A 72,089-nucleotide genomic window follows, 5' to 3' on the forward strand; every position below is an offset into this window, starting at 1 on the left:
CAGCAGAATCAACACCTTCAGCTCCTATAATCACGTTTGGAAAAGGGACGACGGGATCCAGCAAACCTGAGGCTCCCTTTATGGCTCAGGGACCTGGAAGACCATGTAAGCAACGCGTTTTCACATGAGGCTGGTTGCCCTAAATCGTATGCATTTATAGGGATGAGCCATAACCTCCCTTAAGCACACTAACCCTAAGTGTACTCGCCTCCCATGGAAAAGACGATGATGCCCACAACCCATGAGGTCAACATGGTCAACAATCCAACAATCTCCCACATTGACCTTATTGACCGGCCTTTATGATAATATCACTATTCAGGGATCATTAGTACACAGTAATATACCTTCAAGGCATAAGTCCCAACTATGCACTAAATACTTACAGAAAACATTAAATATCAATATGCAGGGTATTGGATAAACTCATTGTCATGACAGTGGTTCGAGTTTCATTCCACCAATTTGTAGAAAACAAATTATGATTCTTGAAGAATCGATCAGAGATACAAAGTAATATCACGTGAATACATCAGTATCTTAAGTGAGAACTCTCACCGCACAAGTCAAGGGAAACTGATCAGACCCATACTTAAGACATGACCACAATAGGTACCAGGTGGTAGCGCCCTAGTAAGGGGGTCAGCTAGCATTAATCCAGTCCCAATGTGCTCAATAGAAACTGATCCATCTCTGATCCTCTCCTTTACAACCAAGAACTTTACCTCCATGTGCCTACAAGCACTTGAGCTCTTATTGTTATTGGAGAACCTTACAGAAGCTTCATTGTCACAGTATAATTGAATGGGCTTCTTGATTGAGCAAACAGCTCCAAGATGTGAAATGAAATTCCGTAACCATATGGCTTGTGAAGATGCGTGGAAATAAGCCACATACTCAGCTTCCATCGTAGATGCTGCGCTCGTCTTGTGCTTGGTACTAGACCACGAGACGGCTCCCCGAGCAAGTATAAAAATATGACCAGATGTAGATCTTCTTGTGTCTAGACATCCGGCAAAGTCTGAGTCTGAGAATCCCACTACTTCAAATTGATCTGATCGTCTGTACGTGAGCATCAAATCTTTTGTTCCTTGCAAATAACGTAGAACTTTCTTGGCAGCTTGCCAATGCATGAGTCCGGGGTCACTTTGGTATCTTCCAAGATATCTAGTAACAAAAGCAAGGTCGGGTCGTGTACACATTTGGGCATAGTTGAGACACCCAATAACTACAGCATATGGTTTATCCTTCATACCTAGTCATTCCTCGTCAGAATGAGGACCTTCTAGTTCTTAGCTTGTCGCCCTTAACAATAGGGGCCTTTCTTGGAGAACAGTTTTCCATCGAAAACCTCCGCAACACATTTGACATGTAGGACCTTTGTGATAGTCCTAGAGTGCCTAGGGATCTATCTCGGTGTGTTTGAATACCAATAACAAAGTGGGCTTCCCCGATGTCCTTCATATCAAAATGTCTGGATAGGAAATCTTTGGTCTCCCTTAACAAACTACAACTTGAATTAGCAAGTAATATATCATCAACATACATCACTAGCAAAATCCAACTGCTCCCACATTCCTTAAGGTATATACATTGATCAACAATGTTTTCCTTAAAACCAAAAGTGGTGATAACTTCATGAAATTTGAAGTACCATTGTCTGGAAGCTTGCTTTAGCCCATATATAGATCTATTTAGCTTGCAAACCATATTTTCTTTCCCTTTGATCTCAAAACCTTGAGGTTGGTGCATGTACACCTCCTCCTTCAATTCTCCGTTTAAAAAAGCCGTTTTCACATCCATTTGATGCAGCTCTAAATTATATTGAGCTACTAAGGCCACTACTATTTGAAATGAGTCCTTTGATGAGACAGGAGAAAAGGTCTCACAATAGTCAATGCCTTCTCTTTGTGTAAACCCTTTTGCATCAAGTCTGGCCTTGTACCGCTCAACAGTCCCATTAGGGTTAAGTTTAGTCTTGTAGACCCACTTGTAACCAATTAGTTTCTTCCCTAATGGTATGTCCACGATCTCCCATACTTGATTAAGATTCATCGATTCAAGCTCCTCCTTCATTGCTTGAAACCAATGATCAGAGTTTCCAGAGTTCATGGCTTGTGAAAGTATACTAGAGTCACTTTGCCCTTCACCTATATCTTCACCTGATAAGTACACCACATAATCCGACGGAATTGCTGGCCTTTGTTGTCGAGTAAACCTTCTCAGGATAACCTCTTGACCTTGATGTAGATTTTCATCTACTTGAGGTTCCTCTGATGGTTGTGGTTGAGATTGTTCTTGGACTGGCACACTCGCCGGTAAAGTATTATCCATTGCTAGAATAATAATCATCAAATATGTGTGAGTCCATTGAGGATGGTTGACATCAATGTCCTCTGTACCGTGATGAGGTTCCATGGTATCTTCCATTGATTCCTCAAAGACAAAATCCCTCAATGTGTTTCCACTAACACAACCTTCCTTTAGGAATATGGCCCGATCAGACTCAACAATTCTAGTGGTATGTGTAGGACAATAGAACTTGTAGCCCCTTGACCTCTCTGGATAGCCAATGAAGTAAGCACTGACTATCCTTAAATCCAGAGACCTCTCCATCGGATTGTAAAGCTTGACTTCAGCTGGGCATCCCCATATATGCATGTAACCTAAAGAAGGTCTTTTACCAGTCCATAACTCATAAGGAGTTTGCCCTACAGACTTGGTAGGAACCTTATTTAGTATATGCACGGCTGTTTTCAATGCTTCAACCCACAACGAGATTGGAAGGGTCGAATGACTCATCATAGCTCTAACTATTTCCTTAAGTGTTCTATTTCTCCTTTCAGCTATCCTATTCATATTGGGCTTGCCTGGCATTGTGTATTGTGGAACTATGCCATGTTCCTTTAGAAATAGAGCAAAAGGTCATGGCATTTGTCCTTTATAAGTGTATTGATCATAGTACTCTTCCCCTCTATCAGATCATACTGATTTGATGGATTTACCTAGTTGGTTTTCTACCTCCAATTTGAAATCCTTAAACATCATCAAGACTTCAGATTTCTCACGTATGAGGTAAAGATACATGTATCTGGAGTAATCATCTATGAAGATAACAAAGTACTTTTGGCGGGTGAAGCAAGGGTCAAAGGATCTGCACTTATCAATGTGAATCGAATCTAAAGTATTATGGCTTCTATTAGCAGATTTCTTGAAGGTATTAACTGTTTTGGCCTTTATTCAGTCAACACAATTGTGGAAGTTAGTGAATTCTAGGGGATTTAAAAGTCCCTCCTTCACTAGTCTTTCCACTCTTGCTTGGGATGTGTGTCCCAACCATCTATGCCGTAGAATACCAGAATCTTGAGCAACTCTTGTCCTCTTGAGCGAGTTAACCAAAGAAGTGGGTGTTTCGATTGAAGCAATGTTAAGCTTAAATAATCCATCTATTATTGCTGTACCAATAGGAGTGTTTCCCCTCATTAAAGACATTCCACATGAATCAAAAGATACTCTATAATTGTCTTCAACCAGTTTGGTTACAGAGATCAAATTTCTTTGAAAAGATGGAATAAAAAAACAATCCCTCAAGATCAGCACTTCTCTGGTGTCCAGGGTGAGGCGATAGTCTCCCACAGAACTGACGCTTGGCTAACCATGCCTTCCTCTTAGTGTAGTCTTTCTTGGTGTGACCAAGCTTTCTGCAAAAGTGACACTTTACTTTGGGGGCCAAGCTCTTGACCTTTGGGTGTCCCTTTGTTGCATTGCGCTTGGTCTGCAAGTTTCTTAATTTTAGGTTCATATCATCGTGAGTGGATAAATTCACGTTGTTCATCTTAGACTCGAGCATACTAGCAGCCTGACGTTCCTCCTCTTGGATGCATTTGACACTTAACTCATTAAGTGACCATAACTCCTTGACCGCATTGTAGGAGATTTTAAAAACGTCAAAAGTTGCTGGTAGCATTTGTGAGATGTAATGAACTACATATTTTTCCGGCATGTGTCCATTTGCCCGACGATGTCATGCATTTGCATGTTGTGTTCAGGAACGCTTCCCTATCCAGTGTAGCGAGTGTTGCTGAACCTTTGATTCAACGCTCTAGCTTTGGCTTTCTCATTTCCATCGTTCTATTGTGTCTAGATATGTGGAGGCTAGACAGTCCTTAGAAACAGGGCCCCTTATGTCCCTTGGGACATGTTGCAACATGTAGGATAGGGATAGTTTATTGGACTTGACCCATTTGGCATGATATGCACGCGACTCTGCATCACTTTCTTCAGTGGGATCATTTGGCTTATTTTCATTGAAACATAAGTCCAAATCTATGAAGCCTAGTTGGAAAAGCAGTGTTTCCTTCCATTTGGGAAAATTGGCTCCACTTAGCATGGAAAACCCGAATGCCGATGTGCTCTGTAGGAAGTAATAAAACAAAACACAATTTAAAATTTAATGATCAATATGAGTAATTGTAACCCCACATAGGTGGATGAAAGCAATATGGACCTATTGAGTTATGCACAAGAAATGTATAGAGCATAGTACCGTAGGGTACTTTATACTCTATATTTAAAGCACATGCTCAACATTCCACCTATGTTAATACGAGCATAATAGTCCCACGTAGGTGAGTACATATTAATCTCAATTATTAACATACAAGTTTGAAAGCCATTTGTATAGATTAAATCTACATTTTGTAATTCAGCAAATAATCGCTCTTAGGTGATCGCCCAAATCGTCCTGATTAAATGCTGAGATTACTTAGCATTTCAATTATGCAATCATACCTTTACCATTATTACAGCATGAATTTAAACTGAACATGTAGGAAAATCCATTACAATAATTATGGAATTAAAGACTGCAAGCCCATGTATAGAAACAAACAATTGGAATTAATCAATAGAAAGTAATGTTTAATCCAATAAAAATGTCTAAACACCCATTAAATCACTATGATTTAATTTAAGCAGTGAGGATATGGGCCAAAGAAATTGAAATAAAACAAATGACGAAACCCGGCTGGGCAGCCTAGGCACCAGCCCTTTGGGTTAGCAGGCTGCCCTTAGGGGCCACCCAAAAAACCAGCCCAAGACCCAACCCTTTGTGCTTATCTGGCCGCCCAAATGGGCGTAAGGGGGTCGCCCAAATGGGCAGCCCAAGCGCAAGCGCCTGGGCTAATCGGGCCCCCTTAAGGGCCCGCCCAACTAGGCAGCCCAGGCACAAGCGCCTGGGCTATCGGGCCCCCTTAAGGGGCCACCCAAATGGGCTGCCCAAACGCAAGCGCCTGGGCTTATCGGGCCTCCTTAAGGGCCCGCCCAAATGGGCAGCCCAGGCGCAAGCGCCTTGGCTTATCGAGCTCCCTTAAGGGACCGCCCAGGCGCTAACGCCTGGGCTTGGTGGGCCATTCTTATGGCGGCATGAGCTTTGGCCCCTTAAGGAGCCTGCGCTTAGGCATGCCCAAAATATGTTCGACGAAAAGCCTGAACAAGGTCGCCTCGCCAGAACGGCGACGCCGGATTGAAAGATGTTCAAAACTCTTCCATAGATGAGCATCTTGCTCTGATACCACTTGATGGATATAGGGGAATACATGTAGGTGCCATAACAGCGGAATCAACACCTTCACCTCCTATAATCACCTTTGGAAAAGGGACGAAGGGGATCCAGCAAGCCTGAGGCTCCCTCTATGGCTCAGGGACCTGGAAGACCAGGTAAGAAGCGCGTTTTCACAGGAGACTGGCTGCCCTAAATCGTATGCATTTATAGGGACGAGCCATAACCTCCATTAAGTACACTAAACCCTAAGTGTACTCATCTCCCATAACCCATGAGGTCAACAAGGTCAACAATCCAACATACCTAAGATGGAGAGATGTTGCAGGGTTAGGCAGGCGACACGAGCATTGGCGTCGGCAGGTCGGCAAGGTGCGGGTGGCCGCTATAAGTTGGTCTGGGGTAGTGAAGAACGTCCAAGAACAGGGAGAGATGACATTTTATCGGACACCCGTCCAGAAGCCTAGCATGTCGGTTGTCCTCAATTCAACTTGGCAAGGCGCACAATGGCTAATCAAAGAGGTTTGGTTGCTAGCTATCGGCTATGCAAGCCCACCACTTCAGAGTCATTAACCGAGCTGCTGAGGATGTGCGACTGATCTAGTCCATGACCGTCACAGCAGAGGATCTTCTGGCCAACACTTAGAAGAGCTCTCACGTTGCACCCACGGCTGCGATGCTCACTAGTGGGGTCTTCAACCAGGACCAACTGCTACGTCTGTTGGTGAAAGGTCATTCGCGTCAACCAGGATGGTCCAAATCCACAGCCACCAAAGATTCAACAGGTTCAGTAGGTTCCATAGAGTCCACTGATTGATCCTTCGGGGCTGTCGAACCCAATAGTTTGCATTCACCGCACGACAAGGGCGTTAGCTTGACCACCGCGGTGCAGATCTGACCGTCTGCAAAGCGGAAATTGGTGGATCTCATGAGGGGCATCCATCGAAGGGTCAAGCGTGCCAGATATTGACCCGCGTGGGGGTGAATTAGACTACCCCCATGGCAGAATTTTGTGGACCCAATTAGTGGTGTCGTATGGCACGCTCGAATTGACCAGTGCGGGCAAAGTGTCTGCCACGGATATTCACCTTTGTAGAATGCTGAGCGGATGGGAGAAATTTTTGTCATGAGGGTCGACCGCACCAGAAGAGAGGGGCGACGACCTACATGACCAGGATTGAAGCTGGGGAGGGGAATTCGACTCACGACCTCCCAATTTCTTTCCCCCCTTGTCCCATCTGTTCTCTCTTCCCCCTTCCCATCTTTCTTCTCTCTCGGAGGAGAGTGAGACCAGATAGAAAAAATCACAATTCAACTTTAATTTCTCCTGGTCTAAGGGGCCTAGGGTGCCCCCCTCTTCCCTTATGAAGGGGAAGAGGTCAATGGCCCTCCCCCTTAGCGGGTCAACAAAATAAGATGGGTCCATTAGGGGGGCCTTTTAAACTGGGCCCCCATTACACATAGAAGGGGGGAGGGAGTTTTCAAATTGAAATAAAAGAAAAGGAAGAGGGAAAAGGAAGGCCCCTTCCCATGATGATGAAAATACGGGCACGGGACCTGTTGCGGTGCGAGGAAAACAGGATGATGAATATGAACAAAAACACGAGACACAACTAGAAAAATGACAAAAAAAACAAAAAAAATAATCGAGCATCTTCACCCGGCTTGCGATGACGGTGGCCGGCGGCAGACAGCGTTGTCGATGATCCTTGATGGCGTGCGCCATCACATTGGGTTTAACCACCGCTAGGTTTCCCTTAGAGGTGCTCAATTGTCATTTAGATATACCTTATGCATGTATACATATGGAATTCATCCTTTGATATTAGAACAAGCAACTGTCAATCACTCCTTTGTATTCCCTGATTACACAAAAGAATATGATTCTTCACCCAATATGAAGTGAGAAGATATGTTCATAGGTTTCTCTCAACATTTATGTAAGAAATCATACTTTTAGGCAGACCGTAATAGTTTGATTTTGACTGTAGTTTCAACACTAGCCTTAAGGAGCCTTTCCTCATCAAAGTCCCCCATTTGCATTAGTGATTCCTCAAATAATGGAATGGTTTCATTATCTAAAATGAAGAACATTTCCCACCAAAGGATCAGTCCAATAATACCACTCACTGGTAAATAGCACAATACTTCTTCGTGAGTCTCCGCTATTTGAATATTCAAATGTGTCTTCCACTAATTTGTCAATCATTTACACTATGTTGACTTCCTCTACTGGTCTGGACGGATATCTCATCAATAGGGAAATATTCAGCTTCACCTTCTGATATCCCACTTTAAATTGTAAACACCCCCTTTTCCTAATGAACACTTGTTTTTGCAGTAGCCAAGAGGAGTTTTCCCTAAAATGATTGGGGCTCGACTGAGCTCCTAGTTCACCTTCGTCTCTGCCCCTATGAAGTCCAACAAGAATTGGAATTGTTCCACCTTAATGCTAAAATCTTCAAGTATCCCATTTTATTGCCTCCTCAACACATCTACTAGCTGAAGCTCTATGAAAAGTTGTTGTAGCTCCCGCAAGTTAAAACAATCATACCCCATTTGATTCATAATGTTCACTGATGCTCCAATAGTGAATAGCAGCATGGGAAAGGTCATATCTCTTGATTTTACATCATATTATTTTGTGCTTCTGTCTCTTCATTTCTCTAACAGTTGATTAAAAACCCACTTATAATCCCAATGAGCTGAATGTTTTTAGTACTCAACTTAGAAGTGCGTTATGTTTTTTAGTACTATGTCAATATGTATTTAATGAGGACCTCCAAGAAGTATCATGATCATTGACTTTGCGTTGGCTCTAGGGTCTTCACTAGGGGCCGAGTCAATATGGTATGGAAACACATGTGAGGTATAACACTGTAACACTGAGTCACCATGTCAGTCAACAGCTCTATATTCTAGACCTTATGCATTCTGTAAATTTACATGTGGCTAGTCCTCAAGAGGTTGATACTAATGAGGATCTGGTAAGTATGTGTACTTTTTTATTCGAGAAACGATATTCAGTTATTTTTATCCTAAAGAATCTAATAAATCCGGTTCACTTAATGCTACTAGGAGGATTGGTTAAAGTCTTCAGATTGGCAGCTTATTTTGAATGAACTTTATCTGCAAGATCAAACTTCCTTTGTGAAATGATGGACCAATATAACGTAGGGATTAAGAGGAGATTGGTGAGGCTACTGAACTATTCTCCTTAGTCCAAAAAAATACTAGTACTAGGGTTGCTACTTTACCTATGATTGCAGTAATTATTTATATAGTGCTTTTCTCTTAAAATACCATTATATCCTTCGTTATATTTAGATTGACTGATGAAATTATCATCATCACATAATCTTCACTAGGGATAGTGACTATACATCAATCTTAGCATCATCTAATGCATATGTTAATGCCTAAATAAGGTGTACTTATTCACCATAAAGTTTTATATTTATAATTATGTTCCCTTTGTTATTTTATAATTTTATCAAAAATATATTAATAACTATAATGTATATAGGTCATAGCCTCTTTGGATGATATAATTGTTTTTCTCTTTTGAACATATGAATTCATATTTTTTATTTATATTTGGCATCATCTAAAACATATGCTAATGTGTCAATCCTAGGATTTGGAAGTTATCATATTTTCAATAATTTTTTAATCTCTTAAGATTATAAAACTGTAAAGAATGAAATATTTATTTAAGTTCATTATTCAACCATTATAAATACAATTTTATTCTAAACTCAAAAAATTAAATTCATATTTATATCATTTCAATACCTCTCACACAATGCAAATATATGTGTCCGACAAGCCACTCACACATGCCATATCTTGTTCCATGTTCATTAATACAATGTATTAATTATAGCGCACATGCGATGCTTATAATGAAGTGCGTGAAGACATGATTTTACTTAGTGAATTATAACGAGATAATAATATGGAGATCACTATTCCTTAAACACTATTATCAATATTCATATTCAAAGTATAGTCTAAAAGGAGATAACATATATAGACAAAATAACACAATCTAGTCTTAGTCATATGATGAATATGGTTGGTCCCACAGCCGTTAGGTGGATATATGAAGGATATATAGTAGGTGCTCCTTCACAAAAATAGTTCACTTAAAAAATACATGAATGGTATGATACCAAACCATTGATCAGGTTGATCATGACATGATTAAGTGGCCCTTATAACTGAGACACCAAAGATGTATTGTGGATAGAAGATTGTTCTTTGATTCTAGCCTATGAGTTCAGAATCATAAAATTGTAAATAATATTAATTCAGGTGTAACAGGAAGTTCCCAAAGATGATTGGTTGGTCAAGATGACATCCACCCTCAGTATAAGAGGAGATGACTCAAGGTGCGATGAAGTCCTTGGTTAAGGTAGTGGAATATTAGAGGTGTTCTCCAATGATTTTTGAACACATCAATATTAACTCGGATGACTGATTATGATTTGATAGTTGACCATATGCAAAGTCATTTGTGGATAATCAATTGGTAGATGCATTCCATGAGTGAGTTGCTACATAATATGTTATATCTTCTAGAGCACAAGGTGTAGATTGGCATCTTACATGCTGGAGACCTGACTTATAGATTGGGTTAATTAATCTATAGAATGATATTTTTAAATAAGTTGGAAAGTCAACAAAGGCTAATGGGCCAATGGAGTCATTAACTCAACTAATGCATGAGCCTAGAGGGTCACAAACGAGTGATCTTTTGGACATCCAAATATATTCTTAGAGTTTGGGGGTCTTTATGAAAAAATACCCACTCAATATAAAATGGGACGGCCCGGAACAACATTCACCCATGTCAGAATTCGCCAAGCCTCGTATCCTTCTTCTCCCTTGTACCTATAGCTCTTTCCCATTCTCAATTGCAAGGGACATCGTAAGGATGATGATAGAGCGTGAATAGAGCTTGCCAAGAGGAAGATAGAAATTTGGTGTGCCATGGATCACGTCGATATGTTTAGAGGGTGCTCACTTGAGCAACTCAACACGTCTTACTTGTGGATCCAAGAAATCATGGATGATCCAAGTTTTATGATGAAGGAATCACATTTTCTTTCATTCATATCAAAGCCATAGAAACCAACATCACTATTGTTCTCCAGATGTGTCATCTGTCACGCATTCATTATCCCTGCTTCAATTCACAATGACCTTCACAGTGACAGGCTCCTAGGGCTGTCTCTCGCCATGCCTATTGTGATGTGATGAATGCAGCTTGACGAACACTATGCGGGTCAACAAGGAGCGAGGTACACTAGATCAGTTAGTTTCTTCATAATTTCAGAGCCCCATGTTGTATACGCAATCTCATTTCACTATACTTGGTATGAGAAAAATAACTTGCTGCTGAGGTGGTAAATGAAAATGGCATAATTGGTCTTTAAATTATTAGTAACAAAATGAAGCCCAAAGTGACTGTTGGAATTACAAATTTAATCTTTATGAAGATTATATTTGATTTTATTCTAATCCCAAAATATTGGGATAGTTGACATTAACGAAAATACCATATTTGAATCTGGCGAATGAGCGCCAAAATGACGCCCAAAAAGCCTGTCCCAATTTCATTTTTTATCTTAATGATAATGATATTTGATTGTATTTACAAAAGATTAGGATAATTGACTCTCAAAGAAAATACCAGAATTGACTCAAAACTATTAGCACCAAAATGACGCCCAAAGAAACTGTCACAATTACAATTTTTATCTTACAAAATACACTTGTAAGGATTGATTTATAGCACCCCAACGGATAAAAACAGAAAGTGAGTAAATAAAACCCAGGTACCCCCTCATATCATATGATATAAAGTATTGGGTTAAGAGAACAAAAAAAACCACTTAATAAGGATTTTACACAAAGATATATTGCAATATTAAATATGTAACAATAGGGCTAAAATTAGATTATAAAAGTTAAAATTATAATGATAATAATAGTTGAGCTGTATTTTAATCCTAGAAGATTAGGATAATTGACACTAAACGAAGATGCCGTAATGGACTATGAACTATGAGCACCCAACTGACGCCCAAGGAGCCTGTCGCAGATACAATTTATACCTTAATGATGATAACATATGAATGTATCCTAATCCTTTGGGGTTAGATCATTATGACCATTGTTCAATAATAATTGTCAGAAGAATTAGGTAAGGAGGTCTTTAAATCACACGGATGGTACCATTTCGATGTGTTTAGACTCTTTAAAACTAAAGAGAGTTGATACTTCTGAATTCCTTGAATTAATTCCACGTCCTACTCGCAGTATGCTCATTAGCAACCCCGAATCGTCATTACTGTTATGATAAATGCCCTTTCGTAGGTTATTGTCGATATGCATTAAATCTAAGATATAAACGAATCCTTCCATTAATGAAAAGATCTTACGATATTCGGCTCTGGCATATCAGATATCTGGCATCTGTTATCCGATATCCCCCACTGCGCCTATATCCAAACTGGTATCTGATATTGGGATCAGAAACCGTCGAAAATTTCCTGGGTATAAGATATCGATTGGTACAATATCAGATAGTGATGCCGCAAGGCAAACACTATGTGCATCTACAACTTTCACAATGAATTAATCACAATGGGCAGGTGATGTTTCCAAATCTTTATACTTCAGACATTATGTTGAACATCCTAGATTTGTAGCAACTCAATGTCGTCTGCACATCTGTCTCTCGTGTCACGCCGTAAGCTGTACATCATGGCAGAGATGATGGAGTAAAATAACTGTTTTTATGCTCTTTGTTTACGGTATTATTTTATTATTTCTGCGATAAGGAGGGGTGGGGTGAGTACGTGTCATTGACTATGTTGTACGTTAACACTATTCCACAACATCTTATCGTTGTTAAAACGCAGGTGAGCGTTTCGTAACTCTTCCGTCCAGCAATAGTCTGCACATCTTTCCCTCTTTTTTCCGTATCGATCTTACTATTTCTTTCTCACTCTCTTTTATCCCATAGGCCATCAGTGGATAGATATCTACCACGTAAATCTTATCTCCGCTTGGCTGGCTACCGGGTAGTGCCACGTCCCTCCCTCGGTCGTCTCTTTGGCCAGCTGCGACGTTGCGTTCGGCAGTCGGCAGAAGTGGGAGCCAGCCAAGTAATTTGACGACCGGAGGCCCCCAGGAAGGACCAGTGCGCGGAATAAGGAAATTACTTGCAAGAGGGGACCGTCTTCAGAATAAGGAAATTACTTGGACAAGACCAAGCGAACTATGTAACTGAATGAAAAAATATTTGCATAATACCGTCCTTAATAGGCGGTAATGACTAGTTTTTTACCGCTCTTTGTTGGTGACTCGGTTGTTTAGTGTTTCGGATGAAACCCTTTTTTATTACACCAGCACACCGAGTGACGTGCATACTTTAGAAAATTTAATTTTTTTTTCTTCCGACAGGCAGGCAACTCGGTCAAGTATTTCGCACAAGATCCCAGCTTCCGTTGTCATTTTAGAGCTCCATTGGCAACCCTTTCTCTTAATTGTATGACGTTGATTGGCTCTATTTCTCCTTTTTTTTGTGGGACTCATTGAGATAAGTTGTATTGTTAATGACTGTATGACCAGTTTGCCCATTTTTCTAGTCAGAGATGAATTGATATGTAATTAAATATTTCTCGTGTTCCATAATAGTAAATGGTTCTATCTTTAAGAGAAAGATGGGTCCAGTAACGACGTCGGAACCGACGTTTGGGGCGCCGATCAAGTATTAACCGATATGGCTGGCTGGATGTGATGGGCTGAGAGGAGCCGTAGCCGCATCAATCCTGGCGAGGAATTGGTCCCGGGAAACTCCTGTAGTCCTATAATAGTGGCCTTTGATTGCACTTGTTTCGGAGTCTTCTTAGGCGACATATTACACTGTAGACTGTTCGGCGACAAATTATCAACGGTGACGCTCTCACAGAGTGAAGTTACGGCTTGTAGAACAGCGGAAAGCGATAGAGAAGAGACGGATTTACCTTCTGGTTCTAGTTGCGTCTTTCTTTTTATGATGAGAGTGAAATATGAAATGAAGTTGAAAGACTAGACAGAAGGACGAGTCAACGCTGCGAGGTCCTTCTGCACGCGTGTCCTAGGGTAATGCAATAAGGGTTTTATGCCATAGGGCGAGTAAAAGCCTTGAGTCTCTGGCACTGCATTCTCATTGGTAGTGAAAGGGAACGCCATGCACATGGGTCCCCCATTAATGCGCCCTCTCCTACGTTCCTATCTTTTGTTTCTTAACAGACCAGTCATTCAAGCTCCACTCAGTAGACGTCTAGAGACACAGGGTCAAGGTATATCCGCTGCAAAGCTACTACCCCCTATGGAAAACATGCATCCCGATGTACTCTGCCTCTGAAGCCTAGGAAAGGCATTTACTCTCTGCCCTTTATGCACATTAGGCTTACAACCTCTGCCGTCTCAAACCATTTGTAAGAAGTAAACGCTCACACTCTCTCTCTGTCTCTCTGTCTATCTGACATTTGCGCTGGCTTAATCTTGAAGGAGATCAGATGTCCTGGATCCGAATATGAAGACCCTTCGCCGCTTCTACTCTTGGAAAGTGGAGTATCTCGTCATCGCCGACTTGCGTCCAGCTAAATCAAAAGAGGAATTGAAGTAGCATGATGAGATTTGCTTGCGAGACTGCGATCCCGAAACAGGGAAGGGGGAGAAGGCTTGCCTGTAGCGCGTCAGGAAATAGTGAAGAAATGTGGATATCTGGGCGATCCCAAGCTCCTTCCCTGGGCACAGTCTGCTTCCTCCTCCGAACGGTGTGAAGTTGGGGTGCGACTCCAAGCTCTTATCCTAGTACAGAAACGCGTCGGCCCAAGAGTCAGTAACGCACAAAAACTAAGTTGCCGGGTCGAACACAAATTAATAAACAAACAAATAAAATTAAAAAATGCCCGATAGGGGGAGGAATTTAGGAACCTGCCATCTCCATGGATTGAAGCGCAGAGGCTCAGGGTACTGAAAAGGGTCATAGTTACTCTCCCTCGTGTAAACGTAAATCTTCCATCCTCTGGGAATGGTAAAACCTTCTATCTCCAGGTCCTCTGTCGTCTTCCGCAAAACTCCATTGATTATCGTGGCTAACCTCAAGGTTTCAAAGATCACCTGCCATGAAACAAGACCGCCGATTTCTGCTCAGCATTGACCGCACAGTTTAATGTGGAAACGAAGAACAGGCTAGAGCAGAAGTTACCGCGCGGGTGAAGTTCATCGACTTGTAGTCCTCCCAGTTAATCGCGTCTTCCGCTGATTTTCTCCCCCTTATTTCCACGTGTTCATCCTTGAGACGGAAACCCATTTAATGTAATCAGATGACTCGGATTTCGCTCTGATGAAGGTAGAGATCAGGCGGCCATCTTACTCTGATTTCTTGAAGAGCTCTCGGATGATCATGAAGGTACTTGAGGCACATCATCGAAGTTGTCGAGACGGTTTCATAGCCGGCGTATAAAATAGAAATCAATAGATCTATCATCTGTTCGTCTGTGAGCTCGCTGGTCATTTTCGTTGCGCCGCTGATGAGAGAGCTTAGCATATCTTTATTCTCGTCGACGGCCAAGCCTCTCCTCTCTCGAACCAAATCACTGAGGATGCTCACTATTTTCTTCCTTGCCTGCAAATGAACTTACTATTACTTATACATCGAAAAAGAGGAAACGATGGATGATATATTTATACATGGAGTCCTCGGCGATAGCTTGTTCCAGGGAAATCGATGGGTAAAGACAAGGAACCGAGAAGGAGCTTATTGAATTCCTTCGATAAGGCATCCGCGCCATTCCCAGAGTCTATCCCGGCGACCAGCTTCAGCGCCGTCAAAAAGGACATCTGAGGAAAACCCACTAATTTGTGTTACAAAAATAATAGTTCTCTCATCTCGTTTATCTAAGTTCAAGGATCCAGCAAGAAACAACCTCCTTCATCTTCTCCTGAATATCGACGGTCTGGCCCCCCCAGTGTGAAACATGAGATCTTACGAAGGAGTCCAACTTGGGGAGGAGTTCCAGTCTGATGGCGGTAGGCCCCAGAAGGGAAAGAATAGCGCCGCGCATGGACTTGTGGAGGGCGCCATGAACGGCGGCGACGTTCCACTTGCCCAGTATGTCTATCATTGATTGAGGGTATCCCGGAACGATACCCTTTCCTTCGTTCATGAGGATGAACCTGTTCGCGTCTGCGTCCGAGGAGATGACTGTGGGGCACCCAAGTATGTGCGACTTGAAGAGATTTCCGTACCTACAGACGAACTGTCCATAGTTTAGACAGAGAGAGGATAATGGAAGAGTTGGAGAGATAGCTAAGAGAGAAAGATAAATATATCAAGATAGAGAGAATGAAAGAGTTAGAAAGAGTGCAAGCGTTTGCGAGCGATAAAAGAAATAGAAAAGGAAACATGGAGGAACCCCACTTGCTTTAGGGAGAAAAGAGAGAGAAAGACCTGGCACGCTGGTTCTTCATGAAGTTGGGGCCGCGCTTGAGAAACTCCATAGTCTCTCCCGCCAGCGGCCATCCCATGGTTCCGGGCGGAAGATGTTCGCCTCTACATCGAACATCATTCCATTTCGACAGAACTACGCATAGGAAGAGAAGTCCCACAAAGCCTCCCAAGGCCAGACCAACGCTCACCATGGCGTCTTCTCTCACAACCGATTCGTCTTTTCCCAAATCCAACGCCTGTCCGTCTTTATAAGAAACTACAGACAGGGATCTACAGAGAGAGGGAGATAATATTTAGTTCTTTACCGCGAGATTGACAGCCGTGTACGAAGGTCAAATTTCACACGTGCCCATAGACGGATAACATTCCCTCGCAGTTCCCAAAAGCTTCGTAATCGTTCGGGGTAAAAGATTCCACACACGTGCTGAGCCGAGTCCACTGCCCGGCCCGCAAGGAAACGTCTTCTCCCTCAGAGTGAGAGACACAGAGATACACATAAAACCAAAGATAGGTGACGTTTCTAGAGAGACAGAAATGGCTTAGGAGACAGAGCGCCGAGAGTAAGAAGATTGAAAGAATGTGGAGAGGGGACCGAGTTATTATTGAAGATAGAGAGAAAAATTGGATGTAGCCAGCGGTATCCGGCACGTGGTGGGCACCGAAGCCATCTTCTGCCCCATGAACAGTTCAGCATTTCTGCTTATCTTCTGCCTCGTCCCGTTGAACGGGCTTTTGGATGCTTGTGAACCCAGTATTGAAATTCTGTCGAAAACGAGTCAAACTTTTGTGGGAAGCCGACACTCATTATTTTTTCCCGGAAGAGTGTGCCATTTTCCAATTTTCATCTGAGATAGTCTTGATTTCTCTTTATTCATGCGGAGAAGTGGATGGCCGCTGTTGAGACACAAAAATAAGAACCAATCCGGAAGAAAAAACAGCATAAATTGTATCGGTAAACAATTTTACTCCGAGAACCTCTCTTAATAAAGGTAGATAACTAAGTTGAAATTCTTTGCAGGAAAAAAATTATTCTCTTTTTTTTCGTTCTGTAGATCTTAATCCAGTATTCATTGTGGTTTGTGAGTATTCTGAAAATCCTTTTTCCAATTTTATTACAATTTTTTGTTATTCTACTGCCATTATGTGAAATCTCTTATTTTATATAATATATGGTCAGGTATTGTACGGGTCTGTTCGGCCTGGTCAATTCAAGGTCCCTCCACGTGTGGCGAGGGTTTGGCCGCCATGGCTGGGCCTGGACGGGTCTCTTTGTGGTTGCCAAGCGCACGGGCTGCATTGGGAAGGGAAAACTGGCTGGGCGCCGCCGGCTTGGACAACTCTTTATGACGCTGGTGCAGCTTTCTCGGCAGCTTTTAGGAAGAAAACACAGTGACAGTAAAGCACACGACGGGGTAGGAGATGAGCTCGAAAGCTTCTCGATCCTCGTTGAAGCATAGAGGGTTAGATAACACGCCAAAGAGTATAATGACATCCCAAGTTTCTTTTCTTTCCCTTGTTATTCTCTCTTTCTTTCTTCCTTTCACCTCAGGAACAGAATTCCTGAATTCCTAAAAACGTGATTGAGAGGTATCAAAGAAGAAAGAAGAATATTTTTGTCTATCCGATATAAAAAAGACGGCGAATCAACATTTTGCCACATTTGATTCGACCCCGATGATAATCCGGCATTTGTCAGTAACGTATCAAAGATCTCCGTTTCAGTGGTACTATCAAACTTTTGGCTTGCCTTCTTTATTTTTCTTTATCCTGTTCTTCTCAATCATCTGCCAATTTGTTTGACGATTGAGACGGAGAGCCCTGTTGAAATGCTCGATTTCAGACGTTGACACGCTGCAATGCAGAAATTGTCAAACTTCGGCCCTGTGGGTAAGGTATTGGTGTGCGAAAGTTTGACAGTAGTTCGACGTCGCCTAGTGAGCGAATCCCGGTGAGCGTTGCGGTTGACCGGGGAAAGGCTGCCCGGTTCCTTCCCTCAGCCAAAGGACAAGAAACAGAGCTATCTTTTGCTGTTGATCCGCCGTTCATTGATCATCTTTACATAAACCCGGGTTGTCCTTTCCCTTGGTTTTTCAAAGGAGAAAGGACGGCATGAAATGGAAAATCTTCGACGGCTTGATGACCGAGGCATAGTGAACCATAAATGTCGACATCTCTTTCAAGTTCATATTGAAGATCTTGACGCTACGCTAATGCCAATCTTATCTACAGAAATATGAAGCAATTGAACTGATGGATCTAGTTCATCTGTGGAAGGATACATAGGATACATAATCTCTCATCAAAGACAGAAACATAATTATATCACAATCATGAAAAACGCGTCCACATTTCTCTGGAAGCTGATGGGATAGGTTATCGACTGTCTTTCCATATGATTGCGCACCCTAAGGCGACGAAGAGCGCTTAAGCTTCTCAGATAGGGACTAGGCTAGCAAGATGTTGGGGATTTGTCAGCCCCCCACCGCGGGAATGTGGGAGAGGGGGGACTTGACCAGACAAAGCCCCCCTCTAAGAGAGGGCGTTGCGAGGCGCCTCTTCTTATCTTGTCCTTTGTGAGGAAATGGCCCATTTGGTGGCCCATTTCTCTCTTATTTAAAGGGCTGTTCATCCCCCTTGAACCCTAATCTGTTTTAGCAGTCGTCAAGTGTTTTACTTGTTCATTCTCCTCTTCTTCTCTCTCCTCTAGTTTGTTTCATCACTCCTTGGTGGTTACTCTCTTGGTTTGGGAGTTGAAGGAGTTGCTCTATTGCACCACACGAGAAGCTAGTGCCCTGTATCGAGAGCCTTACACGTTGATGTCATGCCGGTGACGTAAAGAGGTTCTTGTTATTTGTCTCTATACGTTGACATTTATCTCGTCCGGGTTGATTTCGCATTTCTACCGTAGTGTTTTGGGTCGTTGTTTTCTTCAACGAGTTTCAACAAGTGGTGTCAGAGCCAGGTTGGTTGTTTTACTCAAATTTAATATGGCGTTGTCTTCATCTCGTTTTGATGTTGAGAAGCTAGACAGTTCGTCGAACTTTAACCTGTGGCAGCAGCGAGTGAATGATCTGTTAATCCAACAGGATTTAACGTTGACCTTAGATGTGTCGAAGCCTGATAATGTTACGGCAACTGATTGGCACAAGTATCACAGAAGGCCGCAACCACCATTCGGTCGTGATTATCCGATAGTGCTCTTTATCATGTTCTCAGCGACAAGGATCCCGCGGCGATCTGGGATAAGTTGGTGAAGCACTTTACATCGAAGTCGATGATGAGCAAGTTGCCGTTGAAGAGGAGATTGTTCGGGCTACGTATGGCTGAAGGTGCTGATTTATCTATTCATATTGATTATTTTAATCAGTGGATTACAAATCTAATGAAGATTGAGGCGGTGTTCTCCAACGAGAACAAAGTGATATTTTTGTTTGTTTCTCTTTCCGAGTCATATGATCACCTCGTGATGACCTTGTTGCATGGAAGCAAAGCGCCAGATCTTGACAAGGTTATTAAAACCTTAATGGAGCATTATCAGCGGAAGAAAGGAGCTGAAGATACCCATGGCAAGGCACTCTACGTGAAGAATGGGAAGGAACGTGGACGGTAGAAGGAGAAGGGGAAGTCGGTAGAGAAGAACCATCAATCCAAGTCTTTGACCAATTGGTTGATGACAGTGACATGTCACAAGTGTAATGAGAAAGGACATCTGCAAAGAGATTGCCCAAAGTTGAAGAATGGGAAGACGGATGCTGGTGAGACGAGCACTGCTAATGTCGCGAGAGTTGAAGAGGGTTGTGATGGAGACGTCTACTCTGCTCTGGTCGTGGCAGATGAATCAGTAGACTCATGAATTTTGGATTATGGTTGCTCTTATCATTTATGTCTTCATGCTGACTGGTTTCACTCTTATGCGAGTGCTTCAGGAGTTATTTCTATGGGGAACAATGCTCCTTGTAGGGTTGTTGATGTCGGACGTCGTCAAGACGTCGTCCGGTCGACACCGAGGGTAGCGGCTTGGTATTGAATCGAGATCTCAATCGGACGTCGCGGGCAGTGTCATCGTCCGAGAATGCGGATGGACTGGTAATATAAAGACGATGATGCGTGAAAGATCCTACGTGTAGTACGATGTGAGTGTCGTGATGCAGGGTTGCCATTCCAGGGATTGACGGGGTCGCTATGGATGAGGTCAAATGGACCTCCCGAACCTCGCCTGAGAGGGTCAAGGGCGAGTACGTTGCCGAACGAGAAATCCCGCTAGCATGCTCACACTCGTCGGGCTCGCTCGACTCGTACTGGACAGGTAAGACGAGCTGACGATCGTCATTTTCTCAACCTGTCTCGCTCTCACCTATTTCTAACCTGAGAACGGAGGAGGCAAATCGAAAGTGCATTGAAGAAAGTAAGAGACGTATAGAACAAAGGGCTGGGAAGTACCTTCGTCGCGCTGGCGACGGGTATTTGGAGGCGATTTGGAGGCCGATGGCTCCGGCGTTGACTGGTGCAGAAGCGAGGGTAGGCGAAAGCGCGAACGTCCTCTGGCGGGTGGGAGTTGTTGGCCGCGTGCAAGGCACTGGGTAGGTGCTCTGGTACGGTGTCGGCGGCGTGGTACGCAGGACGAAGGCGCGGGGCGGGCACTGCGAGCGACGAGCACGGCACGCCGCGAGCGCACGCGCAGATAGAGCGGTGCGCAGGCAGCACGGGGCGCAGACGGGGCGCTGTGCTTGGCAAACGCACAGGTAGGCGCGGGGCTTTGGTAAGCGCGGCGCGTGACGGGAGCAGCGAGCAGCCGAGTTGGCGCACGGCCCCGGGGACGGCGTTGCTGAACGGCGGCGGTCGGGAGCCGGAGGGGTGGCGACGGAGCTGGTCGGCAGAGAAGCGCGGCGGCGGCGGTCGGGAGCCGGAGGGGCGGCGACGGAGCTGGTCGGCAGAGAAGCGCGGCAGCGGCGGTCAGACCTCGCTGCGAGGGTGAGGCAGCTCGGGCGAGGTGATAGAGGCGGACGGCGGGAAGGACTACGGTGGGGAAGACCAAATGAGCAGCGGCGGAGCTGGTCGAGCGGGGTAGCTCAGCGACGACTGGGGCGGCGGGCGGTGGTAGGAGTGGCGAGCAATGGCGGGAGGACGACTGGCTGCGCGTGGACGACGGCTGATGGCAGGAACGACGGCGGCGGCACTCGGGAGGTCGGCAGCGGCGTCAGGCAACAGGCAGCGGGGCTCCGAGCAGGAGGTGGCCAGCGTCCTCTTCTTCCTTCTTCTTCTCTCTCCTTCCTCTCCTTCTTCTCTTCCTTCCTCTTCTTCTTCCTTCTTCTTCTTCTTTCTTCTTCTTCTTCCTCCTCCATGATCGTGACTCGTGGAATTCCAAATACGTTATAACTTTTCAAAATGAAAATCAAGAAGTGTTTAGGGGAGGGCGCCCTCCCCTCCCTTTTATAGGAGAGAGGAAAATGGGCCCCCATAACAACAAAAGGAAAAAGAAAAAGGAAGGAAATAAAAAAAGGGGGTTGTAAGACCCACTAAGGTAGGGGGAGGGGAAGATATCCTCATATGGGTCCTTCCCCTCACTACAATGACAAAATGAAGGATGAAAAGCGACGAAAGAAAATAAGGACGAGTAAGTAGAATGATCCAACGATGAAGATGGCGCGTCGTCATGTCGAGTATCTGAACCCGGGGTCGCGCGTCGCTATTGTGGCTCGTCGTGTCGGCTGGACGCGTGTTGGTGGTGGGCTAGACGACAGCGCTGGTTCCTCGAGTGACGGCTCTAGGATGTCAGACAGTGCCGCGCCATCAGTTGTCGGCGTTGGAACGGTGAAGATCCAGATGTTTGATTGAGTAATTAGAGTATTGGGAAATGTGCGACACGTGCCGGAGCTACGACAGAATTTGATTTCCCTTGGTTATTTGGAGGCGAATGGCTGCACATTCAAGGCTACGGACGGACTATTGAAAGCTTGTAAGGAAGCGCTCGTTGTGATGAAGGGGGGATGTCTACGAGCCAATATTTACAAGCTTGAAGGGAGCACTGTGATTGGTGGAGCTGTAGTTGCTACACCACATGAGCCGATGACGGATGACACACTCTTGTGGCACTTGCATTTGGGCCATATGAGTGAGACCGGTATGCAGAAGATACATGCACAAGGGTTGCTACCTGGGGTGAGGTCTTGCCAATTGGATTTTTGCAAGTACTATGTCATGGACAAATAGTGCAGGGTGACATTCAAGGCGGCATGACACTAGCGGTGTCATGGATTATATTCGTGCTGATGTGTGGGGCCCCATTGACGTGATGAGCTGTGGAAGTGCTCAATATTTACTGACCTTTGCTGATGATTTTTGTAGGAAAGTTTGGGTTTATTTCTTGAAGCACAAGTCGGATGTCTTCTCGCGGTTCAAGACTTGGTGCGCAAGAGTTGAGAACCAAACGGGGAGGAAGATCAAGGTCTTGCGGACTGACAATGGTGCTGAATTTCTGAATTTGACCAGGTCTGTGCAGAGCATGGTATTCGTCGTCATTTAACTATGAAGAAGACCCCTCAGTAGAATGGTGTTGCAGAACGCATGAACCACACAATTGCAGAGAAAGCATGGTGTTTGCGGTTGAATGCTGAATTGTCCAAGGAGTTCTAGGTAGAGGCAGTTCAGATGGCGACGTATTTGGTGAATAGGTCGCCAAATTCAGCTCTTGATGGGAAGGTGGCTGAAGAGGTATACACTGGAAAACCTGTGGACTATTCCATGTTACATGTATTTGGCTGTCCAGGTTATGTCCTTACACCTGTTGATGAGAGATCGAAGCTTGATCCAAAGTCCAAGAAGTGCAGTTTCTTAGGGTATAGTAACGAAGTGAAGGGCTATCGGCTTTGGGATCCGGAAGCGCAAAAGATTGTGTTCAGCAAGGATGTGGTTTTTGATGAAAATCACATGGTGAAACCTTCCAATGAGCAGGGAGATCAGAGTTCAAGTGGTGGCAATGTCCAAGAGAGGACCTAGGTGGAGGTGGAGAACGTGCAGATGCCACCCAATTCAGTTGACAATGGAGGATCGACTGATGAGGCCGTAGAGAATTCTGAGAGCATTGCTATTAAGTGGGCGAGGTGGGAGACGAGGCCGCCTGCACGTCTTGATGATTATGTGACTATTGCTTTGTTTGCAGGAGATGGAGAACCAACATCTTTCAAGGAGGCACTGAATTGCCCCGAGAAAGTGAGATGGCTGCAGGCGATGTCCAAGGAACGCGCATCCTTGGAGAAGAACCAAACATGGGAGTTGGTGGAGCTTCTAGCAGGGAAGCATGCTATTAGATGCAAGTGGGTGTTTAAGAAGAAGGCGCCACTTTTTGATACAGAGCAGCCATCATACAAAGCACGGATAGTCGCAAAGGGCTTTGCTCAGAAATAGGGAGTTGATTATAATGAAATCTTCTCACCTATTGTGAAACACACATCTATTCGCATGGTGTTAGTCATTGTTGCGCATGAGAACATGGAGTTGGAGTAGTTGGACGTGAAGACGGCATTCCTTCATGGTGATTTGGAGGAAGTGATCTACATGTAGCAACCTAAAGGCTTCATTGTACCGAGGACAGAGAACCTTGTTTGCAGGTTGAAGAAGTCCTTGTATGGGCTGAAGTAGTCTCCGAGGCAGTGATACAAGGAGTTTAACTCATACATGGTGCATATTGGCTATTTGAGGTGCGAATTTGATTGTTGCGTCTACATGAGGATGTGTGATGATGCTTCTCGTATATATTTGATGCTCTAGATGGATGATATGCTTATTGCTTCGAAGAATTTACATGAGATTGGACAGTTGAAAGTATTATTGAGCAGGGAATTTGAAATGAAGGATATTGGAGATGCAAAGAAGATCCTTGGAATGGAGATTCATAGAGACCGTGTGAATGGTCATTTATGGTTGATTCAGAGGAGTTATCTTGAGAAGATTTCTGACCTGTTTGGCATGAGGAATGCTAAAGTAGTGAATACTCCTCTGGCTTACCATTTCAGGTTGTTCGTTGCTTTAGAGACCTGAAGCTGCTCAAGACATTGCTGAAATGAAGTCTATTCCCTATGCTAGTGTCGTTGGTTCTCTCATGTATGATATGATCTGTACAAGGCTAGATATTGCTCACGTAGTTGGACTGGTGAACAGGTTTATGAGCAATCCGGGGAAGGAGCATTGGAGCGCAGTGAAATGGACTCTTCGATACTTGAAGGGCATAACTGATATGGGAATTCTCATCAACAAAGGGAGTTCGCTTTCAGTACGTGGTTATGTTGATGGTGATTTTTCAGGTGACACTAAAAATCGAAGATCCACGACCGGTTATGTGTTTATGTTGGCTGGTGGACCTATGAGCTGGAAGTTGACACTTTAGTCAACTGTTGCATTGTCTACGACGGAGGCGTTGTACATGGTGGCAACTAAAGCTGCTAAGGAGGCCTTGTGGTTGAAGGGTTTGTTCAAAGAACTCGACATTTCTCAAGGTGGAGTTCCTCTGTTATGCAATAGTCAGAGTGTCATTTTCTTGGCAAAGAATCAGGTCTATCATGCACGGCCGAAGCACATTGACGTGCAGTATCACAAGATCCAGGAACTGCTGAACTCTGAGGAAATTATTCTTCAAAAAGTGCACACGGAGGAGAATGTCACGGATATGTTGACGAAGGTAGTCACGGCAGAGAAGTACAAACATTGTTTGGACTTGGTGCATGTTGCAGGTACCTTGATGGAAGTAGAGCGCCTACGACGTGGGAAAGCGACAAGAACACCTAGCGCGACTAGGTGTCTGCCAAGGTGAAGTTTGTTGGGGATTTTTCATGCCCCCCACTGGGGGAATGCAAGAGAGGAGAGGCTTGACAAGACAAAGCCCCCCTCTAAGAGAGGGCACGGGAATCGAGGTGCCTCTTCTTATCTTGACCTTTGTGATGAAATGGCCCATTTGGGGGCCCATTTCTCTCTTATTTAAAGGGGTGTTCATCCCCCTTGAACCCTAATATGTTTTAGCAGCCGTCAAGTGTTTTACTTGATCATTCTCCTCTTCCTCTCTCTCCTCTAGTTTGTCTTCATCGCTCCTTAGTGGTTACTCCCTTGGCTTGGGAGTTGAAGGAGTTTCTCTACTGCACCAAACGAGAAGCTAGTGCCCTGCACCGAGAGCCTTGCACGTTGACGTCACGCCGGTGACGTAAAGAGGTTCTTGTTATCTATCTCTATACATCAACATTTATTTGGTTCTGCATTTCTATAGCAGCGTCTTGGGTCGTTGTTTTCTTCAACGAGTTTCAACAGAAGAAAGTCAACTCAATTTACCAAAATTTTCCTTCTTTCAAATAACCTAGGACAAATTTTTAGTTGATTATATGCCCAAATTGCATCAGCTTCTCAACTGATGCTTGCATATTTTTTCTTGAGAATGGCGTCTCATCCAGTTTAGTGTGTAATAAAAGTTCCACCTAAGATAAACCAGCCCACAAGAGATAGGAATTTTCTAACTATTGACTACAAAGTAAGCCGTCCGGATCCGAGTTTTCAGAGGATTGCTCATACTTTTCATAACCAGCAATTGACCCTCCTTTATGATTTTATTTTGGGATCTGCTAATTTATCTTCCATCTTGTCTAATACACAAGATTTTTGGTATCTTTTTTGATGTTATAAAATAACTATTATGGTTCTCTAGTGAGGCTAATATTACCCTATTCCTTTGATACATCCATTATCACTGACAACAAACCTGAAAATTCTACATATCCATCCAAACCGGAATTCATTTTTAATATTTTAACTCTTAGGTCACTGATAATCTAAAAAAGGTATATTTGACTTTATTTTTATGACAGTTTATATATTTAATGAATTATTAAGCATATTTTCATTAAAGGAAAGCACATATCTATAGATATTTAAATTCATACATGAAAAATGATGATTGAAATTATTATACATTTAGATAATGATTGCAAACTAATTTTTGGTATCTATCGAATAATTTATATACATATTAAACTAGAATATAATGCTCTATATGTATGTGTTTTAAGACTATTCTAGTCACTTGTCAGGGTAAATTTCAATTTTGATGGTCATGATATAACAGTTTAATATTTTGGATAATATTTATAGTTTCACTAACACTTATGATTAGGTATCGATTTGCCAATAATATGCCAGTCAAACTCAAAACCTAAATCATACACGTGCATTGCCAATGAGATATAATTAAAAGGTGGCATCAATGTATTCTCCTTATAAATAAAAAATAAAACCAAATGGACTAAATAGTTTAGAGGATTGCTAATTTAAATATATTATCAAAACTTTAAATTTTTTATAAGTAGGAAACTTTGCGATAAAGGATGACAGGACAAATAGTGTGCATTATGATTTCACCATCAAGTAGTTTGAGGTATATAATTCCATGTCAAATGTGAGTGTAAAGTTCTGTATTTTTGTGAGTATGATTTCATGTCTGACTTTTTGGAAAACTATCAATAACCTTGAACAGATGTCCAAATTTAATTGATAAATTGTTGATTGCCAAAATTATTCCAAATTTATAATGTAACAGATGGACATTATGTCACCATTTGCAACTCTTACCACCATTTTTTGTTTAAGTTCGTTAAAAGAAATATGTAATCATAATTATTCCAGTGTGATGCTTATAACAAAATCTATGAATGCATGTAATGACCAAGTGAGTTATGATGAGATCATAGTAAATCAACAACTCTTCTTTAAATGTTCAGTCTTAATATTCCTATTCATTAGATAGTCGAGATGTTGACGAGTCACAATTCAGGCATGTAAATCAATATTCACTAGAAGTTTTGAGAAGCCAAATAGATGAAAGAGGTATGCATTTTTGTGTTAAATTCCTCCTTTATGCAATATTTCAGTCATTATGTAAAACGTCACATTTTTAATAGGTTTTTGCGTTAATGAGCATAGTATGAAATGTGACGGTTAAATAAAAAGAAAGTAAAATAATTCATAAAAGAAAAAAGAATAATAATAAAATAGATAAAAAGGGCCTTTAAGACTGCCAAGGCGCAGCCAAGCCGAGCGCGCCGCAGGCGCCATCCGCAGCCGCAGCCCTGGTTGCTGCCGTAGGCGGCACACGTAGCACAAGCCCAGGCCAGGCCAACCTCAAAGCAGCCCGAAGGATTCAGATCAGCGCTTAAGGTAAGTAAGAGTTTGTTTTTAATATCTGTATAGGGAAGCACATAATTTATATACCGTTTGCGTATTTTAAAACAATCCATATGGGATTGCGAAATCCCATTTCTCAGGTGCAATCGGGCTGGGCCGTCAGTCGTGTTTGAGAAATGACCGCGGCGCACCGGGCCGCAATCTTAAATAATCTTCAAACACAACTCGACCGGGCTTCAAGCCAACCTGGCCCAAAGTCCGTGTCGGTTCGGGCTTTATTAAGTGGTGCGTTATAATCTTGATCGTCGATCTTCCTTCGGAAGATCGAACAGTCAAGATAGCCTTTAAATGTCTTTTATTTTTCCTCTTTTATTTCAGGTCGACAGCTCAACGCGAAGCACCGATGCAGACAAATCCGATGCATTCAACTGACCTCATGGCTGACGTGGCTCACCGATGGAGCAGGGGTCTACCGAAGTTAAAGGGGTCCACGGCCATGATTTAATCATAGCCATTGAACTCTAAATGATGCAGATCTAATGCTCAGGGGGTCTCTGCAGTTTCTTCACCCTCGTCCGTCGTCTTCATGGCCGGCTATGTCACTCCGGCGACGAGAAGTCAGATTTCCGCCGCTCGGTCGCCGGAGATGTCATCGGAATGGTCCCATACCGGTCAGGAAGGTCATCCGACCATTCCTGACCTATAAAAAGATCTTAAGTTGCGATAAAACTATATTTTCATCGCTGAACTTAGAGCTTTACAAGTTTCATTTGTTGCACGGTGGAGAGCCAATTTCTCCTTCTCTCTTTCCGGTTCTCTCGGTCTTAGGTAGTAACAGTTCCATGACCTGAAGGGAGGACTGAAGGAAGAAGACATTCAAGAAAGATCAACAATCTTACTTGAAGGAAGACACGGCTGGAACTGAGGTCTGAAGCCATTGGCGACCTCTGTCCTCCGCCAAATCCGGTAAGAATGATATTTTAATTTCTAGCTCAATCAATAGATCATTTAGTGTTAAGAAAGGTTGAGGAGTTAGCCTCAATCCACTTCTCGAAATTGAAGAAATCAAATTCTATTTCGAGAAGAAGAATTAAAAAAATATAAAAACGTTCTATGAGTCATTTCTTCGATTACATTGTGTGCAATCTTTAAATCAATTTTTCTAAAAATCAATTTAACTACTTTTAACACGATCACAAACACCAAAAGGATTACCAAAAAAATCACGGAATGTATACTTCTTAGTATACATCATATTCTGATAAAACTCATTAAAAAGTATCTCTTCTACCACTTAAAAAGAAAGCACCACAATTTTAAATCTCATCTTAGGCATTTAAATAAACACCTATCGGTCTTTGTTAACTCTCTTTCTCAATAGTTGAATTCAACTCTAACTGCCAATCCCTACGCAGACGACCTTGCTCATCTCTATACACTTTTGAGTAAGTTTACATATACAAGTTTTTATTTGATCAAAGTGAAAATAACAACGACCCAACGTTTTACACCCCATTTTTGCCGTCGTCAGATGTACTTCTAATTATCTAGATATAATAGCACTATACTACTTATATAATAAGTATGGCTGATCTTGGGGCCATTTAGTATGGAGAAACTAATGCAAAATGATGGGTGCTCTTTGGAGAAAGAGTTCTCCGAATTGATCCATATAGTTCCCTCAAGTGATATTTGATAATTCAGATTTTGGGGTAATTAGTGATGAGCTAACTTCACTAATTAGTGTCGTTGGCTTATCCAAATTAAAACAACAAAAATTTATAAGAATCTTACTAGCGTAGGGAGAGTAAGGGTCGATCCACAGGGAGCAAGGGTTTTTTCTTAGGAATTTGTGCTTTAGTTATGTATTTTTTAATAATTTTAGAAGTAGGTTTACTACATATGAAGATAAATAACTAATTAAATAAAAATATATAACAAAGAAAAATAAAATATTATAATAATATTAATAGGCAGAAAATAATTTTTTGGGATTTTTTAGGAGTCTTTTAAAACAAAATAGGAAATGAAACAGTTTGGCGCTTTGGACTTGGTCAAAATTTGGCTAAGTCCGGATGCCAAATGGGGAAGGTGGCTTGGTGGAGGAGAGAGAAAAAATGCACTACACTAAATTCACTCTAGAGTGAGTTCTAGAATGAATTTTAGAGCGTGGTTAGATGCATTGGAACCGTCTGGATATTGGCTAGCTGATTTAAGACTAAAAAAATACATAAAAGATGAACAGAAAAGAGTGAAAAAGGATAAATAAGAAGGTAACCTCTTTGTCACACCCGCCAAGGTCCAAGGGACTTCTTCTTCTCCTTTCCACCAGCTTCTTCAGCCCTGGATGCTTCCTGCTCAGCCTGGCACTCACTGAGGTGAATGGATCTATGACTCAATTGCACTTAGGCCACTAAACATTACTTTGGATTGAATCACAAGATGAATATTACAATAGGGTGAAGGGTTTTATATAGGGAGAGAGAGTAAATGAGAGCCATTGGATTTTTAATACAATGGATGGCCAGATCTTCTTTTCAGGGTCATGATCCGCGTCCATTATGGTCCTCCCATCAGCATTGAGACCTTTGAAATACCCCCTGGACGTTCAAGGTTTCTTTCCTTAATTAGCATTAAAGGTGCTATCTTCAAGTCTCCACACTTGGATGTTTTGTGGATTGAATGGCTGGATCTTTTTCTCTGGCTTGGATCCACGCCCAAGGTTGTCCTCCAATCAGCATTTAAGCCCCTGAAATGTCCATAAATAATCATGACTGGACCTTCCCCTCGCCCTCCTTTCTTTGGCCCAACATGCCTCTCATAGTGGGTTTAGTGGAGCTTCCTTAATGGGCCATTAGACTAGAGCCAACTGTCTTGCTTTGGGCCTTCTTTCTTGGCCCAGGGTTGTGGCTGAGCCTGCTCCTCTGTTCCAAATAGCTTCCTCTTCATTTAAATATCCAGTTTATTCATGAAAGTTTCACCTAATTCCTGCGTCTTCCACATCAACTAAGAAGAGAGTGAGATTCATTCCACTTAACTCATTGAGTTAAGTGGGGTTGGTCCCACAAATGATAATAATTAACTCCAAATTATAAAAAGGTGATTTTATTTCATGATATTTCACAATTTAACATAAATGTTGATAATATATTCAGATAAAAATAAAGAAGTAGATAAATTAGCTAGAATTGCACATATTTATTACTATCATTTTGGATTTATCAGTATTATGCCTAAATCTCAATTAAGTTGATTCATTTCATGGTCCTATAAGTAATATGTTGGCCTGAGATACTAAGGACCTCTCGTGGATGGACAACTATGTTTTAAATATAGCTTACAAGTCTCTAACCGTGGGATTGAGTTAAGTCTTAGGTCAGATATATCAAAAAGCACATAGAGATGATTGAGTTGTTAAGATGGGATCATTCACCCTTAGTTTAAGAGGAGATTGACTCAACAAAGACGATGTAGCTAAATCATGTATGCATAAGGACATCGTATAGGGCTTTCTCCCATGACCTCCCTTACACATTAGTACTAACTAAATGAGAGATAAGGATTTCAAGAGTCTTGTGTACAAGATATAAGATAATCAATCCGGTGAAGGTTCTATGAGAGAGATGGAATGTTACTCTGTATCTATTAGAGCACAAGATATAGTTTTTCACCCCGCGGGCTATTAGTTAACCTATAACTTGATAGTTAACATGATCTTTAATAACCTATAAGTTATATATTTAATTAATAAGGTAGTATAGTAATTGTTTTTTAACATTGAATTTATTAACTAGAATGATTCGTGGGCCTAGAAGGTCATAAGCATAAAAGTATAAGGGCATTGGTGGACGTATTTTTACTTAATGTACTTTTGTGAAAAGCTTAAGTATAAATAGGTGATGGGCATCCATTTTAAGCACCAAGGACAACCAAAGTTGGGCAGCCCCTGTCCACCCTTTTTATTTCTTTTGATTTTCTCCGTCAACCAAGAAGTGTGCCTCCATGGTGAGAAGATCTACTAGAGCTTCAAGAAGAGTTAAAGAGGAAGTGTTTATATCAGTTTTAGATTCCATATCAACTTTCACCAAAATTATCATACTTATATTTACATTATGTATCTCCTTGAAATTCAATTATGATTTTTTTAATTAACTAATACAAAACCAATAGTAAAAAACCTAAATATAAAGATATCAAAAAGGTCCATTTTTGTAATTGATTTTTATTTGAAATATTATAATTTAATTATTTCAATAATTATATATTTACATATTTTAAAAAACCTTAAGGCAGTGAAGGTTACTCATTAACTGTTTAAATAAATATAAAATAATACATTTATATAAACTTACTGTGTTTCCTATTTTTTAAAAAAATATAAATTCTGTAGATGATTTATTGCGCAGTATTAATTACTTGAATGAAAATGTCTTGAAGTAGAGATTAGCGTAGATTAGGAAATGTGAAGTCATAATATGCTCAAAAAATGCATGTATATTTAACAGTGTATGTATTTAGTAGTTTATATTATAATGAAAATGTTCATGGCGTTTATGAAAACATGATTTTTTTAAAAAATATAGAATGTATTTTTCCTTTATAGATATTAAAAAAGTATGAGAAAAAATTATATTTAGGGACTAGATAATATTATTCTTATATTTACTTTGTGTATACTAGTGGGGCCCGCTCGCAATGCTCGCTTCCGGTGTAGAGAAGAGCTAGAAAGCAGGGTTGTCCTCATTATGGGAGATAAGAAAAAATACCATCTTCTGCCACTCAAAAGAACCACACAGATCTGAAGCTGGCAGACAGATGACAGGGAAGGAAAAAAATCAAGGATCTTTTGTTTGGGTTACATGCTGGGGTAGCATAGACAACGGGTAGCGGAGCAGACCTCACCTGGTCCCTATGCGTCAATTTTGCCAATTCCTTCTTTGCGTCGAAGCTTCTCGCCTTCGCTGTCGCCAATGAAAATTCTGTAATGCAGATCCACCAAGATAATTATCCGGCTGCTACGGTAAGAAAAATAATTTGAAATAAAGTAGAGTATAAGTTTACATTTTGTATCATGTGTAGTTAGTGTCTTGATTTAGAGAACGTTTCTCACTCGGGGGGGAGGGGTTTCCTTGGTTGCAGGTTGAGGAAGACGGGGCGAGAGAGGATCTCAATACTTAAATATGAAGATGCATTTTGCGTTTTGGCAGCAATGCGGTTGCACTGCCACTCATCTTCAGTGGCTTCGTTGGATGACAAAGGGCAGTGGACGAAGCATAAGCTCTTTTTATGAAGGAAGAATGTAATAGAGATGGTGCCCTAGTAGGGAGAGAATATGAGGGGGAAAAGATAAGGGAGGAGTTGCTGGCCTCGTTGCCCATGAATCCCATGGTGCCGCATTGGGACGGTCGGGAAGCTTAGCTAGCGGACATAATTCTGTAGGCTTCCTCTCTGCCACACAATCTGGAGAATTCCACCATATGTTGGCTCACCATGATGAAGAACTCCTTGGCTTGGCCCTCTTTCACGGGGTGGTTCTTCTATCCGGCAACGATGATGATGAAGATGTCAACGATGATGATGATGACTGGTTAAGTGCAGCATGAATGTTAGAACGGCTTCCTAGAAGCTGAAATTAAAGGGATGTTAGTTTTCGAGTATTTTTGCAATGATAAGAGATATAGAGAGATTGAGGGTGTACCAGAGGTAGTAGGCGTAAATATCAAGATGCAGATTGCATCTTGGCCCGATGCGATTTCACTACCTATTGTCTCCGGCGGCCCCATCAGATGACAAATGGCAGCGAACAAAGCAGAAGGTCTTAGTATGAAGAAATAAGCTAACGGAGATGCGCCCTGGTAGGGAAAGATGAGATTACATAGAGAGAGAGAACAGAGGAGGGGGAAAAAGTAAGGGAGAAGTTGCCTGCCTTGTTGCCCAAGAAGTGCAAGGTGCTGCATTGCAATAACGGGGAAGCTCAGATGACGAAGATTCTTCCTCGTGGTGTCTCTCAATCACACGATGAGAAGGATTCCAACCCTGTGTCGGCTCGTCACGGTGAAGAACTCCTAGGCATGGACCTCTTTCACAGGATGGATCTTCTGCCTTGAATATGATGTAATGATGACGTCGACGATGATGATGGTGATCAGTTTAGTGAAGCACAGATGAGGGAACGGCTTCCTGGGAGCTAAAATTAAGAAGGATCTTAGTTTTGAAAGATTATGGTGATGAGAAGGTAGAGAGAGAGTTTGAGGTTGTACTTGAGAACGTAGAAGCTCATCTTCTACGACCTTCTACCTGACATCTCCTAATGGAAAACCTCTATGTAACAGGCAGGCCATTTGCACCGTGACACAGGCAGGCCATTCGCACTGCCATCTCAGAACACAATTCCTGCTGGATCGATCCGCATCCTTGAGAGAGCGACATAGAGTTGGCCGTGAGTGAAAAGTAGGTTTGGTTGATATAACCCCACTGTGTCGAGAGTATGACCCCAGGATTTGTTAATCGTCATCGCGAAGGCCAGCTGAACTGGGAATTGGAGACGCTTGAATCGAAATGGAAACCTCGATTGAGATGGGTAGAGCACAATCCGTGGTAGGAGATGGACTTCATCGTAGAAATTTCCTTGGCTGACGATTGTGGCTTGTAGCATTGTCGGGAAAAAGCAGTCCACTTGAAGCCTGGTCTCGTTGCATAGACCTTGCAGTGTGTTCAAGTTTTGGAGAAGGATCACGATGCAGCTGATCTTGAGTTGGAGCTTGTGGAGCGGCATTTTCGCATCATCAATTGTGTTTAGGAACTCTGTTGGGTAGAGAGATTCATTGTTGACTTCACTTGGAGGGATTGCATCGAAGCTGAAGTACTCCATCACTTCACCTAGAAAGACATGGAGCACCATGTTTTTGACCTTGACCACATCATCATTCAGAGGCGTCAAAATTGTCTTCCCTATCAACGGTGATGCGCCATCTTCAAAGGTGCCATAAACTCGGGTAATCAGATCAGGTAGAGAGGAGACGCACTGAATCTCATCTGGAAGATGGAAATCAGGGCCAACACGTCCTTCTCTGACTCCAAGTAAGGACTCGCTCCACGCTTGTTGGTTAGGTGCAACACGGACATTGGTCTTGAGGTGGAAAACATAGCAATGGTGTCATACATTGCTTCAGTTAAGGGACGAACTGATGATCATTGAGCGTGAGTCTTTCCGTATGACTGGAAGCATTTCTCTAAAGTTGCCTCTCATCACGACAACCTTGCCACCGAAAGGAAAATTTTCCAAAGTTGCATCGATGGTCTTTAGCACATCTCGAATAGATCGATCCAGCGTCTCGTAAACATGGCGGTGCATCATTGGAGCTTCGTCCACAATTAACTATACTTGCTAACTGAATTTTTCGGCTGATCATGGAGTCAGGTGAGATTCCACACATTGAGATATGAGTGACGGGAATTGGAATCTTGAATGTGGAGTGCAACGTTCGCCCTCCTTCCGGAAGAAGTGCCGCAATACCACTTGTCACAGTCGGTATGGCGGTGAGGTGAGGGGCCTTGATCTGTGCGAGAATAGCTGAGTAGAGAAACGTTTTACCAGATTTACCAAACCCATCAACAAAAAAGACCTTGGCCTCCTTAGCACGTTCTGTCAATTCAATGGCCTCGAATACTGCTTCGTAAAGTTGTCTTTGTTATACGTTCAACATGCCTTGCAAGTGTTTTGCTGCGATCATCGCATTCAGGATGTTGTGTCCATGGCTTGGCCCGCATCTTGTATCTGTTAGTTGAAGTTCGACGCCTTGGGGCAACACTGGGAATGCTATGAGCAAAGATCCGTTGGGGTAGAGATTGACTCAAGCGTCCTCAACACTTTTTGCCGTATCTGGTTAATCAATTGCGAAGCACAGTTCTCTAAATGGATGTCATTTGACATGGCATCAAGCTATTTTTTGAGAAGCACGTCTGGTTGGGAGATTTCACAGTAAAGTAGCATCATTGCGAAGAGCTCGCAAATTTGACGGGGAGAAGCAACGCTTGAGGCCAATGTGAGATTGTTCTCAAACTCTACGTCAGAGTGGAGTAGGCCACGCACTTCAGCAGCTGTTTGATACATGTCATAGACAACATCATCAATGGTGCGCAAATCTTCATAACACGTTGCTCCTGGAATGTGATGAAGCATCAATTGGAGGTAGTATCACATGTTGTCGCGAGGGCACACGAAGTCCACCCTTCCGATACATTGCAGTCGCTGACATCGTACCCAACGTCGAGTGAAATCGTTCCACGTGTAATAAGAAGGGAAGTCACTATACATCGTCCGTTTGGCTACTTCGTCTTCCGGATGCTCCCTGTTATATCACATCCACTCTATGAGGGGCGTGCGTGTGGACCTGTCCATGACTTTACTGATCGGTTTGCCTTCTGCATACACCATGAATTGCATATTCTCATCATGAACTTGGAGGGTGTACACAGTTGGATACATTTTCTGCATGCTAAATTCGCAGATAAGCCAAAAAGCCTCTGATGTAGACACATATCGGGCATTGAGATATTGTTGGGCTTCATCGCGAGACGAAGGGTCTTGAGCTGCACCTGCAATGGCATCGTCCAATGGAGCATCCTTTGCAGATACTTTTGCTTGAATGCGATCGTGGCCTTTATAGATGATGACTCTCAAATATGTCATCAAATAATTAAACTTTTTAGTTTTCATTCATCAAAATTATAATGTTAATTCATGCTAATATCATGCATATGCATCATTTTATAAAATCACTAACCCCACTTGATCCTTTGAATCAAGTGGAATATATTTAACATTTTATGGTTAGTAAACATTCAGAGACAGGTTAAGAAGATCAAGGAAAGAGACGAGGATCAAGAGGAGCGGGCAAAAATTCAAAGAAGCAGAAATTATGAAAATGCCCCTGGGCATGACTTAAGAGAAACCTATAAATACTCTCTTGAGAGTTGATTTTAGGTTGTCCAGAATTTCTCTCAAGGAAGCTAGGGCTTGGAGAGAAAGTATTTCTGCAGACCCTCCAAGGCTGATGAGCATTGGAGCTGGGAGAGAAGCAAGCCGAGGAGTAGCTGGAGCACGATGATCGTCGCCTTGTCCGGAAGGAGTGACACAAGGAGGCGTGAGCGTTTCAGTTTTGGTACAATCTTCTTCTCCCTTCTAAGACAATCAGGGTTGGGCTGAAGATCACAAGCTGTGTCTTCAGCATTTCCAATTTCTGTTGTTCCTTTGGTTACGTTTGATTTCGAATCCCATAGTTGATTGAATCGTTTTCCATTCTGTCTAGCAAAAATTTCATTGTTCTCGCATCCGATCGTGAACTCCTTCCCTGCAGAACTTCCAACTGCTAGCAACCCAGGGCTCAGCCTAGGTTGCCAGCAATCCAAGCAGCGAGCAGGCTCGCTGCGCGCGAATCAGCACCGCGAGCAGGCTCGCTGCGCGCCGCAGCGCCGCGCGCAGGCTCGCCCGCGCGAATCAGCACCGTGAGCAGGCTCGCCGCGCGCCGCGCGCAGGCTCGCCCGCGCGCAGGCGTTCGCGCGTGCACAAACACCCGCAGGGTGTTTGCTCAATTGCCTCACAGGGCATAAGCGAACCGTCAACAAAGAAAATTTCTCTGCTGACGGTTCTGCTCAATTGAGTTTGCCAAGATATCTCCGTAAAACTTAACTGAAGATAATTTGACTGAAGAATTAGCTAAATCCATACTTTTAAGGAATTCTTTGCAACTTATTCTGAAGAAAATTTCTACAGAGATTAACACTTGGAATTAGAGAACTGAATAGACTGATTTAATAGAAAAGAATTTTCCGCTGTTTTCTTTGCTTCCTGTGGATCGACCCTTGCTTGCCAAAGGCTGTGAGGTTATAAATTTTGTTGCATAAGCTCAATCCTCACACGAATTCAACTGATAAATAACCAGTAAAAAACACCCTAAAATTGAGCTCATCAATAGACATACCTGAACAGGTACTTCACCGATTGAATGGAAGAGCAGATTTCCACGTTGATGTGGCAGCTGAACACTTTCCACAAATACTTGTTGTACGGAACAACCCAGCGATTATTGATGAGATGCAAACCCTTCTGGATGACACGACCATTATTGCGGTGCAAGTAGAGAGGGTTTCGATCGTTGTTTACTTGTGTTGTGCCGATGAACTCCTTGGGGAATTTCTTGGATCACTTTTTGTTATTCATACACAGGCATCTTGGGTTTATAGAACCGTAGGGGCCATGGATCATGAGTGTCGCCACACAATCAAACAACTCCTTGTTGATGGGATCTGGTAAATTGGCACACACGATCTTGTCAATTTCTTAAGGGGTTTTTGGCTTGTACGGATCATCTAGTATCCAGAGCATGTGTGCGTGTGGGAGACCATGTTTGTGAAACTTGACAGCATACACACGGTCTTTAACTTTGCCAAATATTTCCTTGTCGATGATCAAATGGAGGAGCTCCTTCAATTTCAATCAAAAAATGCGACAACATAGGTCGAATTAATCTTGTGACTTTTGGCCAGGTAGTAGAGCTTCTGTGATGTCGAGCCATTTTGGGTTGCAAGTCATTATGATGAATAAATTTGGCTTTCCTATCTTTCGTACGATGGCCATGGCATCCTGGTACAGCCCTTGCATGTAGCGCAGGCCGCCGGTGAAGGATGGTGGGAGAATGATCATCCTCCTTGCGGGCACATCAACATTGTCGGTGGCAACTTGATCAATCAACACTCGATAGAAGCTTGCACGCAACGTTGCCTGGTTGCAGTGAATCCAGCGCAAGCGAGATTCTTCAACCTTGGTGTAAGCATCCACTACATATTCTTGAAAAAGTCGGCCAGAAAGATGAAACACTCTTGATGAGTATCGAACCATGAAGTGGTAGGCATAAAACTGGTTCATTGTCACCTTGCTTATTTTCTTTAGTTGCAGGTTCCACCACGGACTACCATACGGAAAGAGTAACACAAAGTGAAGTGAATCATACTTTCCGTCGAGCTGATTCACGAACTATAGGCCCCCGCCACGCTTTCGAAGAACAATATTGCACCTTCCATCTCCTTCGTTACCGTCTCCAGGCATAAGAACAGAAACTTTAGAGCCTGTGGGTTGATCTTAACGGTGGTTGGGGACAGAAGGCCCGCCGACTCGTAGCTTGAATTCTTGGGTCGATGCAGTGAGAAGCACTTCTTCGTTGTTCGCTTTAAACTCGCGAACAAAGGGATTGGCTTCACTTAGACAGTAGTGGATCTTTTCAAGGATGCTACGATGCAGATCGGGGAAGATGGAGATTCGTCGTTCGATCTGGTAGTCCGTGTCGTATGTATAGACTTGAGCAAAACAGAGAACTTGACCAACAGGGGGTAGTAGATCATTTGAGATATGATGATAGACACCACCTTGGATGCGGTACGTGTACATGCCGGCATGGTTGTTGGCGAGGGAACGGTCGAAATTTGCACCGCTGGATGTGAATCCGAAAGCTGAATTGTAGGCTCGAAGAAAATTGCAGTTGTGCTTTGCCTTATCTGTCGTCCCCTCCAGCAGAGCAAGAAGCGGTGCCGGCCGATTGGGGAATGCCGCAAGCATGACCTCACCATCCTTGCAGCATAAGTGGAACACTGGGTTTCGCTTACTAGAGCCATGTTTGCATTCTTGCATCCACATCTTCGATTGGCATGCAGCGCATGTTGCAATCATGCCTTCGAGAGAATGTGGTTGAAAGTTTTCCACACTACGGGTAGCTGCAAGGAATGTCCTCACGTTGGCTGATCCTATAAAGTGACGGTATGCAATTCACTCAGCCATACGGTTGCAATCAATGGTGGGCGCAATCAGCATCCAAAAGGGCACATTTATTCCTAAAATTATTAGTAGAGATTAGTAGTAGACATTAGAATAGAATAAGGCCATTAAATTCCCATAAAAATTGCTCAAAATAGGGCACATGATGAAATAGGACTTCTCGATCAAAATAAAAATACGACTTCTCAAAATTCGTTGTGATGATCGGGAGACAAATTATCGGGAGATTGAAATCTATTTTTAATATATTTTATCATTCGAGAATGCCATTTACTCGATAGACAAGTCCAATTTTCTTGATTGACTTGTCAAAATAGGACTTCTTGATCAAAATCCAATTTTCATATTTTATCCATTTTTGATATAGAACAGAATCTATCAAGTTCATGATCAGAATTTTCACCATTTTCGATAAAATACAGAATTTTTTCAGCTCAAATTCAGATCAGATCAGCTGTCATTTTCAGATCGATGGAGAACTTTGATATCTATCGATTAGTGGCTTGTCGGTACAGTGGGGAATGGGTGGAATAGGCGCACTGGTCTCAGCCCGTGATTCCGTCTATCAACCGGTGACTCTGCAGCTAGTTTTCGCCACGATCGTCGATCCTGACGTTCTTGGTATGCTATGGATTCGCAGCTGTCTTTGCCGTGAGTCTTCCTGTCGTGCAACCCTCCCTTTCGACATTATATCCACTCAATCGTTTGGTCGGCTAGACATGCATGGAAGGGGGGAAGCAAGAAGGGGAAGATAGAGAAGGGCCGTGGAAGACGTTGTTGGGTCTCTCTCTTCTCCCTATTAAATGGAACGGTTTTCAACCGTTTCTCAATCTCTCTTTCTATTCTCTCTATTCTCTCTCACTCTCTCATCCCTATCAATATTTTGTCAGCCAACTAGAGGCCAGAAGTGCACATGTATTCCTATTATAGTACTAATTATAGATTAAAAGATGGAAGAATAAGGCCATTGAAATCATCTGTCCTATGCAAAAAGGCTGATGAAATTTTTGATCAAGAAGCCCTAAATTTTTGTCTTTTCATCAAATCGAGAAAATTTCATGATATGTCCTATTTAGATAGAGAAGTCCTATTTTGATTGATTTTTTTTATCTTTTCATCTTTTCATCAAAGATGAAGAGATCGAGAAAATTTCGGATTGATGGACATCGAAGTTCTCCATCGATCACAATATTTTCATTAAATCTAAATTATGTTCTCAAGACTGATATTTCAGTCTCCCGATCTTAGTTAGTTTTGAGATTCTCTCAATTTGGATCTCTTCATCAATCAATTTCAATCTATTCATCAATCAATTTAGATCGATTGGGAGACTGATCTTCAAATTGTCAGAGAATCTCAATCTCAGTCAATTTAAAAATTTCTGATCTCAATTATGATCAATTTAGGTTTGATGTCAGACTGAGAATGAGATCAGGAGATTGGTTGAGATCAGAATAGCGATCTCTAAATTGACTGAAATGGATGAAACTGTTGACGTTTGACCAATCAATTTCATCACTCAATATCATAATTTGATCAATCAATTCTGAAATTTGATGTCAGAATCATGATCTCGATCTCATATCATCTCGATCTCAGAATCATATGATTTTGAAATAGGATATATGATCTCCAACTCATAATTTTTGAAATTGACTGATATCGAGATTCTCAGTGAATTTCAATCATTTGTCCTATTTCAATCAGAATTTGAGATCATAAATTGAGATCTAAAATTCTGATTGAAATAGACGAAGATCGAGGTTCTCCTCTCAGTAAATTTTGTGATGTGAAACGACGACGGCCGGGATCGATCGGTGCATTTCACGTCATAGGATTATGATGGGAATGTATGGGATGTAAGCCGAATGATGAGAAAATACGAATGAGCAGATAAGGACTTGACGGATAGCGACGTCGGCCGTACCGATCAACAAGAGAGGAGTGATCCTAAGATCAAACTCCCAATGACCCGCTGGACCTACTAGATGTCTACTCAGTGAGGGGCGTCTAACAGCCCTGGAGCGTTCGACGTCCAAGTCGGATGACAGTCCGTCTACCACAAGAATCCCTACGCTCGACAAGGTGGCTAGTCCTATCTGATGATGTTCGAGAATATCGCGGTAGCGGACGCGATAGAGGAAGACGAGACTATCGAAGATAATAATACTGGAGTTTATGGAGGTGAGACGAGACTGACCTTTGTATCGCTTAGTCCAAGGCGTCCAAGTCGTCGAGCGGATGCTTAGTGTCGGATCGTGCGGGCGAGTGTCGTTGACGAGGACGAAACCGGGTGTGGACGGTGCGGTCGTAACTACCAGCAGAGGCTGAGTCCACGGGTGGCGTGTAGCAAGAGTCGGAGCAGAGGGCGCACAAGGCGCGCGCTTGGCTGGCGCACGGCGCAGCCGTGTGGGCGGGCAAGACAACGAACCAAGTATCGTGGGAATAATGGTGTGGGTGGGGCAGAAAACCAAGAAATCAGTTATGGCGTAGAGGGTGGGAGTCAAGAAATCAAGAAAGATGAGGGCGATGGGAGGGCGAAGGGGAGGATGAAGGGGAATCAAGGTGATATGGTGAGACCAAGAAATCAAGAAATCAAGAAATCATGAAATCAATAAATCAAGAATTCAAGAAATCAAGAGGAAAGAAAGGTGGACGATCAAGAAAGGCAAGAGGAGGCGGTTGGGAATCAAGAAACGATGGGGAAAGGAGGGTGGGTGATCAAGAAAGGCAAGAGGAGGCGGTTGGGAATCAAGAAACGAAGGGGAAAGGAGGGTGGGCGATCAAGAAGGCAAGAGGAGGCGGTTGGGAATCAAGAAACGAAGGGGAAAGGAGGGTGGGCGATCAAGAAGGCAAGAGGAGGCGGTTGGGAATCAAGAAACAAAGGGGAAAGGAGGGTGGGCGATCAAGAAAGGCAGGGGTAGGAGGAGGGCGATCAAGAAAGGCAAGAAGAGGTGGTTGGGCGATCAAGAAGGGCAGGGGAAGGGGAAAGGGCGTTCAAAAAAGGGTAGGGGAAGCAGTTGGGCGATCAAGAATTTCAAGAAAATGGAGGATGAGAATGGGTGGCATTCAAGAATCGGCGGGAAAGATCAAGAAATGGGGTTAGATGATCAAGAAGCGAGGGTGAAGGGGTGGCGTCCAAGGAAATGTGGGCGAGATGGGCTGGATGAAGGAGAAGGGGGCGGGGATGGATGTGGTGGAAGGTGGACAGGGGGGGGGGGATCAAGAACCTGGCTGGCGTCGGGTTCTTGATTGTCGGGGCAATGCTCCCTCGACGGAGCGGATTCCCAGCTTGGTCGTGGCGTCGATGAGGTTCAGGAACCTCCAAGAATTCTCGGAGTGATCTCGACGGAGACTCTTCTCAGCCCTGAAGGACAGCGACTTCTTGAAAATCTTTAACCCGTGCCGGAGTGATCTCGACGGCACGCTTTAGCACGATCCTCCCGGAGTGGTCTCGACGGAAGAAATGTGGGCTCTACCCACGGAGTGATCTAGACGTGGGGTGGGGCTAGCCAAACCCCCTACACTACTCTCTACAATAGGGGGGAGACGAATTGTGAATAAAATTTTCAACAATGACTCCCAAGGTGTTCCTTGGGCATGCCATCCCCTTATATAGTGAGGATGGGTGCCAAGTGAACGTGGGAGAGGACAAATCGTCGCGAGACGTGGTTTGGCCTCTCCTTACAAATTCAAAATACAAACATAAAAAGTAAAAACAATGAGGACGGGGCCCAACAACATTGGCCCAGTCCACGAATCCAAAAATACAAACACACATGAAAATGGGCATAAGGAAAAAGATAAAAGTTCTTACGCGGGGTACTTAAACCCCTGGTGGCGAGCGTCGGCGTGACCTGCTCGGCATGGCTGACGATGTCCCGTCGCGTCATCCTCGAGATGGTTCTTCGTCATCGTGGCATCGTCCTCGAGATGGTCCTCCATCATTTTGAGATCTCAGTCTCACTCTAAAACCAAATCAAAATTGATCAGAATTGAGATCAGAATTTGTCGGTGCACGTCTTATTTTTTTCCTATTTAGCTAGATTAGAGTATTCCTTTTTGTTCATCTTTAACACCAAAAATCCAGAAACAATAACAAATGATTGAATTCGTGGTTGTGAGCTTATAAATAATTTTTTCTATGTGGGCAACACACAAAAAAGAAACGATGCGAAGAATATTATAGATTCCTATATAAAATAACATTGGTAATTCTTGTGAAAGACTTGCGCTCACCCCCGAATTCGAATGATAAAGAGAAGCTTAGCCTCAGGCTCAATGAAGAATCCACATTTGAATCTGGCCTCCCGCTTCAACTGGATCAGTTCCTTTTCATAAAATTCCAAAAGAAATCAGGAGATTAACAATACAAAATGGGTAATCTCATACTATCTAATGAACTGTATGCCATATTACCTTGGATTCGTACTCCGTGGCGTACTCCTTATCTAGAAGCGACTGGATTAAAAAAAAAGATCATAGTTTTCGTTATTGAGAGGAAATAAAAAGGGAATTTTTCAGATTGCATTTGATTCAGGCTGCGAAAAGATGACCAGTTTTGTAACCCAATTTTCTTCTAAATTCCTATCAAGCGGGGGGAGATTAGATATTTTATCCAATTTACTAGAAGAGAGTAGACGAGGAAAAGAAGCGAAGAGTTTCCATTTTTAACGAAAAATAAGAGGGAAAATTTACAGAATCTCAGTAATTTATACTTGCGAAATCTGGCCAGTTTTCTTCTCCAATTTTCTTCCTATTTCCTATCATAATCGGGGAAGGGATCAACTTTGCTGCACGAAAGGCCCTTTTTCAACAACTTGTGACCTTAAAGAACAGTCATGATGCGAACAGGCTGATGGACATAATCCCCAAAATCTTGACCAGAAAACTACGTGGAAGACTATGGTTTGCCAATTCGAAGGAGAATCTAACTATTAACCATGTGTCAGCTGAGATAACCACATCCAAAACAGAGAGTGAGAGAGATTCAAACCGATGAGCATTGGAGCTTTTTTTCATTCATCTAACTTTTGTCAATTTATAGGATGAATAATCCAGCATCGCCTTGGAAGCCACTGCATTTTTCATTCCACTCCTCATCGGATCATCTTCTCATCGGAACAATCAAAGAGCAGCCATAGCCGATTAATCTCGCTACTTATTCAGTACAAATTCTCAGTCCTGATCACAGATCAGCCAGGTGCACTCGCGTAGTGGTGCCGACAGACCGGCATGTAGACATCTGCTCCCCCAACCAATTCAGAAAGCCACTCATCCGTTTTCCTGAGGGTGAAGAAGGCCTTCTTGCCGTAGAGCTCACACCGGGCGGCCAATTTGGTCACTGTATCCGTTAAGGGAATGATATCAAGCACAGAACCAAAGCTACGTCTGAAAACATATTGTTTCAGTTCCAATCAGCGACAATTTCAGCTCTAATTCTTAAGACATACATTGATATGGAGGGTTCACTATACCTTCGATAATCTCCATATAAAGCTGCAACAATCACAATCTCTCCATCATGATCAGCTGCTTTCGAGCAGAAATTTTTAAGGTCTTTGAAAAATTGAGCTTCATCGATTCCAATCATGTCAATTTTTACTTAAACGCAATAATTTTGTGTTTTAGTGAACGAATTATGGTAGCTCTTTAACCATTCCGCCAGAAAATCTTATAGAAACAATATTTGATCATTGCCTACATATTATCATACTCACGGAATTCCTGTTGAGCGAGAAATTATTTGAAAATGGCCATAAAAACTGTAAAATTAATTGATTCCGAGAACACTAAGACCAAGGATATCCGTAAGAAACAGATATGTCGCGTCCAGAAGATTGAATTTATAGTCTGTTTCATAGAATTTTGTCGATCTAAGATCATTTTTTCTCCCCGTTCACGAACCACAAATTTAACTATTTCCGTTCACAAAAACATGACTATCATGATCATCACTTGGAGTTTTATACACGCAGTTTTCCATCAATTTGTTTGCGATTTGCAATTTGTGATTAAATCAAGCTCATATACTTTGTTTCTGATCTTGGGTTTAATTACTCGATCAGAGAGGACGCGAGTTGGGCAACTTGTTTTGATCTGTGCTTGCGGAGGCCGCGCAGAGATTTTCCGATCGCCGTGTCTTGATTTGATGAAGAGAAGAGAAATCACGCGAAATTAATTTGATTGCATGCAGTTGATCTTGAAGATTATTCTGCTAAAACCTTGAGAACTTCCACGGAGAGACGCATGATCTGGAGTCTCTTGAGGGAATCGTAAAGTCGAGCCTCCGACTGAATACGATCAAGATCGACGGAAAATTTCCAAAATTCAGTGGTTTGATCATAAATGATTCAAAATCGGAGAAGGAAATGAATGCAATTCAAAGGCTGACCTCCTGTTCCTTGATCGATCGGTGGCTTGTTGGGACAGCGGGGATTGGGGGGAAGAGGCGCACTGGTCTCAGCACATGATTCCTTCTCTCAGCCAGTGACCCTACAGTGAGTTGTCCCCACGATCGACAATCCTGACGTTCGTGGAACGCTCAATGAGTCTTCCAGTCGTGCAACCCTCCCCGTTGACTGACGATCCACTCAACCATTCTCAACCGTTTTCTCTCTCTCTCTCTCTCTCTCTCTCTCTCTCTCTCTCTCTCAGACTATTCTGTCAGCCAATCACAGGCCAGAAGCGCACATGTATTTCTATTATAGTAATATAGATAAATATTGAAAAGCTTTAACTGAAATATACTATGTAAAAATATATATAGTTTTAAAATTACAAACCTATTCTAATTCCAGTAGACTCTACACTAACTACTAATTATTTTGAAAATGTAAGTAAAAGTCTAACTGAAGGTGTAAATGTATTAGTATTGTAAAGATGTCATATCTATTGAAAAGATATTTCTACAAACTATAATACATACATAAATGGATTAATTTTTCAAAGCCTGTTATATCTTGTGACATGTAGGAATAGATTAAATATTTTTAACATATTATATATAATTATTAAAAAACGAAAAAATATATCTGATAAATAAAGATATATGTATTATTTATAAAAAGATTTACCTTCCATTTTAAGATATATATGCCGTATCTGTAAACATATTCAATCAGTACCTATTTTTCGGAACTTAATTTGTCCAATAAATCAACTAGTCAACCTTATGAATTACGAGACAAATTAGTTGTGAGCATAAAATTATTGTATATTGAATGTTAAATCAAGCTTCTTGTGAATAAATGTTTATGAAGAAAGATAAAATATATTACAAAATCAAGTAAAATTTTTTCTTAGAGTCATCTATGGAAACATACATTAAAGAGATATTTTAGATTTGATGAGAAGTTTGTAATATGAATTATAAAAGCAAATATGCAGCTTCTCTTTATATATTTAATTTAAAATATAAATTGCGATCAAAGAGAGCCCTGTTCTTAAATTTTCATAATTCATATCCATTTACAAACGAAAAATAGTCCTACAATGTTTACTATTTATTGTTAAATATAATGTTTTCTGATATTGTATTAAAACATTAATGAATCTATTTAAACAAATAGTTATTGGAAAAGTAATAGATGGAATAGTTAAATTATATTTTTTTCTAGTTTTGTCTATTTTTTTAGTGTGTAGTAATTTCAGACATTAATAGGTGTTAATGAAGTTCTCTATAAAAATCTTAGACAGTCTCTAAATCAGCTGATTAAAATTAGGTCCAAAGCCTAAGAATCATCAATATACATGTCTAGGAGAAACTCACATTCATGCAACACTATAAAGTTGTAGGAGCATTACATAGTTGAAATATTATACGGCTTAATGCATACGTTCAAATAGGAATGCAAACATGGTACTCTTCTGGTTCATTGGAATAGGACTCTGATTTTAAATGGAGTAGACATCTAGAAAGAGAAAAGTATGGCTTTCTAGAAAAATGCTCCAGTATCTGAGTAAGAAAAGGATATTAAAATGGTTTTTCTTCATACCAAAGTTGAGTTTCTGGTTGACAATGAAAATTAGCCACTTGCTGGGAAGTCTAGTGTAAAGTTATTCCCCTTTATCAAACATGGCCACCATATATATTGTTTTATTAGGCACCACATGAATGGGACTCACCCAAGGCCTATATCAGATACAGTAAATGATTTATTACTTCATAGTTTCTGCCTTTGTATCATCCCAAACCCTTGTGTTTAACCACCACTAGGTTTCTCTTAGAGGCATTCCATTCTATAGATAAAAATTATGCATGTATAGATATGGACTTCATCCTTTGATATTCGAACATGCGACTGCCAATCACACCTTTGTATTCCCCGATCGCACAAAAGAATAAGAATCTTGACCCAATGTGAGGTAAGGAATAAGTGATCATTGGTTTCTCTCAACATTTTTCTAAAAAATCATACTTCTAGGCCGAGGGTAATAGTTTGATTTCCACTATAGTTTCAGCACTATCCTCAAGGAGCCTATCCTCATCAAAATCCCCCATTCGTATTAGTGATTCCTAAAATGTGTCATCCACTAATATGTCAATCAGTTACACCATGTTGACTTCCTCTGCTTGTCTAGAGGGATATCTCATCAATAGGGAAATGTTCTGCTTCACCTTCTGATTTGCCAATTTAAACTGTATAACCCTGCTTTTCCTAATGAACACTGGTTTTTGTAGAAGCTAAGAAGAGTTTTCAAAAAATGATTGGGGCTTGAATGAGCTCATAGGACACCTTCATCTATGCCCGTATGAATTCCACCAGGAACTGGAATATCTCTACCTTCATAATCAAATCTTCAAGTAATCCATGTTGTTGCCTCCTCGACCCATCAACTACCTAAAGCTCTATAAAAGTTGTTGTAGCTCCCAAACATTAAAACAATCATAGCCCCAGGTGATTCATAATGTTGACTAATGCTCCAATATTGATTAATGGCATTGTAAAGGTCATACCTCTGATTTTACATCATATTATTGGTCCCCCTGTGTGTGGGGAAGGATACGATCCAGTCTCGATCCAGTTTTACTAAAAACCTAAACCTAGATCTGAAGTTTGATCTGGTCTCGGTCTCTGTTCTATCTTGGTCTGGTTCTATCTTTTCTCCGTCAAGTTGACTAGTCAAAGTTAAAGTCCATGTTATGTTGACTTGGGCATCTCGTTGCAGTCGAAGTCTTGTTAGATAATGATAGAGAGAGAGCGGAAGGGAGGAATATAATTAGAGAGTCAAAGAGTGTGAGAATGCGAGAGGGAGAGAGTGAGACTGGGATAGTGCAAGACAGAGAGAATACCAGAGGGAGAGAGTAAGACAGTGAGAGAGAGAGAGGGTGAGACTGAAAGAGAGAGAGTGCGAGAGTTAGGGAGGGAGAGAGGGAGTTGTTATGAAGGAGAGTACAAGATAGAGGGAGAGAGGGAGAAAGGGAGAGAGGGAGAGAGGGAGAGAGGGAGAGAGGAAGAGAGTGAGAGAGGGAGAGAGGGAGAGGGGAAGTGAGAGGAGGAGAATGCGAGAGGGAGAGGGAGCAGGCTAGAGTATGAGAGAGAGCACGAGAGAGGGAGAGATGGAGAGCAAAAGAGGGGGCGAGCAGAGAATCAGAGGAAGAAAGGAGAGTGAAATTGGGAGAGAGTTTGATAGAGAAAGGGAGAGAGAATATGAGGGTGAGAGCGGGAGAGAGCGCGAGAGAGAGGGGGAGAGAGAGGGGAGAGAGGGGGAGAGGGGGAGAGAGGGAGAGAGGGAGAGAGAGAGGACAAGAGAGAGTGGGAGAGGGCGGGAGAGAGAGAGGGCATTGATAGAGGAGAGGGAGAGCGAGAGAGAGAGAGGGTGAGAGAGAGAGGGCCTTGAGAGAGGAGAGGGAGAGAGAGAGGGTGAGAGAGAGAGGGCCTTGAGAGAGGAGAGGGAGAGCAGGCTAGAGAGAGAGGGAGAGAGGGGTGGGAGAGCAGGAGAGAGAGATGGAAAGAAAACAAGAGGGAAAGAGGGAGGGAGAGCAAACAAGAGGGAGAGTGAGATCGAAACGAGGGAGAGAGAGAGGGAGAATGAGCAGTAGAGAGGGCTGGAAGAGTAGCGTGAGAGAGGGCTAGAGTTGGTCTGGTCTGACAGAATTTCGGTCAGACAGTGTCCTTACCTACCTGTGTCTTCATTTATCTAACATTGGATCTAAAAGAACACACACTTATACCCTCAATCAGCTGACCATTTTTAGTACTAAATTGAGTAGTGCATTATCCTTTTTAGGACTATACCAATATGTGTTTAATGGGGACCTACAAGAAGTATCATGATCATTGCGTTGTTGTTGGTTTTAGGGACTTTGCTAGGGGTCGAATCAGTATGGTACGGAAACACATTTGTGGGATATAACACTATAACGCTCATGTCAGTCAACAGCTCTGCGGTCTAGATGTTCTGCATCCTGTAAATTTACCTCTGGCTAGTTCTCAAGAGGTTGTTACTTATAAGGATATGGTAAGTGTGTCTATTTTTGAGCCAAGAAATGATATTCAGATGTTGCTACCCTTAATAATCTAATGAATCTGGTTCATTTAATGCTACTTGGAAGACTTCCTAAGGTCTTCAGATCCGCAGCTAATTTTGAGTTAACTTTATCTGAAAACTCAAAGTTTTTTATAGGATTAGCTACACTAGAGGCTCGACTCACTCACTCATTCCATGAATGCCTCATTATGCTAGGTGAGCAATGCCATCTGACTCCATCATTTTACTCATCATCTCATAAAATGACAAGTCACTATAGGATGTGGTTTTTTGAAGTGATGGAGTAATATCAGGTAGGTGTTAAGAGGAGAGTGATGAGGCTGCTGAACTCTTCTCCTTAGTCCAAAAAAATTGCTTGTGATAGGGTGACCAATATTATTCCACGTTTAATAAAAATGCAAATATAATTGATTTTTTCAGGGACATTGAGTCTCATAAAATATCAACTTTTTTTAACCAAAAATAATATTGACAATGATAAAAGAAGTATACTTAGATGAATGAAATTTAGTAGGTCAGCAAGCCACTCGACCTGCTATGCTACCCAAGTAGATTCGATATACATAGATCAGATCATATACATAGATCTGATAAGCCCATGAATTTTGAGAGAAAGTAGAAAAAATATTAAATATGTCATTTTTATGAAATAAATATTGAAAATTTGTGTACACCTTTTCTAAGTTAATTTTATAATAACCGTTCAGGGTATCCTCCATAATAAGTTTGAAGTGAAAAAAAATAGATACTATTATTCAATTATGATGTTCTTATATAAAATTAAGAACCTCTATGTTTGTGGGGGAGTAATAAAAATATACACAAAATCAACCAAAAGAAGCATTATTCCAGTGATTCAGATGGAAAAAGGATTATAATGTCATTTGTATTGACGGATATACATATTATAACTATCTATCTTGACCATTTAAGTAAATAAGCTTGAAAATTCTCCTTGAACTTGAGAAATAATCTAGTTATAAGTAAACAAGGAGATTCTCCAATAGCAGTGATTTCTTAGACTATAGTTGTGGAAAGTGGTCATGGATATTATATGACCATCAAGCCAATCACACCACCATGTTTCATTTAGGTTCATTGAAGAAAATATTTTTTCATTATTGTTCCAGTGTGATGTTTATAATGATGTCCATGAATTTGTGAAATGATGTAGTGAATTGTAATATATCATAGTCCAATAACCACTACTCTTTAAACATATACTATAAATATTTCTAGTTGTTGGATAGTCAAATTATCTAGATAGAATAACAATATGTCATCCGACTTATGTATCAAGTATGGCTAGTCATGTTGCCATTAGTGTGAAGACACTAACGACAAATGATATGTGATTTTTTAAGAAAAAGTTAACCATGCCCTAATTAATTCATGAATCCATTACCGACAAAGGCATACATATATGGAAATAAATGATGGTAAAGTTTTGAGGCGAGAGTTGGAATACAACTCTGTATCTTCTAGAGCACAAGGTGTAGCTTCGCCCCCCACGAGAGGGAAACCTAACCAATTGATTGGGTTAACTCAATCCATAGTTAGAAAATCTATTTATTGAAACAATTAATTAGGAATTTCAGCTAATAATTAATATTGGGGCACCAAGGTGATTAACAAATAAGATATAGGGGACTAGAGGGTCACATGCACAAGATTTTTGGTGCATTGGTAGATAGAGTTTTACTTAATGGAAATTGTTACTTTAAGTAACTAAGGAACAACATTATAGGGCGGTGAATTAGGTTCTCTAAGTATATTATATTTTTCTTTGTTAAATAACATGGGATTTTTCTAACAAGGAAATGATGTAGAGGAAACTGAAGATACAATTTTGTTTAGACAACTTAGGCTAATGCTTAATGTTGTTAGGGGGTGCCCATCCCAAGTTGATGTGTTCCCTAACTGTGTTTGTGTGAATGCCACACAAGAAAACCATATGGAAATAGAATACCAAAAAAGGAAAGAAGTTAGTAAATCTCTGGTGTCCTTGATACAAAAGTCTTCCAATGAGCCATGTCACACTATCTAATTCAACTTGGCCCCTAAAGTCTTCTCTACTTTGGCCCCCAAAGCCATCACCTTTTGGCCCCCAAATCCTTAACCTAACTGACCAGAAATATCTTAATATATTTTTCAAAGAAATGGTGAAAAACTGCTTGAAAATGTCTTTACGGAGTGAAAGATGTCTCTTGCTTTTCGATTGTGATTTTCAGAGCCCAAGGGGAAGGACAAGTTTTGAAGTAGTATTTAAAACTGTATATATGGACTTAAGAGCCTAAAAGGGCATACTGGTATGTTATCAAGAGTCCAACAGACATGGATTAATTGTGATTAGAAAATATGAACAAGTAATCTGCATAATTTTTGAATTTTCATATTCACTGTTTAGCCATAAGTACAAAACACATCTCAAGTGTTTAGTACCCCCCTGAGCAGTATAGCTCCACCATCTCTACCATAATCACGAACAAGGTTTTAGTAAACTCGCAACTCCTCAGACCTCCAATTGAGCTGAAACTTGCCCCATTGGATTTGTAAGGCTTTAATCCGTTGGAAACGACCCAAAAATCAGCTTAAACAAAGTAGTATAGCTCAATTTTGAGGGGATTCAAGATCCATGGTGAGTTTTATTTTTGATATTTAAATCTTCAAATATCTTGCAATTTCGGAGCGTAAACTACGTCAAATTTGATCTCAAACTGTTCATCTTTGAAAGCCCTATCGTCTGGTACTATTTTCCCTTTCTACTTATACTTAATCTGAGAGATTTTTATGATTCAAATTTTTTGCTTACCATCGAAGAATGACATGGCCTGCAATCCAATGTGAGCCGTTGGGTCAAAAGAGCTTCTTAGCTAGCCACCCAGAGTGGCACACAATTCAGGTGGCTAGATAAGCCCACCTTTGGCTTGTGCCAACTAGAGCAGAGTTTCGTATAGAACCTATAGGGGATGCTTGGGTAGAATTCTGAATTTGCTATTATATGTTTGCTTTAGTTTTTGTTGTTTTTGATGTTGAAACCGTCTTTCTTTATCCTTGACATGTCGAGCATGTTAAATGAACAAGGGGGACTAACGTTGGTCCCCCAATCCCTCCAGACTGTTAAATCTGACGCTCTAGAGGCATCACATGGCCAAGGCTTTATGATAACCACAAAAAATAAGAAATCAGAAAAAATGGGACTGTCCTGCTCCCGATAGCATTAAATGTTGTCAGCTGCGGGACTGATGAGCTGCCGATCTAGACAATTGCCATGGACATGTGTCATGCCGAAAACGATCTGGATGACGCACGATCGGTGGACCCTAGTGATTCTCAAAGTTTAGAGCTGTTGGCATTAAATGCCAATGACCCAACGGTTATTCTAGATTTTAATGAAAAAGGGGCTCAACCCACAAGAACTGTTCATGATATTTTTAAGAAGGCGGAATTGTTTAAAAAAGAACTTAAAGTAATATTTTTCATCTTGAATGACGAGCATGAGACACATCAGATCAAACAAATGGATTTCTAGCTAAAAATCAGCTAGATTCAATCACAGTCGTCCAAAATGACATACCATCCCACATTCTTGAAATACATTAAATGCATTTCTGGCGTCTTCAAACCACGTACTGCCTATCGCTACTGATTGTTCTATGATATCTGCACAGTTCGATGATCTGTAGACTCATCAAAAGAACGAACATGATGCATCCACGTCCATAAAATCACACCTAGATAAGGCTGCTGATGTGGCCGGGTCAAGCCGAGTCAACTCGGATGAGTCAAACCAAGTTAACTCGGAGGACTCTAGCCGAGTTAACTCGGGCGATCGACCCCGACATGATCAACCCAACCGATCGGGCCGGATCTAACCCCGTCGCATTAGCTGACCCCGACAAGGTCAAGTTGACTGATCCGGTCGGGTCTGACCCAAACCCACTAACTAAACCCGACTGAGTTGACTAGGTTGACCGGGTTGATTCGTGTGCCTAGGGCACGCCGGCGACACCAGGCCGAGTTGACCTGATCGAGCCAAGTCAGTTGGACCCTACCATTCCCAAAAATGTCGATGCCAATGATGCCGACTGAATTGACCTGACAGCTCCCGATCAAGTGGCTCTGATCGATATGGCTACTCAGAAGGGACCCACAAGCGCTGGGAAGCAAGGGCTTGAGCGCGACGAGCGGACAACCAAACTGTGACACCCTGGATGACACGGGCAACAAGAGTGGCAGGCCCTCCATAACCGAGCTGATTGCCCTTTGGCGTGACACGGCGCACGTCTTTATTTTCTCGTGTTTATTTTCTCGTCCTTTTCTCTTTCCTCCAAGGCCTATATATAGGCCATTGTTTTCAAGAAACATTAGGCAATCATAATTCAAGAATCGAGTTTTTGTTTAACTCTTCTTAGAGGATTGCCCAGCCTCCCCTATCTTCCACCTTCCAAACCCTAGTCGCAGTCGCCGCCGCCACCGCCGCTGCCGCCACTGTCGCGGCCATGCGACGTCAGCCTCACCTCTCCTCTCTCTTTCTCTTCTCTCTCTTTCTCTCCATTCTCTTTCTCTCTCTCTCTCTCTCTCTCTCTCTTCCTCTCTATCTCGCCCAAGGCTACCCAGGTAGTCTGCCAAGGGGCCACCCAGACTGCCCGCGGGCCGCTCGCGCATCGCCCGCATGCCGCCGGCACGACGCTCGCGCCCCGCCCGTGCTTCACCATCGCGCCCCGTGCCGCCATCGTGCGCGCCGCGCGCGCGCCGCGCGCGCCGCACGCGCGCCGCCGCGCGCGCCTGCGCATTGCCAGCGCGCCGCATTCACGCCCGCGCGCGCGCGCGCGCCGCGCCGCCGCCCGCGCCACTCGCCTGCCCGACAGCCGCTAGGGCCGCCGAGACCACACTCCGGCTGCCCCTGTCCGGACGCCGTCGGCGCTTCAAGCTGCGCGCGCTGCGCGCCGGGTGCGCTTCGGCGCACTCGCGCACTCCATGCGCCGGCGCTCCGTGCGCTCAGCGCCCGCGCGCGCTGCTCCGCGCGCTCCGTGCGCTCAGTGTCCACGCGCGCTGCTCCGCGCGCTCTATGCGCTTCGCACAGTCTTCGCGCGCTTCGCGCCCGCGGGTGTTCGCCCACGCTTGACGCTGCGCCCACGACAATCGCACTTAACCAGGGCCGTTCAACGCCCGGAATGTCCAGCATCGTTCTCGTCCAATGGGCTGCTCAACGCCCGGATTCGCCCAGCCTCGTCACGTTCAAAATTTCCCGCAACCTCTTCATGCATTGCGGTGCTGAGGTACGCCTAAACTCTTTGTTGTCGACGTGTTCTCCGTCTAGTGTTTTCCCGGGAAGTTTCCACTGCCGCCGGAATCTGAATTGGTTTGGATTCTCTGCTTCTTCAACCTACCTCTCGAGTGTTTCCTCGCGATGCAAATTTGATGTATTGATTTTGGTGCTTAGGCATCGTCGCGGTGGGGGAAGACAATACTCCCGCCCTCGATAAGGGTCGGAGCTGTACCACCAGATTTTCATCGGTTTTAAAGTCCGGATCCGACCGTGAATTTCTGTGGATTGTTTTATCCTTCACGCCTATCCTAACCCTAGTCCTATCGTCCCGCCCTTCCTTGCCTACCCCGTAGTCGTCCTACGTCACACTCACTGCCTTGGAGTCATTGGCTAGTGTTGTAGGAATATTTATACATTGTGAAAAATATGTACATCTGTTCAGTTGCCTTAGATACGTGCCTTTATGTGTGGAGATTAACAAGCCCTAATTCATCACATGATACTTATTAGGAACGGAGATGAGATGATACACCAACTTATTGTGTATGAGAATCTTCAACAATTATGCACACTACACTCTTTTGGGACACAATATTCACATGCCAAAGAGCGATACACCCCAACTTGGCCCCTCTGGTGGAGTTATCTTCCCCCATTGCCCTATGATGATTACATAGCAGAGACGAAGTCCACTACTCAAGCGTGCCACCCTAATCAGAGACCGCCTCCTATTGCACTGCCCAACCCCATGCCACAAGGTACGACGAGTAGGCTGCCCTCCCGAGCTCGGGACCTTGTGTCGGCCAAACCCACTTCGGTCAGGCCTACACCTCCAGCTGCACAGTGGGTGAAGAAGGGTGCTGGTAAGCGCCCCAAAAGCCCACCTATGGCTAAAACTGCCCCATCTATTAGCCACGTATCAGGCAAGGGTAAAGAGGTTTGGACCCCTACACCAATCTTGAATGCATTTACCCTTTTAGAGGTAGTGGATGGACCCAACACTCAAGGCTGCAATAAGGTAGAGGTGAGTATCATTAGTTCCCCACATGTTTCTCTGATTTCGTTTCCTCCTAGCTCCCCTCGGCCTATATTCTCCCGATCCTCCTGATTGGTCCTAACTAAGGGGTACAATTTGATTGAGAGTCATTTGTAAGGATAGTTAAGTACCAATCAACAATTTAATTTCCTTACTAGTAGTATTTTAGTAAGGGTCGATCCCTCAGGGAGCTAGGTAGTTAGAAAGATTTTCAACTAGTATTGCAAGGTCAAGATTCATATAACCTTTTTTGTAAAGTTTTTAGTGATTATGAAGGTAAATGTTCAATTAAGAAGGATGATATGAATTTTACCAAGTGTAAGAAAATTTCCGTAGAAAGTTTAGATTGAAAATGATTTTTGAGAATTTTTTCAGAATGTTTTATCGTCTCTAGAGAGAGATAAAAAATTCTGAATTAATTGAATGGAAAAAAGAAGAGGAGGAGAGAGATAGCGCACAAGCCTGGGCGCTTCCGCCACTGCTTGTGCGCTGGGCTTCGCCGCTCCGCCGCGCGCGGAGGTCCTCTCACGTGCTATGGACCAAAACGACGATATCTGGAGTTCCAGATATCGGTTTGACACGTGTGAGTAGGCGTTGGAAAGCTTGAGACGTTGGCTATCTGCTTAAGTATATCCAAGAAGCTTAAGATAATTCTAAAAGGAGATAGGGTGGAAAGAACAGCGTAACCTTTTTGTCACACCACAAATGGCCCAAGATTGTTGCTCCAACTCCCTACCAACTGGCTTCAAGATCCAGGACGCTTCTAGAAGACTCCTTGCACCTTCTGAATGAAGATGGACCCAGGAACAAGCTCAAGAAAGACACAAAGTAAAGAAAACAATACTCAATTCTTGGATGCCCTCAAAGAGGGTGAGGGGGGCCCTTTTATAGGGGTACATGTGTTTGTTTCAGTCATTCTTGGTGGTTGAATCATGGATGAACGTCCAGGATTGATTTCTTGAAGCTTCAATCCAGGTGAACAGACCCCAACCAACCAGATTCTTTCCCCCCAGGTCGAATTTGGAGGGAACAGAACAAGTTGGTTAGAGTTGGTTAGAGTTTGTTACAAATCATCTCTAGCCCTTGGATTTGGGCTGGAATGGATGGATGGATGGGTTCCACCTCATGGATCCTGGCCTGAATCTCGACCTTGGGCTCTCATCCAACCAGGATCTGCCATCTGGAGTCACCCCCATATGGCTTGATCAACCTGGAAGCCTCCAAGGACATTCTAGAAGGTCTCCTTCAAGCTCCTTTGCACCAAGCCTATCAATTGAGTCAGCTCCACTGGTCAGCGTGTATCATTTTGATCTTTGCTCCTTTTGACTTGAATTTTTGTCCCAAGCTTTCAGACTACTTTCTTGACTTTCCCATAAAATTTCGTAATTTTATGACCATGAAAAGTCAACCTTGACCTGAAAAGTCAACACACTAGGGAAATCGTTAGATTCATATCCCACTTGACTCAATGAGTCAAGTGGGGGTTAGAAATATCCCTCAAATCCAATTAAGAGTAAATCCAGAACTGTTTAACTTGTGAAATTCATGTCAAATCATTGATGGAAACACTAATTAAGTAGAAATGTAAGTTTTTTCATCTTTAGGGTAGTGAAAAGGCATGATCTCATTACTATGCAAAAACAAGCAGTTTTGGCAATGATGTACTTACTTTTAGAAGATATAAGATGATTAATGCATGGAAATAACTACCCTTATTTGAGTTTATCACCTCCACACCGCTCCCTGCTCAACACCCATTCCCCCATACTTTACCCCAATCTCCTATTGCAATTAGCCATCCTCCTCCTATACCTTCCCCTTCTTGTCCTTCCTCTCCCCAAACTCAAAATGGATCATGTCTACTATCACTACTCAAATAAGATCTGGTTATTTTGACCACGAGACTATTAATTGGAGCTTCTTGATGAAGGGACCCAATATGTCACCTTTGATGCTCTCCCTAGTGCCCTACACCCTCATGGTGGTCTATGCATGACATAGATACCTCATGCAAGAGGACTTATGGGGGGAAATTGTCAAGCATATCCAAACCCACCTGCGGCTTGTTGATCTCCCCAGGTATATAGCAGCAGACTTCAACTATATACCAGAAGTCAGTGAACGCCAAGGAGGCTAGCTGCCTAAGTCGCAATCCATGCAAGCATTTAACGACTTTATACACCAAGCTTCACTAGTGGAGCCCTCAACTATAGGCGACCAATGGACATGGTGCAACAAGCGCCGATCAGATGCGCGTATGTATGAACGACTTGACCGATATTTCATCAATAACAGTACACTGACACAATGCACCATTAATATCAAGATCTTACCGCGTTTCTACTCAGATCATTTACTGATTCTACTTCTCCCGGACTCGAGTACTTGTGTTTGTCACCCCCCTTTTTGATTCCAATCTATGTGGCGAGAGCATGAAGCCTTTAATAACTTTGTGCGCAGCCACTGGCATGGAAAGATCTCTACATTGCCTACGGGGAGCTTCAGTTACATACTGAGGAATCTCAAGTTCCACTTGAAATGGTGGAACAGGCATGTCTTTAGGGACGTGCACTCACCAGTTGAACAAATCAAACTGGCAGCTATAGAGTGACATCTACAGGATGCTTGAACATACAAAGTAGGGAAGCGCTAGCTTCGACTTAAGGAGCAGCTTGAGGTTGCCATGCGAAGACATGAGATTTTGTATCTCCAGAAATTGCATATCCAATGGTTGCAAGAGGGTGATAGAGACACACGATTTTTTCACGCTACAGTCTGACACAAAGCTAATCCTAATTATGCAATCCTATTAGGGTTGCATAGTCAGGACCCTACCCAGCTAGCGACGGCTGGTGTCGTGCTTCACAACCAGCTATTGTGAATGAGGATCTATTTGATTCTGTCCCACACTTGGTGACCGACCAGGAATATGCCCTCCTTATGGCCCTTCTTACACGAGCATAGGTCAAGGAGGTGGTCTTTTCCTTTTGTTGAAACAAGGCGTAGGGACTGGATGGGTTCCCTATGGAGTTCTATACAACATGTTGGGAAATCATAGGCACAAACTTTGTGCTTGCTATCAAGGATATCTTGACACGTAAAGTCCTACCTTGCAGTTGAAAATCCACCTTCTTGGGTCTTATCCCAAAAGTGGACAGTCCCGCTTCATTTAGAGACTTTCGGCCTATTAGTCTTTATAATGTATGTGATAAAGTTGCATCCGAGATCATTAAAAATTGACTAGGGACCTTCCTTGATATAATTATTTTGCTTGAATAGTGTGGTTTTATCAAGGGTCAACAGATCTAGGACTATATCATGCTCGTCCACGAGTTAGCCCTGTCACTAGACACTCATGTTTGGGTCTCGAATGTCATTATCAAACTGGATATGGAGAATGCTTTTGATCGAGTTGAGTGGAGTTTCCTTACTAAAGTGTTATATTGCCTTGGGTTCACTAATGCATTCATCGCTATTGTAAGTGCCTGCATTAGAGAGAATCATTTCTCTCTCTTGGTGGAAAACAACTCCATATGCTTCTTTACTGCCATGCGACAACTATGGTAAGGTGATCCTATCTCACCCACCATTTTCTTATTGATGGAGGAGGTCTTAAGCTGATCACTCACATGAACGATCGCCCGCTGCCTCACAGAACCCTACTTTATGAAAAGGGGGTGTGGATTCTCTCGTATTCTCTATTTGTAGATGATGCCATCCTTTTTCCTCAACGGACCCAAAAAATCCATTACCGAACTTATGAGTGTACTCACTACGTACAAGCAGACTCCTGGTTAGCTATTCAATGCCTCAAAGAGTAGCTTAATGATTGATCCATGTACCATTGCAAAGCGCTCTGAGATTATCCAACATTATACCTGATACTCACGAGGATGCCTCCCTTTTGATTATATCAGATGCCCTTTAATTCTCGAACCTACTCGACACCATTATTTTGATGCCTTGTTGGCCAAGCTCAGAAAGAAACTAGGTGGATGGAAACTTCATTTTCTATACCCTGGTGAACGCATCAAACTTATTCGACATGTCTTCATGAGCATCCCATTACATACCCAAGTGGTCCACTCTCTATCCCTCTAAGCCCTCCGCTATGTGGAACGACTATGTGCACGTTTCTTATGGTCTGGTCACATTGAGGGAGAGAGTCACTACCACTCGGATTCTTGGGAGAAAGCTTGTTGGCCGATAGATGAGGGGGTTATAGGGATTATACGCCCTCAGGACATCCAAGACATGCTTTAGAAGAAGCTCGAGTGGCGTATGCGTACAACACACTCCCCATTGGGGAGTTTCATCTTGGTAAAGTACGACAAATGGGCACGTCGAGAGTCAGACATCCAAGGCCATTGTAGATGGTAGACTCGGCAGTGACACTGGCTAGAGATAGTCAATCTCGCTCGTTGGCATGTTGGCCAGGGTACGATTAGCACGTGGTATGATACCTGGATTTATGATGAGCCTTTAGCCTGCCACCCCTCTTCACCCCTCATTGACAACGATTGACTGTGGCACAGCTGCCCACGAGCAACACTTGCCACCTTTGGGAGTAGCATGGCCTCCGAGTAGACATTTTACCCCATGCTTTGAGAACTACCATAGGGATCTCTCATGACCGACCTATTTAGATGCCCACCCTCGATGGGTTGTTCCAATTCACTTTTCGATCTTTGAGGTGTGGTAGAATCCCAAAAACGCGATTCCCTATCCTCCTGATAAGTGTATAGGTAGTTTTTGTCCAAATAAGTGCGCGAACGATGAATGTAAAATTGATCTTCCATCGGGTGATCGTAAGTGATGGGGTCATTCTCTCATCCATGATCGATCATGTCGTCTCCTCGAACGGGTTACGATTTTGACCCATTGTCAACCAGGTACTACATATAGGATAAGATTTCGACGATGACAAGATGATGAGTATATGCATGAATGCACGTGCTATGAATTTCAAAAATATGAATGTGTGCAAGACGAGCACAAATGAGATAAATAATATATATATATTTTTCTGGATCGACTGATGCAGGATGACTAGGTGATACCGGGTAAGAAAGACTATCTAGTGTAGGGTGGGATAAATCAGATCACAATTCACATGATCGATTTTGAAGATTTAAGTCCAGTGTAAATACTGATGGTGCAACCCCTTTCCTCGTTCGAGGCCAGGAGTACTGTCTTACAACCACTATGGTGAAAACAAAGCTATAATTTCAATAAATCGAACGGTCCATTGCTAAATGATTCAAAGGCCTAATCAACTAATCACGAGAAGATATGAAAAGCCAAATCAGATATTTCGACAGTGGTGGAAAAACAAATGAGGAACACTAGATGAAGAACATGAACACCAAAGAGGATAGAATTTACCTTAGCACTAAAGTAGTGCGACGGGCGATGCAGGTAATTCTTGATGTGGCGAGAGCAAGCAGGGATGGTGTGGAGTTGGCTGAGCAGGTTGAGGACAGGTCGCATTGTCCACGGTGGAGCTGAATCTACTATGGAGTTGACGGAGCAAGGAGATGGCAGCCTATGCGTGACGGGCAGGGGTGAATGGCCTGTGTGGGGGCACGGGCGAGCAGCTTGCGTGCGGCGGGCACGTGCCGATGGCCTGCATGCATAGGCACAGGAGGGCGACCTCTGTGCGGTAGGTGCTGATGGTGGCCTGCACTCGTGAGCGTGGACGGCGGCCTGCGCACAGTGGGCCCCGGCGTATGGCCAGTGCGCGCAAGCTCAGGAGGGCTGCCTGCGTGCGGCGAGCACTAGTGGATGGCCTGCACGCGTGGGCATAGATGGCGGTCTGTGCGCGGTGGACTCTAGTGGGTGGCCGACGCGCACGGGCGCAGGAAGGTGGCCTGCGTGCGGCAACACAGACGATAGGCCTGCACGCGAGCACAGACGGCGCCCTGCGCGCGGTGGGCATTGGCGGGTGGCCAACGCATGCTGCGCGCGGTGGGCGTTGGTGAGGGCAATTGTCCTGCGGACGCGAATGCAATGGGCAGCCTGGGTGTGGAGTGGGCCGGTGGATGGCTGGTGCACGGGGGCACGAGCGTGCGGCCTGTGCGTAATGGCGCTTGTGGAAAGCCTGTGTGTGCGTAGAAGCGAACGAGCGGCTTTGCGTGTGGAGGGTGCGGGTAGACGACCACGTGCGGGACAGGTGCAGGGGATTGATGGGCCTCCTCAAAAATGATGACAGCGGCATGAGGAAGTGGCGGCAGCTCGGGAGGGACGATGGCTAGGGAAAAATTATTTTCAGAAGAAGAAACTTCAATTCCAAAAGAAATTCACCAAGTTTTTTTTACAACATTGGCCTATGTATAGGCCTCGGAGGAAAGAGAAAATAAGATAACTGTTAATTAAAAATTCTAATATTAAACGACGTTGGCGATGTATCGTCACGTCACGTCAATGGACGGTTTTGAAGTTGGTGTTGGTGACATATCATGACGCGGTACGTCTCATATAAACGTGGAGGCACGCCCTGTACTTGTGCGGTGTCGTGTTTGCCATCACGGACAGTGCTAAGCACGGAGGTTAACACGATGGGCTTTGATACCAATATGATGTAAGAAGAACACCAAAGTGGACGGAATGTGTTACACCACAGGGGAACGAGCTCAGAACACGAGGCAAGGCGATTAAATGACGTGTATGTTTAAAAGAAGTAACAAGAAGTATGTGGGTCGTCGGATGATCTGAGACACATTCAATTGGATGACACCAAACGGGTATTGACACGATCAAGCTCCCAATGACTCGGTTGTTTAGGTCGAGGCCGATAGTGCAGAGGACGTTCGCCATGCGTGAGTATCCACACCATCACTGAGAGTGACACCGGTCTAACACTGACAAGAATAAAACTATATCACAAATAAAAAATTGTGGCTATTCCTAACACGTGTAAACTCACTTGGGACACTAGTGCAGTAAAGCCAGTAGTGAAAGAGGTAAACAAATTGCAATATAAGAGAGAAATGGGAATTGAATTGGAACTTGATGGTTCAATCTGGGCACTCTAGATTGAGTTGGGGTTGGAAGGACTATCACAGAGATAGATGCAATCAAGGGGGGTGCGTCGTGAGTTGAGTTTGGCCTCCTTTGGAGATTGACTGGTCAAGTAGCCTTTTACAAATTTGGATCACATCAGTCTTGACTTGCGATGGTCGACAAAGAATATAATCGAGCGGGATCGCTGGATCAAGAGAATAGGCATTGGGGTCTTGAATATCTCGGTTTCATTAACATAATACCAAACAGAAATGAAGACCGAAGGTACATCCACCCCATGGGAACTGTCATTGACGCTTCGCCAACCGCCGTAGTTACAAGAAAGGAGTTGAATCATCAACAATGTAATTGATGAAGTACCGGGCGTCAACCAAACAGCTCCAGATGAACTATCCAGGTGAAAAGACATGGGGCACAAACAATGTTTGGTAGATTTTTGAACTAGCTGGGATCATGATCCCTTTAAAATATCAACGCAACAAACCCTAACCACCATATGTTAGTCCCGCGAGTTGGCAAATAAGTATCTTTTTTGGGGCGATGGAGATATAAAAAATTCAACCAAGGGCAGATCTGGTCTGCCAATCTTCTTCCAATATTTCAAATCCGTCGAGGATTGATTTTGACGGGCGAAGACTGCACGAGATCTTCTAGTCCGATTTGGATTTCTATAAATTGCTGATGATGGCGCAGAATGTTCGTCAAGAACAGTGAACCAATTGAGAGAAAAATAGCCAGTAAGCAATAGAGAAAAGAAATAGAGCAGGCTGTGGACTCTGTGATGGCGTGCGGCAGCCAGAGTTCCCAGAAACGTCTTTAGAGAGGCCGACATCATCACCAGCACTACCGTCGATTCGTGTCCAACCCGACCGGCACGCCAAGGTGACCGTGAAGGTGCCCAGATAGAATAACACTCTCTAGCCTCACTCATATGATTAATATGGCCGGTCGCGTAGCCATTAGTGTGCAGACACTAAGGATAGATAGTGAGTGCTCTTTAGTGGAAAGAGTTTGCTGAATTGATCCGTACGAGTCCTTATATGGTATTATATCAAACTGTCAATTAGGTTGATTCACGTTATGATTGTGTTAGTGGTCCTTAGACTTGAGACACCAGAGACGTCTTGTGTATGAACAATTGTACTTTGGCTATGGCCAATGAGTCTCTAATCATGGGATTCTAAACGATCTTAGTTCGGGTACATCAAGAAGTTCACGAAGATGATTGAGTGGTCAAGATGGGATCGTCCACCCTCGGTATAGGAGGTGACAACTCAAGGAAGATGATGCGATAAAGTCCTTGGCCAAGACAATGAAATATCGGAAAATAGTTCTCCCATGATTTCTGAATACATCACTACTCACTCGGATGACAGATTAGGGTTTGACAGTTGACCATACCCTAAGTCATCCGAGGAGCGTCAAGTGGATAAGGGACTATACATACATGATAACCGATGATGAACAGGTTCCATGAGTGAATCGATACACACTCCTTTGTATCTTCTAGAGCACGAGGTGTAGCTTGTCACCCCATATGTTCGAGACTCGACCTATCGATTGGGTTAAATCAATCTGACATTAATTAATCTATATGTTGATATAGTTAATTAATTTGGAAAGTCCATAAAGGCTATTGGGCCACCGGAGTCATTTAGTAGATTGGTACATGGGCCTAGAGGGTCGCACACAAATGGTCTTTTGGACGTTGGAAGATATACTCAAGTTTTGGGGGTTGTGTAAAAAATACCCACTTTCTATAAATAGGGAAAGGCCCTGAATTAAAATTCACCCAGGCCAGAATTGTTCAAGGGCCTTCCCCTTCTTCTCCACTCTCCCTACACCCCTCTCCATGCCCGATGCGATCAGAATGACGTAACAACGATGGTGGAGGTAGAACGAGGATTTTCAAGGAGAAGGATGAGATTCGACGTGCCAAAGATTGCATGGATACATCTAGAGGCTGCACACACGAGCAGCTTGACTCATCTCACCCTAGGATCCAAGAAATCACAGATGCGATCCGTCGAAAGGTACTTCGTTTTAATGTTCTTGTTGATGCCGTCCTATTTGTTCAAGTCTTTTGGTGCAAATTGTTTTCATTTATTCATCCATGTCAAGGCCTCTACACCCAACAAAAGTGCTTTCGTATTTATCAACTCCGCCTGGTTTTATTCCATCTCTTCGCATTTGTTTGCCATTTTCTTTTGGTTTATGCCAGCGTTCTCTCGTGTACGTGCCCCTTTTAATTTTGTTTTAGGATGGGGATGGGAGCCTTGGCAATTGGGCCCCTCCCCTAGCCCCTCATTTTTCGTCCTTTTATTTTATTTTCTTGTAATGGGGGACCCATTCTATAAGGGCCCCTTAGTGGGTCATCCTTCCCCTCACCCCTCAATTTGCATCTCCCTAGGGCCCACTTATCCTGTCCTTTATGAGGGAAGAAGGGGGCCCTAAGAAGATTGAACTTGTTTTTTTCTAGAAATTGTGTTGTTGAGAAGAAAGGCAGGTCTCGCCCTTTGAAGAAGAACAGGAAGAGGAGGCAGAAGGGGGCTAAAGGCATCGTTCCTTCCTAGATTCTCAGGGACTCTACGCTCCTTGCCATGAGAAAATCTTCTAGTGGACGTATGACCCGTTCCCCTTCTCTGAGCCAGCTTGAACGGCCATAGGGTTGCTCCTGCACCACCCGCACGACCTATCATTGCGTCAGCACCAATTGCGAGCACCGGTTGCCTGGTTTGCCACCACCATCTAGACGGTACTCTGTCATCTTTCCCATCGTAAGGAATGAGATTTGAATTTGGGTGCCCGGCTATTCTCCTCTTCCCCTTTGCTTTGTGGAAATTCTATGGGAGTCTTGGAGAATTCTGCATTCGCGCCCATACAGGTTCTTGCACCTGGTGGAGAATTACCGCCAAGGCCTAGTCTACCGTCCCTGATTGGCCAGGAGTCAGTGGATCTCGAGCTGGTCATCCTGTCTACCCACAAAGGCCTATCTACGTGCCCTTCCTGCTCTACCAGACCGGGCGACTCTGCTGAGCCAGCTCATGCCACATTGCCCCTCACCGGCTGAGCGCGCCACTGACCTGTGGTCTTCAGTTGACTCACGCATCATGACATCAGCCTTGTATCTTGGACTCCTGACCGGTGAATCCCATCCCCGAATCTGGACGACTCATTCTCGTGATCCTAGATGCAAACAATTGCGAGCAACGCTATTGCTGGTAGTGGCCCTTATATGATCAACTGAATTGCTTTGCCATCAAGTGATTGCTCTCATTAGAGCCGCTCAGACATGAACTATCCCATCAGCCCCCACATCCAATTCCACCTTGCTCCGGCGCCAACTCTTGACTACCTGGTGAGCTCCGCCAGACCTCCTCCAACCTGTCTCTCCACCCCAGCCCGCCCAACTTGCGCCGACTACAATCAACACAAAAGTAACCGTCGAGCTCACGCCAATGAAGGTATGTTGCCTCCTTCCCGCCTGTCATTTTATCAAGTGTAGTCTATATTCGGTTGCCTCCGCCACGTTCGAGCTAGGTAGGTGAGAGAGAACTGAGCGCAAACTACAACTTTTTTTTTTGACCTTCTTACCGGTATGGGCTGAGCCCACCCATTACGTGCGGGTCCCTACTGATTGATTTTGATCGACGCCGTAGTCACCTTCGTCTCCCCTGGCAACGCTTGAGGGGACACTATCACCATCACCCGGCGACCCTGTAGAAGCTTGGATCTCGGCATCTCCCTCAAGTCTGAGCCTGCATGTACGGCACGTAGGACACATCTTTCATCACGTCGTAGTTACATCTACCCATTAAGGTTTAGTGTATCCGTCAGACGACTACCGCGTTGACGTCCGACCATCCCTATCTTGGTCCTGAACCATCCTACTCGGTATCGACCAGGCGCCGCCCTCGATGACGTCCGACATCACTCTGAATCAGTGAGAGAACAGAAAATACGATCAGATTTCCCTCTGAAACTTGTCGGCAGATAAACTGAGTTCTTCCAGTGTGGACCGGAACCTGATTAGCAATTCTTGTTCTCTAATTGTGGCCTCGAAGATGGTGGATCCTTTTGTTGAAAAAGAAATGAATGATGAATTAGAGTGCATTGCTAAAGTAATCTCGACGACCAGCAGGACGCTCGGGTCGAATCACAAACCTAGCTGAAATAACTTTGGTGTTTTCTACTTCTTCTTGTTCTTTAGGGGCGATTTGTCATTCTTCTTCTTCTTCTTCTTTCAGAAACAAAACACAATGATTAACTGTAACTGTCACAAATTTAAATCTGACTTTTGAAAAGAAAACAAGTTGGCTAAGTCCACTTCCCCCCATTCTTGTTATAGGAAGAAGGGGCAGTTATGGATCTTATTGAGCCTCTTTATAAGGGGGAGCTTATTGGGCTCCCACTCAAAAGGATTCTTTAGGGGGGAGGACAATGCCTGACATGTACTTCCCCTTCCCTAAAGAGTTAAACTAAACATAAGTAAACAACACATGCAAAAAAAGTGGGGCCAGCACTAATGCAGGAGGGGCCTCCCAACAATCCAAAGGGACATGACATGATCCATGATGACGCTTCTCAAACATGATAGTGAGAATGCGGATTCTTTGCATGCGCAAGCGACACGGAGTGGTTTATGACGAGACTGAATATGCTCCTTCGGGTGGTCCCCCATCACTCCCCTTTATTTCTAAGGGGAAAGGCCATATTATCTCCTATAAGAGGGGGGCACCCATTGGAAGAGGGAGAATAAGAAAATTGATGAAAACGTGAACTTGTTTGTACTTTCCTCAACTTAGGTGTTTTTAAGTTAATGCTTTTTTAGGTTTTATTATTTGTTTACAAAAATACCTCTTTGTTAATCTGTCGAGTGGAAAATTAGGTCACCGTTGGCCGCCATCATTGCTAGAGTGCTGGCCGTCACCGCCACCATCAGACCGTCGGACCGCCACTCGTCAATGTCGTTGGAAGGCCACGTCGACTGTGCGTTGCCCCCGCCAAGTCGCGCAGTCGCCAGCGCCGTAGCCGTTGCTGAGGCCGCCCGTGCATGCCACGACACCCTGCAATTGCACCCACCATCGTGTTCACTATCACACTATTGTCGTGCCTGCTGCCACCGCCACTCATCAGCGCCTGCTGCCATCGATTATCATCGCCCGACGCCACCGGTCATCACCACCCACCCACAGCCGGTCGCCTGTCGACCTGTTATCATTGATATTAATGTCACACCCATAACAAATCTGATATGCTCACACTTCTTCATTTTTATGTGCTCAATTATTTCTTTCAGGATCTCTTGAGCGTGTCTCGATTGCCATGGTTGGGTTAGTGATAGATAGGAATAATGTACAGTGGGATAGGTTTCTATTGATATGACCTTGGTTAGCATGCCTAAGGTGCACGGAGTAATGACAATAGCTGTATTTGCATCATCGGCCCTCAACGTGTCGTCCGGGTCATCTTGAGCCTAGTGGCATTCTTAGGTCACACTTACCATAACCTACTGGTTGTTGGTATCCATTGATGCCAGATTTATGCTTATCATTAATTTTCATCATCACGTTATCAGTTACAGTATTACGGACATTATTCATCACCACTACATAACATGACTGCCCCATAGTGATGTAACACGACGTGCCGGGATTGAGTGGCTCATGTAACACCACAAGAGAAACGAACATGAAAAGCAATGCAACAGGATGAAATGATGCATACGTTTGAAAAAATCAACAAGAAAGTATGTCAGAATCTAGGAGATCCAAGGTGTATCTTAAGTGGCGACACGGGGGGGAGTCGAGGCACGACCTACCTCCCAATGACTTGGGAGATCCGCTCTATGGGACTGACATAGTGGGGGACAATCTTCGTCCAAGAGAGTTTGTGCTGACACCCTAAACGCGCAGATCCGACACCGTCAAGAAAATCTCCTATCACGTAAATGGTGGCTAGTCCTACGACACGCATAAATCTCTCAAACAATGGAGCAGTCAAAACGGCACTGGAGAATGTAATGATACTGCACTATCAAGGGGAAGAAAATGTGACCTGAGGGCTTGGACCTGGGATTGTCGTGGATGGTTGGGGTCATCGGTGTTGCGGCAGATGCCCTAGAGCAGGTCGCAGATAGGTATGGGTCACATTTCCAAGTAGAGCTGAGTTTGCATAACCAAGTTGAGGGCCCTGGTCAAGGACTCCACGCAGTTGTAGTCGAGATACACACTCAAGTAGCACAATGGGGGGGGGGAGTCGAGAATACTTAGCCAATGGATGACTACCATGGGGACCTAAGGCGACACTGATGACTCTCAAATATGTCATCAAATAATCAAGTTCTCAAGCTTAAATTCATCACAATTATCTTGTGAATTCATGCTAAGTTCATGCATATATATATATTGTTTTATGAAATTACTAACCCCACTTGATTCTTTGAATTAAGTGGAATATATTTAACATTTTATGGCTAGTGAACATTCAGAAACAGGTTAAGAAGATCAAGGAAGAGAGGAGGATCAAGAGAAGTGGGCAAAAATTCGAAGTGGCAAAAATTACAAAAATGCCCCTGGGCATGACTTAAGAGAAACCCTATAAATACTCTCTTGAGAGAGGAGGCCAGGTTGTTCAGAATTTTCTCTAAGGAAACTAGGGCTTGGAGAAGAGGATTTCTGCACCCTCCAGGAGCTAATGAGCTTTTGGAGTTGGAGAGGAAGAACAGACTGAAGATACCTTGGATTGAAGAACCACGCCTCGCCGCAAGGACGTGACACCCGACGTTGGGAAATCTCAAGCTTCAGCCCTGTAATCCCTCTCTTCTCAGACAATTTTGGTTGGGTTGGAAGAGTCACAAGATCTTCCAATGTTTTCCAACTGAGGATTGTTTCGTTTCAGATTTGATTTCAGTTTAAACTTTGTTCCTTTTTTGTTCAAATCGTCTTCCCCAAATCTTCCAAAAGACCAGAACTCCTTCGGTTTTTTTTGCACAAGTAGCGTGCAGCAGCAGCAGCCGCACGCAGCGGAGCCGCTGTGTGCAGCAAAGCCGCCGCGCTCAGCAGTGCACAGCCGCACGCAGCACGCAGCCGCAATCAGACGCAACACACCGTGTGCAGTCGCGGCGCGCAAGGCCGCGATCGCGTGCAGCACGGAGTAGCGCAGCTGCTGCGCAGCGCAAGACAGCGCACGCAGCACGCAGCCGAGTGCAGCACGCAGCCGCCGCGGCAGCACGCAGCAGCGCACTGCGCGACAGCCGCGCCTGCTGCACAGCCGCGACGCAGCCGAGTGCAGCACGCAGCGCCGGCGCGCGCAGCGCAAGACAGCGCCGCGCACAGCCGCACTGCTGCGCACAGCCGCACGCAGCACGCAACCGCGCGCAGCACGCAGCCGCGCGCAGCACGCAGTTGCGTGCAGGCATCCCGTGCATAGGCAGCCACCGCGCGCTGCATAGTCAGCGCGCAGGAGGCCGCCAAGCACGCAACACCTTGGCGCAGGTTATCCTCACGCCAGGTGTTCGATCCCTTGCCCCAAAGGGCAAAGGATCTGTCTACAGAGAAATTCTCTATAGACGGCTTGATTAAGTTGCACTTTAACGTAATTAAGATAAGATAAGAGAGATTTTCTTTGCTGAATTAAAAATTAAAGAACGGTTCTGTGAGTTTCCCTGAAGATTATTTAGCAGGATTAAATACTTATGTAAAGTGGAAAAGTAACATATCGATTGACTGAAAAGGAATTTCCTGCTGTTTTCTTTTGCTCCCTGTGGATCGACCCTCACTCGCCCTAACTTGTGAGGTTTATAAATTCGTTGAATAAGCTTAATCCTCACACATGTTACTGATAAATAACTAGTAAAAAACACAGTAAAATTGAGCTTATCAGACACTGGCTGGGCCAGGCACAAGTGCGAACAGATTTCCAGGCGTGGGCCCCGGATGACTTTCAATTGTGCTGGTAGTGGTTGGCCGTAGTGGAATCACTAGGTCAACCACCGGATCAAGTGGTCAGCGCCACAAGGGACCGCATCCACACTCACTCTTCACATTGTTAGTTGGGGGGGGGGAAAGAGGATCTCGATGGAATATAGAGTCTGTTGGCAAGCGATCAGAACTCCAAGATGGCGTCGAGGGGCACCGGTCTTATCGATCAGGATTGCTTCACCCTGCAAAACCGCAAGAGACGAAGTCTCGCTCGGAGGATCTTGAGCGATCGTCCTCTGGGAATTCACGGTATTGAACAAGCAAAGCGATAGCTCTAATGAAGGGTTCGTGGAACGAGTGCAACAGCGGAAGGTTGTGTGAAGGCTGGGGAGGTATCACACGATCTGTCAGCACCATAAGGGTGCAAGGGCAGGGCCGTGATGTCTAGTGGAACGTGATGACCAGGGAAGCCACTGAATAAGTAATCAAATGTCGTGAGGGCGGCACAGCTGCCCCTCAATGGGTCTCAGATCGCAGGGGAAGAGGACGGCTGGCTAAGCGCCTTTTCCAGCTAGATAGGAGGGAGGGGCCCGGAGTGCTGTGACAGCTTCCTTGACTTGCATGAATTCCGGTTGGGGGGCGTCGTGGACGCCCTGGGCAGGTATGTAGGCTGTCGGCAATATCAGAGATGGCTCAGGGTTTTGGCAGTCCTGGGGCAATGGGGGGGGCCTAGATTCTTTCTTCTCCAAGGCGACAGTGGGCCGAACGCAAGGAAAAAACCTAGAACGGGAATACATGCATATCCATTTCTTTCTTCTTTCTCAAAAAACAGTCTGATCACTAGTTGAGGGCCTCCCCCTCTCTATATAGTGAAAGAAGAGGAAGTGGACTAAGAGTGCCCTAATGGGCTCCTATAGGGGAGAAGCTTAGTGGGCTTCCCCCCTAGATGGTCCTTCAAGGGGAAGAAGCCATGCATGGGCTCCCCCCCCCTCAAGGGTGTAAACCAAAAGTCTAAAGGCACAAAAACACATAGGAGGGGGCCTCCCTACAGTCAAAGGGGTAGCAAAATAAAAACAAAACGATGCAATGAGGAGGCCATACATGTTAAGGACCTCTGTAAAACCATAAGACAATTGAAACACGAAATAAGCAACGCAAATGCAGTTTCTCAAACTTGGAAGCAAAAACTCAGATTCTTCACGTAGGCTCGGGCTCCGTGACGTGGCTGATAATGAGTCTGGATGTGCTCAACCGGATGGTCCTTCATCACACCCTCATC

At 43.6% G+C, this 72,089-nt stretch overlaps 3 protein-coding genes across 6 annotated transcripts; all 3 read right to left on the reverse strand.

The window, feature by feature from the left end:
- Positions 1–13,968: 13,968 nt before the first annotated feature.
- LOC144702108 (cytochrome P450 85A-like) lies at positions 13,969–16,302 on the reverse strand. The gene is made up of 8 exons (XM_078573996.1): positions 16,077–16,302; positions 15,553–15,874; positions 15,317–15,466; positions 15,000–15,251; positions 14,832–14,918; positions 14,558–14,743; positions 14,307–14,431; positions 13,969–14,220 (listed from the first exon to the last, which is right to left on the reverse strand). The coding sequence occupies exons 1-8, from the start codon at positions 16,265–16,267 to the stop codon at positions 14,133–14,135; spliced, it is 1,401 nt and encodes a 466-aa protein (XP_078430122.1). The 5' UTR covers positions 16,268–16,302; the 3' UTR covers positions 13,969–14,132.
- A 17,310-nt stretch (positions 16,303–33,612) lies between these two features.
- LOC144702539 (uncharacterized) lies at positions 33,613–34,104 on the reverse strand. Its single transcript, XM_078574589.1, has one exon. The coding sequence runs from the start codon at positions 34,102–34,104 to the stop codon at positions 33,613–33,615; it is 492 nt and encodes a 163-aa protein (XP_078430715.1).
- An 8,522-nt stretch (positions 34,105–42,626) lies between these two features.
- LOC144702651 (large ribosomal subunit protein uL30w-like) lies at positions 42,627–45,663 on the reverse strand. Of its 4 annotated transcripts, none has more exons than XM_078574658.1 (5): positions 45,458–45,663; positions 45,288–45,356; positions 43,483–43,524; positions 43,303–43,394; positions 42,627–43,031 (listed from the first exon to the last, which is right to left on the reverse strand). In XM_078574658.1, exons 2-5 carry the CDS (start codon positions 45,312–45,314, stop codon positions 42,953–42,955), a joined length of 240 nt encoding a protein of 79 aa, XP_078430784.1. In that variant the 5' UTR covers positions 45,315–45,356; positions 45,458–45,663; the 3' UTR covers positions 42,627–42,952. The 4 variants fall into 4 exon arrangements, 1 of the variants encoding a protein (XP_078430784.1); XR_013581309.1 differs by having other exon boundaries at positions 42,639–43,031; positions 45,124–45,356; positions 45,458–45,660; XR_013581310.1 differs by lacking the exons at positions 42,627–43,031; positions 43,303–43,394; positions 43,483–43,524 and adding an exon at positions 43,563–44,407 and having other exon boundaries at positions 45,124–45,356; positions 45,458–45,657.
- Positions 45,664–72,089: the final 26,426 nt, after the last annotated feature.

The sequence above is a fragment of the Wolffia australiana genome, chromosome 4 (assembly GCF_029677425.1).
Source record: "Wolffia australiana isolate 7733 chromosome 4, ASM2967742v1".
NCBI lineage: Eukaryota > Viridiplantae > Streptophyta > Magnoliopsida > Alismatales > Araceae > Wolffia > Wolffia australiana.

Bases quoted from the DNA above. Each gene is read 5' to 3' on its own strand.
- LOC144702108 (XM_078573996.1), bottom strand. From the start codon at position 16,267: ATGGTGAGCGTTGGTCTGGCCTTGGGAGGCTTTGTGGGACTTCTCTTC. The intron at 15,467-15,552 runs GTTGTTTCTTGC...GGTTTTCCTCAG, and splicing joins TTCAGGAGAAGATGAAGGAG to ATGTCCTTTTTGACGGCGCT. The intron at 14,221-14,306 runs GCAAGCCTTCTC...CTTTTGATTTAG, and splicing joins TATTTCCTGACGCGCTACAG to CTGGACGCAAGTCGGCGATG.
- LOC144702651 (XM_078574658.1), bottom strand. From the start codon at position 45,314: ATGCGTCTCTCCGTGGAAGTTCTCAAG. The intron at 43,525-45,287 runs GTTTTAGCAGAA...TTTTTAATCCAG, and splicing joins TCTCCGTGGAAGTTCTCAAG to TCGCTTCTAGATAAGGAGTA. The intron at 43,395-43,482 runs GTAATATGGCAT...TTTTATGAAAAG, and splicing joins CCACGGAGTACGAATCCAAG to GAACTGATCCAGTTGAAGCG.
- LOC144702539 (XM_078574589.1), bottom strand. From the start codon at position 34,104: ATGGAGTACTTCAGCTTCGATGCAATCCCTCCAAGTGAAGTCAACAAT.